This window comes from Tyto alba, unplaced genomic scaffold, assembly GCF_018691265.1.
Source record: "Tyto alba isolate M040663 unplaced genomic scaffold, T.alba_DEE_v4.0 Super-Scaffold_41, whole genome shotgun sequence".
NCBI lineage: Eukaryota > Metazoa > Chordata > Aves > Strigiformes > Tytonidae > Tyto > Tyto alba.
In genome coordinates this window covers 9,471,811-9,543,468 of record NW_024881317.1, presented here as the reverse complement: position 1 = coordinate 9,543,468, position 71,658 = coordinate 9,471,811, and the positions used below count along the sequence as shown (strand labels likewise).

The window sequence follows — 71,658 nt, the reverse complement described above, 5'->3', positions numbered from 1 at the left end:
GGAACAACAGGCCTGTAAATCAATGTCTGCTCCACCGTAGATCTTCATGGGTGGTCAGGGGGGGGCCGCCCTGCCGTCTCCCCACAGGATACAGGAGGGTCTCTGCTCTGGCACACCTCCCCCCTCCTTTCTTCCTCCGTTCCTCCACTGACCTTGGTGTTCATGCAGCTGCAGCAACTCCTCCTCACAAGTCCCACTGCCCGTCACCACGTCCCTTCTTAAATACGTTATCGCAGAGGCGCAGCCGATTGGCTCAATTTCCCAAACAGAAGTGGAGCTGACGTGGAGCTGGGGGAGCTTCGAGAAGCTTCTCACAGGGGGCCGCCCCGATAGCCCCCTCCCCTGCCACCAAAAAACTCCACCACTCACTCAACCCAGGACATCTCTAACAAATGGAAATCCCTTGGGTACCATCACATGTGAGCAGCTCCTACACAGCTGTAGGCGATGTGAGGACCACAATGACATAGAGAATCAGGGAACAGCAGAAGCCTGTCCATCCTCATTCCCACCTTATCCCTGCTACATTTTATAAAACTGGTCCAGCTCACATACTGTTTAATTTAAATTAATCTGAAGAAAGTCTGGTGCATGATTCCCTATACTATCTTTTAGCATCTTGTGCACAGTACAGGACATATTAAAAAAAAATACTAGCAATTTACCAGTTACACACAGTAAATGCCTGGTGGACTTCCTGAGCAAAAGTACCCACAGAACAAGGTTGAGCATTTTGGATCATTGACAGGTCTATGGTTGAAGACAGGTTTTTCCTTAACACCACACTCACAAGCACATTTGTGATGGAGCTGTAAATGTTTTATTAGCTAATGTTGCTCAATAAACATCCGTTGACTTGGAACTTCAGAGGTCTCCAATTCCTCCTTTCTTCCCCATAATCCTTTCCCCTCTTCATCTTTCTCCCTTTCTGCTTTTCACATTCCTCTCTTCTGCTGCCCCATGAAGTACTTTACTGAGTAGTGGGATTATGACATAGCTGATAAACTAGGAGATTACAGCAGATCAGTAAATCACACCTCCCTCCTGACTTTCTTCTCTACACTTCTTTCTTCCTTTTCTGGTTCCCTTCTCATAAAAGAAAGGGGAGAATCATTACATTTGAAAGAAGCATCTTCTCCCAATCTCTCTGCTCCCAGTCATCCCTCCTGGAGGGGGTGATTTTATGTTTTTGTTTAAACTTCTCTAGAATTTGTGATAATAAATTTATGCCCCCTCAGTCCTCAATCTTCAAAATGAATGCATGATACAGTCTTTTATTTTCACAGTAATGGCCATTTGAAGATGTTCTGACATCTCACAGGCTTGTAAATTTTTCCCTCCTTTGGAAAATTGCTAATTATCAGGGTTGCCAAACAACAAGTTCTGCAAAAAGAGAACAACACACCACAGTATAGAGCTCCAGACTGCAGTTTTGGTGGTTTTTTTTTGGTTTTTGTTTTGTGTTGGTTTTGTTTGTTTGTTTGTTTGTTGTTTTTTTGTTTTTTGCTTAGCAAAACCCTGGTATTTCTGAAAGTCACACCTCCAAGAATATGTGTGTGAGGATACGATGGGTTCCTATGCACTTCAGTAATGAGAAAGTTGGGGCATGTAATTAATTCAAGTTATTCATAAATACAGCCTTATAAAATCTACTTTACACTGTGCTTTTATGTAGCATTCTGTAGAACCTACTTGGGAATATTCATTTTGCCTAATTTCTTGTTCTGCCTGATACAGACTAATATTTACACACCCCACACCAAGCTCACTAGTTCTCACAAAGAATAGTGCTTAATATACTGCTTTTAATTTGCTGGCATACCTGATTATATAGTCGAATATGTTAACATTAAGTTATGTCTACACGACAGGCAATGATGTGGCTGTTATGTAATACAGATGTACTGAAAAAACCTTAAGATGAAGCTCAGACGTTGCTACCAGTGTAGCCATTGCTGAGCCACATGGACTTCAAAACCAATCAGAATAACGCAGTATTATAGTCACTAGCCTGTGCCAAACACTGGTTTGAACAATTAAAATACTACTGGTAATCAAGCCAGCTCACGAAGACCTTGGCCTACCTACACAGCAGTGATCAGAGACTTGAGTCACAGCTCTGGCAGATGAGCACTGGTGGGCTTAGCCACAGAAGAATAAAGTTTTGTCATCCCCCTCTGTCTGCATCTGTCTGCTCAGTGAGAAGTTTCCACCTTTGTGGTGGGGATGGGAGAACAGGATAGTAACCTAGTTTATAATTCAGCTGGCCCAGCTCACAACCTAAAGCAGTGGTGCTAAAATACTGGATTATGAATTGTGTGGTGTAGACGCACAACCTTTGTGCTACTTTTATGTTAGTGTCAATAACATCCAGCAGAAAATACTGGGAGAAGCACCAATCATTTACAACACTACTGCTAAATGTGCCGGAGCTGATCTGCCAGAGCCCTTGCCCTTGGAAGAAAGGAACTGGGAGAAATACAAACCATAAAACAGAAGGTTATCTACTAACAAAACATCCCAGTGTAGTTCAAAATCAATATTAAGCCTTGAGTAAATCAGAAAGTGAAGCAATAAGTAAAACATGGAAAATCATAAACTTTAAAGACCTATGTATTATGCCATATCTAACACAAAAAGGTTACTACTTCTCTAGGATTTTTTTTCTCCAGAGCTGCAACAGATTTTCTGCATGATCTTGGTCAAGATGCGTAATTTCTCTCTGCCTTGGTGTTAAATACTTCCCTACCTTGTAATAACTCATGTTGCAAATTGCTGAGTGTCAAAGAGTACTCATTAGATAGGATTATAGCAGGTCCTGAAGAAGGGAGAGGACCTGCAAAAGGCAGATAAAAATGGGATGAGTTCAGTTGTCCTTGGAGTCAGTGGGAGCTAAGGGCATGGCAGATGCTCAGGCGTTCTCAGGCTCAATCTCTTGGTAAGGAAACACTTCCTTAATCAGCATACAGGGAGCAGGTTTAGCATTGGGGCAAGTATTTAGACTCTTAACACCCCGTGGACAAATTGATCAATTGCAAAAACATGTTTGATTCATCATTGGCACCACTTGTAGAAAACATTTCAGAGGAGTCAGAACTGATTCTTCTCTTGAGGAATGAGTTCCTGGTAAGATCTTGGAAAATGCTTGAGTAAAATTTCTAATGGGACAGGTCCTGTGAACGATGGGGTGACAAAGAACATTCCTGCACAAGCTTTACTTATTCAGCAAAGCACAGTAGTTATTATATGTGCAGGGGCTGCACCAGTGTAGGGGACCTTGGTGATAAAAAAAAAAAAGAAATCTAAGTACATAGTGACAAAGATGGAAGAAGAGAGGGGTGGGCATTAACAGATGGCAGAGCACATTACTCCTTACAGCGTTATGTATATTAAATTGAATAAGACACAATGGGAAACACTGAAGACTACTAGCATTTGGGAGGACACCAGTACTTTGAATTCATCTGATGGCTAAATCAAGTGACATTTTTTTAGAGGGTTTTATACCCTTTAAATTATTCCCACCTGTTAGCAGTGTAATAACTATGGACAGATCAGAACAAACCACACTGACTATTTCTATGCCCAGACAAGAGTGTTCCACTTGCATTTGAGTTCCCTTCCCTGGCTGTTACCTCTATTACCTTATGTATACCAGAGAATCAACACTTCAGCTTTGCAGCACTCTGTCATGTCCAGGTAATTAAAAGAATGCCATTGCACCTGGCAGAACTATAAAAATGTCCTTATAAAAGTCTCAGCAGCATTTAGTATTTTATTCATTGCTATGTAGTTGTGTTTTGCCTGCAGTAAAACAGCCTCATGGAAGTGAGACACCACCACTGAGGGCCAACAAACATTGTCCCTTCAACCTGTTACATTAGCTCCATGCCTCTTTTTGTCCTTCCAGTTTTGGATCCTTGTTTTAACAATCTTTCTGCTTTCGGGGAAAAAACCAAACCAAAACAAAACAAAACAACCCCAAACATTTCTTTTGCTAGAAACAGGGAGCCATAACAGGCAGTGTTTAAGCTTTCATCCCTTTTCCACATATGGAAAAGGCTGTCTGAAAACTTTATTTCCTAGGGAAATATATTCCATGTTTTAATATTGTAAATGCCTGAAAAACTGCCTTGCCTATAACATATCTGTCCTGTTAGTGACTCAGGAACTGGAAGAAAAAATAAAACAAAGCTTAATATATACAAAGTAACATTGATAGTTTTATTACAAAAAGTGTAGGAAGCCAAACTGTACAAGCGCAGACATAGCTATTAGAGGAAAATTAGAAAGTTGCCAACACAAGCTGTTCAAAAATAAATTTTCAGGTCCCCCAAACCCACATGATTGACTTACAGACTTTTGGTTTTCAAAATATAGGTTTGGTGTGTTCCTGTGTGTCTTCACCTTTTAATATGCTGGGGAATCACATGAAACCAGCTTTATTTACAAATATGGAGGCTGAAAGTTTAATAGATATTCTTGAGTGATAACATGACTCCAGAATTGAGAGATTTCAGAAAATCACCACCAAGGCCACGTGGCCAGTAGTAACATTGTAAGATTTAGCATCATTAGTCTATTAAAGTCTAGCAAACTAACTGATGTTCCCATATATGCAGCTCCCTGTAGGCATGCTAAGTTTTTTCATCCAGCAACCTTGTCTTAGAGAAAAATGACTCTGTCTAGGATTTACAGACATCTTGTTGCACAAAGGGAAGCAAAAGCAAGTTGGGACATCATGAAATTCCCATTATGTTCTGTGTATGCTCAGATCATCCATAAATGCATATGCAGTATGTCTGACTCATCCCCAAATCCTGGATGTGAGTATAGGAGCCCCAGGTGGAGATTGTGCCAACATTGCAATAAGCAACATGACTAACATCTATCACATGTAGTTTGTTTTCTCATCCTTTTTTTCACGGGAGGGACCGCATGTCTTGGCAGGTGCTATTAGTGCTCTCTTTGTATCCAAGAACACAAGCTCTAGGAATTGCATCTCACACAGGAAGCAGAAGGTGGTGATCTTTGTGATGGCCATGAGTCCCTGAGGGAATTCATTGCTTACTCTGGGACAGGGCCTGTCCCATGCCCAGACAAGCTGCACTGTCATTTTGCAGAATCCCATTTATCTGAGGGATGCGGCTGCCAGCCAGGTGTTTAGTCTGCAGGTCTGGATGATGGGATATGCCAAGTCCAGCTGTTTGAGCATCTTGCTGTAATTTTCAAAGTTTATGTAGAAAAAAAGAAAAAAGGAGAGAAGGCTTGGAAGAAGAAAATTCAGAATGATATTCAGTCTAATTGTACCGAGCTGTGTGAAGGTATAGAAATTAAATGAATATGCCAAGCCCAAGTCAAATCGGTGGCAGTCAGTCACAAGCTGAAAGTGCAGTCTCAGGGGACAGTCTACCCTACTGTGACTTTCATCCAACACCAACCCATTGATACAATTTTTAAAAAGTCCCAGCAAAAGCAATCTGTGCTTTCTCAAGTAGTTTGACATATCCAAATACCAAGTCATTGTGCTGATGTGAAAAGCAAAACTCTCATTCAATATTGAAAAGGAAAAATCACTCAGTTTCACTAAGTACATTCAGTGACAGCACCAGCATTACCAATTTTGGCCATTCAATCTTACAACATTCCCTGTTTTTCTGAAAACAAGAAATTGTGTAGCTCATGAAAAATGAACGCCCTGATTTTCTAGACTTAATGGTTGCAAAGAACTTGAAGACCTGAAATGGGTGTGCCTCACAACCTTAGAAAACCCAAAGGCAAATTGAAAATATGCATTTTATTGTTTTTGATCATCCTTGTGATTTTAAGTTGCGCATGAATTTTCTTGGAGGCCTGACTCACAGCTTTTAAATGTTCATATGGGGCTGCAGTGTCCCATGAAGAATGAAATGTAACTATAAGAGCTATACCCAGGAGACAGGTATTGGGCAACCAAGCAAACATGAAGCATTTTGTATTTGCCAACAATTTTTGTTTCATGTTGACAGACACAAGGAGTCTGAGAGTCCTGGTGTTTTATGGGAGCAAAGAAAGCTGATGAAGAGCGAGGCAAGGGGAGGAAGGATTCCTGCCTAAATTGAAAATAGGTGAAAGTTGATCCTGAGAAAAAAAAATAAACCGAATCTAACTGCTACCGCTGTGTTAATGAATGGTTGGGAAGCCGGTGAGGGAAGGCATGTGTTTATATCGGAGAGCTGGTAATAAAACATTCTTGTTCTCGCCCTGATTCTGCCACTGACTCATCCAGCAGGGTTAGGCCTACTTCAATTCTCATTTCAGAGTAGATTAGACTTAACTATAGACCCAGCTGCTGTCACATTTACTCATGTAGAGTAACGCTTTCTTCCCTGGTGACACTATTTGTGAAGGAAGAAACTCCATAGTTCACAAAAGGTGAATTACTGAGCCTCACTGTAGAAACAGAAAAGATAGGAAGCATCCACAGCACAGAGGTACTCCAAGGTTTAGCTAATTAGGCCTATGCCTAACACATCTCTTAATTAGTAGAGCTGTATGTAAATATCAGGATCAGTTACTGATCTGCTTCTCTTCAGGCTTTCCTTTGGGAACAAATGATCAGGAACTGAGGAAGGTTTGGGAGTTGAGTTTTGCTCAGTTGGCAAGCCCACGGACTCTTCCCCTGTAGCTGACAAGGTAGAGGGGGAGCACCTAGACCCTCTTCCATGCTTAACTCTGAACCAGAAAGAGAGGGCGAAGAATTCACAGTATCTTTCTGGAGATGCTTCTAAAAATCCTTTTACTTATGTCTAAGATACTCTGCTCCAGAACTGAGCTGAGTTTGGAGCCCAGTATAAACCCCCAGTTCATAGAAGTTCTGCCAGCCTCAAGCACACACAGCGTACCAACACTCAAACTTGTTAGCAATCAATGAATGCACAAGAGTGTTATTCGGTAAACCCTTCCAAGGAGTCTTTTAATGTTTAACTACATGTTTGATTGAAAAATAGTATTTTAAAATTCAATCAGTTGCATAGAGCCCTGGACGTAATTTGTTCAGGAAATTATTTGGTTAATACTAATGAGTATTATATTATTTGGAGGTGCCAATTAATATGATATGTCTGCTTTTGTCCATGCCAGCACTGTGCTGTGCCTCCATTCCCATTTGGAGGCATCCTTTGTAAAATGGCTGCAGATCTATTAATAAACACTAGATTAGAAATTAAATCTTGTAGAAACTGCATCTGTTATAACTGTATTATTGTGGCTATGTTTAAACATAAGTGAACTTTTCTCCTGGTAACCCCTTAGACTTCAAATAAACTACCTGTGGAGTGAATTCAGGCCAGTGCCTCATCTATGCTCTTAGAGAGGCCCAGACATTTTTACTTTTGGCCAGAAGCATTTTGCAACATCTTCCTTTGCTCGGTGATATCAAAGGAAACATTGCCTTGCTATACTTCCACATTCCTAGACTATCTAATTCACGTTTATTGTCATTAGTCTGGTACAGACATAATCAGACTGGGCAACTAAAGATCACCTGTATTAAACACTTCAGAACTTATGGCTGCCATAAAACCTTCACCTTTATGCTTACGGGCTCAAGAACTTCATGTCCCCCTTTTATTACACATCCATAACTTACAGCAACATAAAACCACATCATTGTTTTTCCTGATAATTTTGCCATCCTGCTATTTTACGAGCCAGTCGGTTGGTCTGCAAGCACATGCACCAGGTACTGTATCTTGACGGAGGAACTGGATCATTGCCAAATAAAACAGTCGGATTATTATTATTATGGCTAATATGCTAGAAGTGTTTGGAATAGGTTTTTAAATAATCCTCTACATTTATATAGCACCATTCATCCTGAAGAGAGCCAAGGTGCTGTGGAGGCTGATAATGGGTCTTTTCGCTTATTGCTAGAAACGTAACTGCTGCTAAGCTGGAGAAATAGTGACCATCCTGCACAAACAACGTTATGCAAGTGCAGTAGGTAATGAAGCAAACAATAATATTGCCGTTTGAAATTGCAACTTAATTGCTTGATTTGGAATTTGATGAGAACGTAAGTGCTGATATGCTGCTGCTTGTAAAAATATGCCTTGAAGTATTTTTGGGTTGTTTCATCATTTCTGAGTAATGGCACTTCCACCAGCAGTAGGTTCCCCGTCATCACACTTGGCGCACTACTTCCAACTGAGCTCAGGGACAAGATTGCGACTTGAGCAGTGAAAGCTTAATTTCTATCAGTGCACAAGTTTTTCTACAATATTTCTTGAGCAGCCCAGCTCCCTCTGGCTTAGGAGAGCTTGCACATACACAGCTTTACTCACTACAGCCCAAACACATGATACACGTGGGAAGGTGGATGACAGACAGCCTTCAGCCAGGCATGTGTAGGTGCTTTGCTGATGCCTGAGCTGTAATGCAGATACCACACTACTTAACAGACAATGAATCTTTCCTAAATGTAGTAGGAGGGTATGTAGCATTCTACTGGACTTGAGAGATGCATCATTAGTGCATTCCCTTAATCTGCTCTAACTTCTGCTTCGGGGCTGGCTCTGCCACGTATACTTAAAGGATAGGAAGATCAGAGTTGAATATGGGGAAGGTGAGAAATTCTTCTGTTAAGTCAGTTTTTTATTCACTGTGTTGCTATACATAATTATGAGAGGAGTTATGTTATTATTCAAAATAGCTGATAGATCCTGCAGACTGTCCATATCATGTTGCCTATATAACCTATCATTATATGAATGGAACTGTACTACAAGTGAAGACAACTGACCACACCTTCCCTTTAAAAATGATTGCCAAAGGCGGATGGGAAGTACCAAAACAGCGTACACCAGAGATGAAGTCTTGCTTAAAGGGAAGATGCGGGGAAATTCACTATAGAAGTTGTGGGTTTTGTCCAAATTGGATCCAATGCCAAGTTCTTTGCAAATTAAAGATTACCTAGACCCTACGGTTGAGTGTCATTTTTGAAGCCAAGAGTCCAACTCAGTCAAGAGTTGCACAACTGAACTCTTGAGTCAGAGTAAAAAAGGTGTGTTCCTAGCAGCAGAATAAAAGCTGGATTAATGGAACAAGCTTTGCATCTGTTACAGTGAACACTGATGTCCCAGGACATCTTAACACCAGTCTCCTCCTCTCACTTACAGTACTGGGAACCAAGGTATTCCTATTGCAATGCTGCATTTTCTCTCTGGCTCCCAGGCATCGAGCATAGTATGTCAAACAAACAGTTTCAGATGGTGCTTGTTTTCTGTGCTTAACCAAAATCATTAGACAAATTATTTAGCAGGGTGCACAGGGATTTAGCAGCAGGATTCCCGTTAATATGACCAGACATACATAGCTAAATCACTGCACTAAAATTTCCCTGCACTGTGTTGCCTTAATCTTTTTAACTTCAATAGTTTGTTCTACACAGAGACACTATAGACAAACTGAGGGTAAGACTTCCCAGATTTTAATCACTCAAGAGTCAATATTCCCTTTCTTCAGGTTCCTCAAGCCAGAAGAAACCCTGTGATGTTGCATGACAAAAGGACAATGTGCCAAATTAAAAGCACTGTAATGGCTGAAACCAATTGCTATCGATCAGCCTTTTGTAGGCTGATAACTCAACTGCTCTCTGGAAATAAATTTTTACAAATTCCTTAGGAGTCAATACTGACTGATGCAATAATTTACCCACAGTGACAAGGAATAGCCTGTGTTGACTCAGCATTCTTCCCAGTTTAAATATGTCAGAAGGTACCAAAATACCCAACTTTAATAAAGGGGGAATGGGGATTAGAGACATCAACATTAGCTTGTGTAGTATTAAAGATGACAGAGTATCTTGTCACCATACCCTAACTCAAATAAGTACAGGAACATGGGCAGAGAGACACCATCAGTGAAAGTATTTAGCTTTAACAGTGAACTTCTCTATTGTTTTGGTTGTTTAACCACTGAACCTGCTGCAAAACATACCAGTGTACAGAACAAACTTCCACTGAGTATCAAACAGGTACCTCAGGGTAGAAAGGTTGTCTACAGCATTACTGCATCACCATTCAGATAGTTCGAGTCACATGCAAGGATCATCTATTGAATGCTCTGATGGACAAGTGGGATTGTTTTACAGTAAGGCAGACAGAGATTTGCGTGTGCCATAAGGATGGCTCAGCTGTCACATCACAACTACTGCACTACTCCAAACTGAGAACCAGGCTATTAAGAACAACTGAAATCAGTGTTTATCCACCCTGATCCACTGAGCTCCTAGTTGCAGTGGTTCAGGTTCTGCTTGATGAATAGATGCTCTGTATTTGCAGAAGGTGGGAGGGAACAACCTCTGGGAGAAGGAACCACAACAGTTGGTTGCAAGTCAAGTAATCAGCATGTGTGAATCAGAGCACCCATTCTGGATTGTTAGATCTCTGCAAAACCATTACAAGGAATGAAAGGATAAAGCTGTGGGGAATCCATCTAGCTAGCAGAGCCTGTCTTAGCTGGGAGTTATGAGCTACACACAAGAAGGTACTAACTGAAATTCTATGGTTTGTATTATCGAAGAGGGCTGGCTAGATGACCTGATTCAAATATCCATACATTTATCAGAAAGAAGGAATTTATTTTGCCCTCATTCACATCCAGTTGCAACCTGGCTAGTGTAAATATAAAGCAGAGGCAAAACACTACCAAGCCATGACTGCAACACCTACCTGGGGAAATGACTACACAAGGTATAGGCCAACCAACCTAGAGCATAACCTCTTTTTATGGCTGGCAGCTAAGAAATAAATATTGTATTTTTGTTTGTAAACTGAGCACATTTGGTCTGGACTCAGTAGGAGCCAATAATCCCGCAGTTTGGAAGTGACATTTTTAGTGAGTCACTTTTCACAGCAGAACACCACTTTCAGTGTATTATTGGGGTTGTAAATGTTTGCCTCAGAACTCTTATCTTGTTAGTATCACCAAGAATCAGGGAATATATTTGCTAAAAGTGAACCCTATTCCTGAGTGTGAGCTTCTGGATCACACCTTGTTATCCGGCCCTGCTTCCTCAGAAGATGATAGGAGTGTTCATATCTCTTTGGAAGGGAGATGGAAGCTTTACAAGTCGGATCCTGCAGCTCCATACTACCCCCCCACACACAGAGGACAAGGCACCATCAGTAAAACTTACACATTATCATGTAAGGCTGCAGGACGGGGCCTTAAATCTGCAGAAAGGAAGAAAGAAGATTGGATTGCATGGATGTTCTAGACTGAAAACATTCATGTCTCAGAAAGACACAATAGCTAGGCATCCCTAATGCACCTAAACAGCCTCCTGACTTACAAGAGGCCACAGTCAGCGTAGTGAGCATTATCTGGCAAGGAATTAATACACTAAAACTCCAGTTATTTTCTTTGTTGGGTATCCAGCTGGACACCACAAACAGAAAGCGTGACTACATCATGCAAGTGTGTTGTGCTTTTACCTTTGAAGAGAGATCAGTTTCTATTAGATTACAAGTTAATTAACTATAAAGGTAGTTTATTGCTATTACAATTAATGCTAATTTTCCATTTGCAAAAGTTGACATACTAAATACTTACAAAACTATTTATTTTAAAATTAGATTTTTACCCTTTTACAAAATCTATAAACTATTTTGAGGAGCTACACAACAAATTAAATTTAGTATACTAAACACTGATGAATCTGACCATGACTGAATAAAAGTTCACTCACAAGCTGATTATCCAAAAAGAGTGATTAGCAAATAACAAAGGAGAGACTACAAAAAAAATGTTGTTCTACACCAATTTCCAGATACACAAAATCAGTTTTGAAATGGTTAAAAAGAAAAAAATATTTTCAGGAGCAAGTACCTTGGATCAAAGATCAATGAACAAGAAAACAAATTGCCTCAGAGCGTGGTAACATAGTTTAATAGAATAAATTTGCAGCTAGCAAGCCTTAGAGTGAAAGAAGGGTGATTTGAAAAGATGAACTTGATAAAACTGTCTTTCAGATTGCCTCACAAGCACTCAATCTCTGGTGACTTAACCAAAACATATGTCCAAAGAATTATGAGCTCTATATCTTTGGCATCTCTAAGGCAGATCTAGCTGCTAGTTACAGTGTCACATGGGAGAAAAATGGGATTCAAGAGGCATACACACACACCCCTATAGATAGAAATGCCAAAACCAGCATCTCACTCTGTAACACGCTACGTTAGACCAGGTACTAAAACTAGCACCTAGGCCTGGCTGAGATCAAGAGCCCAACATGCTAGCTGCTGTACAAATAAACAGTTCCACTGACTTCCAACAAAGGATAGAAGAAAACAAATATTAGGCTCTGACTCACACACAGATGGCAAATGACTGGAGTGGTGCACCTTTGAGTCAGCTCTTACCTGCTTCAGCACCCTTTGGCTTGCAGCCACAGACATGTTGTCATCAATAGCCTGAGCTAAGGCATCCCAGCATGACCCAGACCAGCTGAGACACACACACACTAACACCCCTCCTTGGGACAGCTGCTAAATATAGGCACAGGACACACACCTGAATGTCATTCTCTAATTTCCTCTATTTTAGAAGTGGGGAACTGAGTCACAAAGAGACCAGTAGTTTTTTCAAGGTCATGTAGGAAAGCGGTGATAAGTAGGAAATTAAGCTATATTTGCTGAATCAGCAAATCTTTGGGAGAAGCCCATCCAACAGATGGGGAAACCAGAACTCAGAAAGTTGAAGAGGTCTGCCAGGCCAAAGCAACACCAAGTCTTATACTGAAGATAATGACTCTAGATTTTGTGGCTTGGCACCTTTTGCAGATACCACTGTTTAGTGCTGGAAGCACAAGTCTCTGGAACTCTAGTTAGAGTCATTAGCCAATACATCCAGCTAATGACTGAGTTGTACTCAAGTGAGACAACAACTCTCAATCCCCTGTAGGCAGCCAGAAAAATGAACTCCCTCTGGAACTGCAGTGCCCATTTATTAGCTCAGGGATATAAAGGAGGGATATAAAATAAACTAATTACATTTGATGGGGGCTTTTTGGATCTGGGTTCCAAGTTGCAAAATAGATTGGGAATGGCTGTTTATTGTCAAGCCTCCAAAAGGAGATTAAGGGCAAAGAAGAAACAAGGATGTTGCTATTATTATTTACGTTGCTTGAGCACTGGCCATTGGAAATGCATTTCTCACTGAGTGATTAACAGTTATCCAGCACAAAGAGCAAAAAAAATACTTGTCTAACTCAGTCAATCCCATTCTCTCTGGTATTGCTGCATTAAATCATGTGAAACTGGCTGTTTTATTTAATGTTGCTCCTTAATATCATTAGTCTGCTGTGATGTCATGTTTCAAAATCAGGAATAATTAAGAAAACATAAGAGATCTTTAAATAAATTTATTTTCTCTTGAAAATCGATAACTTTAGGCTTCATTTATCTCGCTGTAGATGGATTCACATCCCTGCACAGATGAAGTTACCAAAATCAATAGAGCTTTGCTGAGGCACAGGGGGTCAGTCTGTGCAGAGCTCTTCTGACTTCATGAGCAAAGCACTCGCTGCTGGGTCCAAGCTTCCATCTGCATTTGGTTTTAAAAAGGTTTCTCAGCTCTAGAATATACTATGAAAGCCCTTGATTAAGTCATTATGATGCATAATTGCCTGGCATGCCAAGAATCTAGTCCCAATTTGATACAAAGGCAAGTCTGCTAAGGATGAATGGGTATTCTGGGGTTTTATTGTGAAAACTCAAAATTACATACACTGAACTGCTGGTATGGAGTTTGCTTGCTGTTGCTACCGATAGCCATTAAAATGCCTCACAGATTAAATGCAGTCATCCTCACAGTTGCCTAATGAAAGTCTATCACAGTCCCATTCCTGCTGTTTTGTGAAGCCAGTGGGCTTTGTGTCGGCTCAGCGCATCTCCCCACGCTGGGTGAGCTGGGGCAGGAAACTCCTCCCGGCTTTAATGGGTGAAACACCCAGCACACAACAATCCCTACTCCTGACCGGGCCATTTAGGTGTTGCTTTATTGCCTATAACCGTCAGCACAAATAAGTAAATGCTTTGCATTGAAAGGGTCTAAAAGAATTCGGCTTCCTGAAAGATAGAGCGTTTTAGGGCCTGAGCAGGCACCGGTATTAGCATCACGCCTAATACGCTTACAGGCTTAATTCCCTAGGTGAACCAGGGGCTCTATACGCAGCCATGGCAATGAAGTGATGGGCCAATGTAATGCAAAGCACAGAGCACTGTCAAGTTATATGATTTAAAAATGAGCTCAAAAGCAAATTTCTTTCTGCTTTGGTTAAATAATGGCAGCAGGTTTGGATAACTAGTCATGGTAGCATCAGCTTCCTTCACAGTTATTTAATGGGACGTCATTTCACTTAAAAAGACTGAGGGGATGGTATTACATGCTCAGACAGCACAGCGATAAATGTGATCTAAATACCTGGGGAGACAGATTAGCTAGCTATTTCTGCTCACAGCCTTCTCCTAGGAGCATAGAAATGCCATCTCAGCATGCTTTTTTGGAGGATCAGAAAATCATAATAAACACAAGGATAAAAATATACTATGGGAGTTACAGCTAATTTCTTGCAATAATTTGCAGCAATTTACACATAATCATTGTGGGTTTGAAAATACTGCACAGTGTCAACAGCAGAGTGTCTGCTGAAATGGTGCAGATCAGAAGAATGAGACATGTAGTTTGGATTAAAAAGCCCTCCAGAAGGGTTGTCTGGAATATTAGGTTCAGAAGTTCTTCCTTGCAGTTGACTTATGCAGGAAACTTTATTCTGACATATGCAGTCCAGTTTCTTAGGCTATGGGTGGATGGAATGAGTTTCATACCAACTGCTTTTAGACATCAGAAATGTCCTACCAAACAGCAATGTAGTCTGTGTCTTCCTTCTATATTAGATGAAGGGCTTTTTTTTAAAAAAAAAAGAAGGCTGTAAACAATAGGCACTAGCACTACAATATTTTCATGCAACTACACATTTGAGAAGATAATTGTAGCAAAATTACTGAATAAGGGTTCAGAAATGTGTTACATTTATTTGCAGCATATAAAAATTACTGAAATCACGTTACACATTAATTTCATTAATCGTAATTTCTATTCAAAGATCTGGATTGATAACGAAAGAGGAAAATATCTGTACACTACACGTTTGTATTTTTGTCCATTTTTATAACTTAAAATAATTCAAAACAATTTGAAAGGGGAATAAAAACAAATATGCCTCCAGACTGGAATGCTGCATATAAAACAAACTAAAGATGAATTATGAACCTCCATGAAGAGTGATTTGTAGTAGAAATACTAGTGTTGATACAACTCTCTTTTACAGTGTCATCAACAGAGGGGATATCATAAAAGGAGGGGTAAAATGATATATTAAAAACTACATTATCTTCTAAAGGGAAGATATTTAATCTATGAATCACTAACACTTGACCCAGTGCAAAGGTTTCTAGTAGTAACAGGAGCAGATGGAGGCCTGATTTAAATGAGGGAGAAGCACAGAAGCAAGCAGGCTTCTGGGAGGGCTGATGCAGAGGACTGCAAACCTCCAAGGCATCCAGGTAAATTGTACCTGGTGAAGTGAGATTCAATTTAAAATCCATTTATTTTAAAAGCATGAGATACATAAGCTTCCTTGGAAAATCAAATAGTAAATAATTTAAAAGCATGGCTAACTTCAAACTGTTAGTAGCTTTGTTGAACAGCTACAGTTTTTTTTTGAGGGTGCCTAAAGGAACTTCGCACCTATATTCTATTCATGGTCAGTGGAAACTCTTTACCTAAATCTTGTTCATATTTTGAAAGTCTCATCCAGTGGGATTCTGTATGCTAAGTAAGGCTCAGATATGTTACTGAAATGCTGTCTCACTGCATTTTGAGTATCACCACCATTTAATGTAGCTTTAAAGCATTGGTGCAGCTGACGCTGAATGCCTGTCTCTCTTGACAGCATTATGTCTTTGGAAGACGCAGATCTGAACCAAAGCTGCACATCAATAAATGGACTTGGCATATGTTCACATTGCACCCACCACAGCAGAATGAACGAAAAGTCAAGACCACCCTTGACTTTTCGGTGCAAGGGACACACAAGGTTTTGGTTATCACATTGAGGCATGAGTTCTTGACAAGTATTTTCAGCAATGAAGATGGCTTCAGCAGTGTTTCTGCTGGCATCTGCAAGATCTTGCTAAGCTTCTACGAAGAGTTTACTACTTCATGTGGCATTGTCCGTGGAGCTGAAGGATCCCTGCATTTCTGTGGCTCACTGCTGACAACTATGACTACTTGTTCAAGTTCTCCTAATCCTAGATGAACATTTGGAAAGGCTTATGAGAATGTATAACGTGTCTACACACATGCATATGATGACACATGACACACACATAGTGGAGCAGTGTGTTTGGCTGCCCCTTTGACTCATGATGATGATGATGATGATGATGAGAGAAGCTGGGATCCAGAAGAAGCCAAGTTCTGAGTTGAGATGAGCTACCAGAGGAAGTGATGAGGCAGCAGCTGAACCCTGAGTAGCACAGCCAAACTTGGCCGTTCCTACAGACCCCTTACATCGCTGGAGTGCTACAGAGGTATCTTAAGGGGAGCAGAATGGTCTCTCAGAGAATTATTCTCATGCTTGAGCAATGAAGAACCATGGTGTGCTTCTTCATATGATCCATCCTCCCAGATTTTGGGAGCAGGAGAAAGCTTATGCCATATTGCTCAGCCCTCAATCGTTCTGTACTGCAGCACAGCTCAACAGTAAGCTGGAGTAGCTACTTGCTTTAGTTTATGTTGGCGACCACTTTGGCTTTCTAGTTGACCCAGAATATCTCAGTTGGCCCAGAAGATGCAAAACTAGCAACATCCTGCTATCCTTCCTGGAGCTTGTCTTCTGTGCATCTGAGACAGCATATAAACTGTCTCTAAGTCTCTGTTTCAATCACCACAGAATTTGAGATCCAGGATCCTTCTACTTTGTCTCTATCCTAGAAAGATTAGAAGATGGTCTTAAGTGTTTTAGAATGAACTGCTCCCAAAACTTCTGATGGAGATGACCTTTCCAAACTTTGGACAGGAGACTTTGGTGCTTCGCAACTGATGGAATTCTTCAGGAAACACAGTATCATTTATCAGTTTAGATCATTACCAGGACGGAATCCCAATCCTATTGTATTTTATTTCTTTGCTGCATACAGAACCTCCAAGCACAAAAGACTTAAACATGTATTCAAGACCCAGGGAGGTGACGGGTTTCCCGTGTGCCAGCTCCTTCCTCTGCGTGCAGCCAGGCCAGCTGCGACTAGGTGGCAGTACTCCACTGGGCAAACCAAGCCTCTGCATTTAGTACCAACTAACCGTTTCAGCTCACAGAAAAGCCAGCCTGCATATTCCAATTTATGGAAAAATAGAGGGTAAATAAAAGTCACCAAAGCCTCCTGAAGTCTTATATCAGGACAGCTGGAAAGCTACGAGTGAACTGAGCCATTCAGTTGCAATGAAATATAATACCACATTAAAATCACTCTAGTTTGGACACCAAAAAAGGAAGAAAAACAGAAAAAAATCTGCAGTCATTTTCTCAAGGCCTCAGACTGTTCCTCCAGACAAAGTTCACAGTTCCCACATTCACCTGGAACTGGAACCACTCTGATAAGGCAGATGCAGCATGAATAGTTCAACGGAGCTTTTGTCATTTTGGCTTAGTTTTGTCTCGAACACGATGAGATAACATCGTCTCTCACAAGTCAATTTTATGAGGATCTGTCAACTCAGTTCCCATCTGTTCTGGAAAATAAGCTTTTTCAGGTTAGGGTAGGATGTGGAGTCAAATCCACAGAGCACAGATTTAAATTAAAGTACTTGAGGCCCCTTGCTATTGCCAGGTAGTAAGGGGAGGGTTTGCATTTGAGCTTTCATGTCGAGCTGGTTTCTTTTTCAAGCCTTTTATTACCACTTATCATTTATAAAGACAAAGTATATACAGCAAAGAAGAAAAGAAGGAAGAAGCAGTGCAGTGTATAAGAATGCAGTCTATACAGCGCTGGGGAGATAGAGCAGGTAGGAAGGAAAGTAGAGATTCATTAAGTTAAAGGTATTCACTTACAACTACAAAATGTGAATAAAGTCTGATAGGAGAAAGTAAGGCACTGCCTAATGTAGAAAATAAGAATCGGAGCATTAGAGTAGCATGATACAGACAAGAGATCACAAAGCTGATTTCTTACAGTGCTCAGAGTTGACCATTAAATATTGGTAAGATTGGGCTATGCACTCTGGTCTGGCTCTTTATGTGTGTATATAGATATATAAACTGTCATTGCTGCTAAACATCCAACATGTGGAACTGCATACTCTGCTACATGCTATTGAAAAGCAAATGTGTCTAACATGAAGTCGATAGACCTCGGGCAGCTTCAACAGCTACATCCTGAGCTCTGGTCACCAGTGTCAGCTTGCTGTTGGAGATGTCTGCTCAGAGCTGCCACCCCCTCCTGGGAGCTGAGCGCTGAGCTTCACCTTACAGCCCTTTAAGAGATCAAGAGACAGTAAGTGGCAGTATTTGCACCAAAATTGCCAAGGTATTAACATTGATTTCTTTCAATAATGGTGACATATTCATAGCCTTATTTCATCACCCTCCATGGAATCCTAAACGCTCCACTAATGAAGAAATATCTGCTTCTGCCTGTGCTCTGCCGCTGTCAATGGTGAAGAAAACAAAACTTGTCTCCTTAGGTATTGTGCACTATTCTCATATTCAGCTATTACTTACATTCACAAAGACTACAAAAAGCTTTTCATTAATCAATTATTAAGAGAGTCAGGAGTGATCTATAACTTCACAGACTGTGCTATATAGAAAAAGGATTCTGGTGATTGTTCCTCGAGTACCTCTCTCAGCCCCGTTTGCAGCAAGCATCTGACAGGAGGGAAGCTGTCTGGGTAGAGTAATGCCTTTCCTCTGCCCCAGAAATTTCTGCCCAGGTTTAGCTGAGTTGGGAAGAGTTAAGAACTGTCACAGTTTTTAATTCTTTTTGTCTGTTTGCATTCCTCATAAAATGTTGGCAGTTTGCTGAAATCACTGAACATTACAAAGGCAAAGCCAGCCTAACAGCTCTGCCAAAGCAGCAGCTGCAGGTATTGGATAGAGGACACCTCTGAACTTTCAAAATGAGCCGTGGTAAGAATGTGTGTGTGTGTGGAGGAGGGGAGAGCTAGCTTCTGCCCCACAGCCCATTCCCACTCTTAGCCTCAAATCCCTCCCCGTAGGCAACATCTGACATGAGAGTTTTTCCAGCTCACACTGCCCCCCTGAACCCATTCTCTCCCAAAGGTGAATACAGCACCAAGCCACCTCTTTGCTTCCAAGAGAAAGTGAGGAAAATATTTTCCTGAATCACTGAAGTGATTGATGTCTGTGCAATGCTGGTGATAGCTCAAGGTTTCAAACGCTACTGTGCATGGAAGACTACTGTGTCATTCTGAGACAGACTCACCACATACAGAAGAAAAAACCTGAGAAGGAACTGGAAATTACCCTGGTCTACTCAATGGGTTTCTGCAAAACTCTGATGTTAGAGCAGCATCATACGCTTTGGGGGGGGGGGGGGGGAGGGGGGGGGGTGCTAGCTAGGGTTAGCAATATACTGACACCAGAGCAGTATCACAGTCTAGACATACTTTGCTCCAGTATGATTTGGTGCCAGTGCTATCCTAACATCTGAGACTTGAACCCTGTGCTGGCCACCAGGCATGCAGCTTTGCCCATCCTCCATAGATCTGAGCATCAGGGAGCACCTGGGACTGGAAAGAGGCTCACTGCCATCTCTGGAGCAAAGATGAACTGTTGGTATGTGGGGCTGGGGGTGCCTTTTGCTTTCAGAGAAGGAAGAGATGTGAATGAGAGGTGGGTAAGAAGTAGAGGGATGGAGAAAGAGAAGGGTCTCCAAACATCAAATTGCTTGGTGCTCTGAAGCCTTTCCAACAGGGTGAGGTTCTCTACAGACACATACTGACCCTTTAGCAAGATCAGGTTGCCTTAGCAGAAGAGGTTTGTAAGGAGAGTGGGCTAGACACCCCTGCACTTTCTCCCCCCAAAATAACAGCTTGACCAAAAATCTAAATCTAAGAACAGTCATTGTAGGTATCATGATACTTCTTTGTTACCTACCATGAAAGATTCAGATGGTATCACATCATTAGCTTGGCTCCATATTTTCCATCCCATGTTCTGACATGCTGACTGCATTAGCATTGTCTTTTATACTAATAATGTCTTTTACAGCATAACTCCCTGTGGGGCAAAGGAATCTTTGAAGCTACGCATTCAAATCTTCAAAGAAGGACCTTGAAGAGTACTCACAGAGAGAGTGTGGGAAAGTGTGGAACAGAGGATAATGCTATAAAGCTGGCTTTACCCTTTTTCCATCTATACTTGTACCACTGTTGTGTTTCTACCTTTTGCAGTTATGTAAAGCTCCCAGAGTGCTGAAGTTTATCCATTCTTCCATCTTGTTGGAAATGTCTACCAGTTTCTTCAAAAAGTTGTGAACCAGAAATAACCCGTTAACCTGCAGTACAAATTGCAGCCTTAATCCCTGGCAATGAAGAAATTGGGGTGGAGAAAGATGGGGGGTGCTGCATGCTCCTATACCATACACTTTTTAGGCGTGTTTTTTCAAGCCAGATGCCTAACCTTTGCTAGCATACACCATTCTCAGCATTTTGTAAGCAAAATGTCAAACCTTTGCTAATGTTACATAGCAAAAGTCCCTAGGAAATACCAATTTATACTGCTAAAGAATGTGGTAAAATCTGGTAGATTTTAGTTGTGGAATCATACTATTTAGAGAAGTAATAAATCACTCAAGAAGACATGTTTTCTCCCCTTAAGCAGACACTTTTTCTTTCATTTCCGCTATGACATATTCCACAGCCCACACAATCATTAAGTCACTACATTTTTACAGGAACTTCTGTGGTAAAAGCAAAAAAATTCCATCAGAACCAGATGATACAAAGCTGTGTGCGTGCCCTGTGGCTGCTCAGTACTGACCCTGATTAAGAGCGCTGCACTGCTCTCTGCATTTTATTCTAAATGGAAACTGCTGAGTTCTATTATGTTTATTACTTAGCTCAAGATTATCTGCAATACGTGCTTCAGGATTCACATCTTGGACCAGCCCAAACCAGGGTTGCTCATGTCTTGCGAAACATTGCATCTTCGCTGCAAGATCAAACCGAGGAGGCTCTCAGACCGTTCCTGGACAGTATTGATATTACATCTGTAGCTGTTGCCAAGAGAATTTTCAATGGTGTCATGGCAGAAAAATTTGCTGATGGAAATACTAACTGGGGACGAATTATGACCATATTTACATTTGGAGGTCTTCTCACTAAGAAGCTTCAAGAGCATGGAGTTCAGCTCACTGGAGAAGAGAAGGAACAGATTTCTTATTTCATCACAGAGTACATAATAAACAACAAAGCCGAATGGATAGATGCAAATGGTGGCTGGGTAAGTTTCTCATTTTCCACCAAAGTCTAGATTAGGAGATTTTAATTAAGGGAAACTATTGTTACAGACACTGTGAAAAACATTTTGTTTAGCTTTTTATTTAGTTGTTTAATATTTGATGTCTGGAATGTCTTCCTGAGACTTATAGTGTAAGCTTTGCTTCTGCTTTAAATAGAACAATACTAAAATGCAACTTTCTTTTCAAAAAGGCACTTTCTGTTCCTGTAACAGTCAAAACCCTAGAGTTAGTCTCGAATCATAGGATCATATGATAATTAAGAGTGGCCTTAGGAAATCATCTGGTTCAGCCTCTTGCTCAGAACACGTGAAACTATGCATGCCATGAAATTTCCATTAAATCTAAAATTAAGTGCCATCCTAAGGTTGGCGCAGCAATTTTGCTTCTACAGAGGAGTTGGTCCAAAAATACTAAACCTCAAAGTAAGGGAAGAATATACAGGTGTGATCCTCACAGCTGAAGTCAATACTTTTGCTGTGGATTTCAACAAAGCCATTATTTAATCCCCCCAATCCCCGCATTTTACTTAAATATATATATTTATATAGGTAAATGTAATTTGGGTTGAATCTTTCCTATTTGGACTTAGATAATCCTAGAACTTCCATCTATCAATGGTCAATGACTATAAAAACACTTGTCAATATGTGGATTATTTTGCCAAAGCTGCTGAAATTTCCTTCTTCCAGTGGAGGGGAGGTCCCTTTTGCTTTGTAGAGTTTCACCACGCCAATACTTTTGCAGTTAGGGGAAGCTAAGAATCAATGACATCGGTGACAGTTATTTCCCTGGTACTTTTTTTTCCTTGACCTCTATGCAAGTGTTACCTTCTCTTTCCACCCCTCTCTTGTCCCACTTCTCTAATATTTCCTATTTGCTATTACTTTTTTCCCTCATCTGTTTTCTAGTGTCTTGTTTTTCATTTTTAGATTTTGCTTGTTTTGATCTTCCTCTGTCTGGTAGCAGTAAGAAAAGGTGATAGTGAGTCATGGACCCTTGATGCATCCGATTTATTGTAAAGGCTTCTCTCTTCATCTCTTCCAAATAGAGTCAATTTTATTTAAGAGAAGTATCAACTTCTGGCAACATTCTGTCATAATACGTGTCTCATCATACTAGAATAAGGAGGCTTAAAGGAAGATATTTGTAAGTACATCACTACATCAGAAACACAGTAATTGTATCTTCCTTGAAGATGCAGGCTCAGATGATACAGGTCACATTCATTTTCTATTTACACAAGGAAGACTCAGTCTTCAGTTGCAGATAAACATTCAGCGAGGTACAGCTATTTGCAGCTACTGTTTTTGAAGCCCTATTCATCTTTTGGAGGTAGAGCTCTGAAAACCTGTCCCTCTATGTACAACAGTGCAGCACTCTGTTACTCTGATACTAGCAGTGTGGGGTGCATTTTTCCTACACTTTATTTTTAAGCTGTTCCTAACTGTGCATGTGTTTTTTTTCCATAGGAAAATGGCTTCCTAACAAAGTTTGAAAGAAGATCACTACTATCTTTCTCCAAAATTACAGCCATGTTCATAGCTGTTTTTTCCTTGTTCAGAGAGTACTACTGAAATAAATGGACCTGCCATTCATGTACAATCTAGATATTGCCACAAGCTTCATGGCTAAGCTTTCCTCCAAGCAATATCAACAAGAAAATAATTTTGTTCTACAATTTGTTTTTAACTTATTTGTATTTATTTTTACTAAATACAATGTTTAACATACTATCCTAATTGCCAAACCTGAGGATGAGATCCCTCCAAAGAGGAATTGACACAGCATCATGCAGCAATTCAAGTCACCCTTTCCAGGCAGGACTGCTCCGAGGGAGATCATTCTCCACATCCAGACAGCTCTTGGAATCTCTGTTGCACCTCCATGAAAGGACATTGTTTTACTGAAATACAATCCAATGGGTTAAGAAACAAGTTTTAATGTCATTTGTTTTGTAAATGAAATACTACTGTAATGCATTTTATTGCAACATTTGATTAAAGGGGGGGGAGGGGCGAGCTGTGTCTGTGAAGAAAAAGGAAATGCAAATTCCAGTGTAAAAATGGGTACAAGTTACTGACACAGACTAAGCAATTTTTATGGGAAGAACAACTTGTGGAAGCTAGCAACTTAAAAATGTGCACTCACTTACTGTTAATGCAATGGTGTTTCTTCATTGTATTTTTTTTAATTGCTGATATCTACAGTGAATGTTCTTTCAAATTTCTGTACTGTAGTCATGTGGCTGAACTTTTTTTAAACTAGATGTTTTAAAATAGGCAAGTATAAAATATTTTTTAAATGCAAAATTTGTGTAAATACACTAATATTTTTGAAAAATACATTAAAATATGTATTTTAAAGTCCTAGGATTGGTCTCACTTCTTTCAGAAAAATTGCAAGATGGGAAAAGGCCTACCTGAGTAAGATAACTCTTAGAAAAGCTATCACACTTCTACTGGAGAATCCAAGTAGTATATGGGTTTGACCTGAAGTCCATGGATGTCAAGACTTTAGTTTTCTATAGTACTTCTTAAGTATTATCCGGTAGCTTGTAAAAGAAACAGACAGCTTGTGGCAAAATAAATGAACTGGATCAGCCCTGATGACAGTAATTAGTGTTTTGGGATACACTGCAAAACTCAGCAAATTCACAAGTAGGACCAAACAGACTTTCAGGCTTCTATAGTCTGGGGCAACTATTGTTTTGACTCAAATTTCATTTGCTTTCAAAGGTTAAATGAAAATGCCTACCTCCAGAACACGGAAGTTCCTGACAAAAAATGACATTTAAAAACATATTTTGACATATATTTCTTTGCAGTCTAAGTCTTCATGATAAGAACAGTAATTCTTACTTAGTTCCTTTTTGTGCACTATTGTACGTGCTTATTGTAATGGCTAACACCGGTCTATTAATACCACATTCACTTCCTTTTACACTAATCTAGTAACCTATTTTATACAGTGGAGTACAGCTTTTTAATTAAATATAAAAGGCTAACCTAGCCTTTTCAAAATCTAGGTGATGCAGTAATTTCAGAACTTACCTTCATGGGTAAGGCCTGGGTTTAAACAAAAGAAGCCTGGATCATTGATGGTCCAGGGGCTCCGCATTATCTTCACCAGGACAAAACCTCCATTTGCTCTGCATTTAAGAGCAAGAAAAGCAGTGATGAGATATACCACCCAGATTCTAAACATAGTACCATGTCTGAAAACAACAGGGCTATTAGCTAAATCTTATAAAATAGTATAGATATGCTTTGTTAACTGTCATGAAGTCATTTATACATGACGGTGAGTAGTGTCCCAGGTCTCCAGGCGGTGCTGTTTAAGGGGTCCTTACAGCTGTCAGGAGAACACAATGCTGTTTCTAGAGCAAAAGATGAGGTCAAATTGATGCAGAGTGGGACTGCTGATGACTTCATCTATGTGCACAGTAGCTAAACTGAGAGGTCAAGTGCCACGTAGAACAAATTTATGAAAACCACTGTTCTCCTTTGGAAACGGTCCTTTCGGTGCTTAAAGGCGGGCTGGATCATTAAATGTGCCATAAAACAGCTTTCAGTGTCTCCCTCCAGTCTCGGGTACAGGGGCTTGCCCACCTTCCCGGCGAGGCCGACGGCGTCCCGAGCCGCGCATCCTTGCTGCAGCGTCCCTCACAAGCACCCCCACGGCTCAGGCCCTCCGGCGGGTGCCGTAGCCGTACGAAACATGTCCCGCCGAAATGTAATTCCCCTTCCTACAACATCAGGAAAAGGGAAAGCCTTCGTAATCTACGCCAGACTTAAAAGATGGGCCGTGCCAGGGGGTCGGCTCTAGCTCCTTCACGGGCAGCGGTGGCTGGAGCCGAGCGGAGATGGCGGCACTGAGCCCTCACAGCAGCGACCCCGCCGCCGGTTGAACCCCGGCGAGCGGGGCCTGGCGCCAGGCCGTCCCCGGGAACCCTGCCCGGCAGCGCCGCCACCCCCGGGGCCCGCCCGGCCGAGCCCAGCGCTCACTCGGCGCACGAAGCCACCGGGGGAGGGCGGCGAGATGGCGGCGGCGGCGGCACTGCGGGCCGCTAAGCGGGAGCTGCGGGGGGAGCTGCGGCAGCGGCTGCGGGCGCTGGGCGCGGCGGAGAGGCAGCGCCAGTCCCGCCGGCTGAGTCGGAAGGTGGGTGCGGGCCACTGGCCGCACGGCCCCGCCGGGAAGAGCGGCCCGGGGGCGGGGGCAGGTCCGGGGAGCCGGGCCCGGCCCCGGCCCCGCGAGGGGAAGCCCGCCGGGGACTTCCCAGGCCCCGCCGGGGACCGAATCGGTGACTCAGGGGACCCGGCGGCTCCTCGGCCGCTGCCCCGGCCTTCCCGGGCCTGTGCGCCCAGCGAGGGGGTGGGCGGTGAGCTCGGCCTCGGCCCCAGCCTCCCCCCCCTCATCACGCCTAATTAATGGCGGGGAGCGGAGGTGGCAGCGCCAGCCGTCATCGAGTTAAAGCGCCGGGTGTCGGTGGCGCTTGGGGCAAACTCTGCCGCAAACCCCAAGACGGCGGGGGGGGTTTCTTCTGGGTTCGTGGTGGGTGTTTTTCTCAAACGTTTCACATTGGGCTTAGCTTTATGGCCCGCTCCTAACAACACATATAAAAATTTAGCAACTGTCTCTATTTGGCCTGTTGTTTAACTGGCTGTCATTTCCTTTCTGTATCGTTCAGTGGTATTTCTTCCATGCAATTTTATTTCTAATGTAATTTCTATACTTTAAAAGATACTAAGCAGGGTTTACCTAACTGGTATCCGAGCACAGCACGATATTGGCATGTACTTTTGAAATGTCCTGTTTGTGTTTGGATTACAAAGTTTTTATAGAGATGTAGTTTATCATTTTAATAAACATAATAAAATTTTATTTTGCAGTCACTGCATGTAATAGAGCACAGTTCTCATTTTTTTTTGCAGCACCAGCGGGTACTTGTAGATGCTCTACATTTATATTGTTATTTTCTTGCCAGAGGATCTCAAATCATTTTATGGACTTCACTTAATACTAATGTGTAGCCACTTCATGAGTGGGACGTGGCAGCACAGAAACTTTAAGTTATAGGAAGCTTAAGTGGAACTCACATAACCTTTTCTTCATTGGGAATGCTTTTTTAAAAAAATGTATGTAATGTCCTACTATCATGATTATGCATTTTAATAACGACACATCCTAGACAGATCTCTCAACTTTCGGAAAATACTGGCATGCATCCTTTTCAAAAATGCAGAGTCCTGTCAACTTTATAAGCACATAGCTCATGTAGTCGGTATTTTTAGGAGCCCTCAGCCTTTGTCTAACTGCTGCTAATAAACTCAGCAACAGCACTCATTTCTGCTAGTGGGAGCACACTGGAAGATACAGCTTTTTGTTTTGCTTAAAAGAAGGCATCAGGAAATAGGACATACAAATTCATGTTATCTTGCCATTTTAATAATCTGACACAAATTGAAAATCCTGAGCATGCTTGAAACAGAGTGGCATTGTGCAAGTGGCAGAAAGTAGAGTCAGCTTCCTTACAGGAGGGTAATACAACAGACATGAAGAAATTTTTGAAAATGCTGAGAAAGTATTTGGAACAATGCAAGGCTGAGGATGTAGCTTTATAACATACATCAGTGCTTGCAGCTAATAAAAGCGAGCAAGTTATTTTATAACACCTAAGCAATATTTTTAGTCATAAAATCTCATCTCAAAATGATCTTTAAATTCAAAGTGAAACAGCTTCACAGGCTGACCTAGCCACTAGTATTTAATTAGCTTCTGGATGATTAGTCTTTTTTAATGTTTATGCTCATGATTAAAGTCATGCTGTTTGCATGCTCTGATTCTGCAGAAATAGCCATCAGCTGGTGAACAAAGGGCAGATAATATTTGTTCAGTGTGGAAATTTTTCACTCTTCTCAGAAACTGCTCCGAGTCATCGTAGCTTCATCTTCACAGTTCTGAAAACATCCGAAATTGTCTTCCTGCTAGCATGTGGTTTTACATCTTCAACTTAATTTTTTTTTTCTATATGGCATAATCAATGTGTTACTGGACATGTCAGAGCATACTGGACCTCTGTGGTGCCCACAGCACACAGCACCACTTTGAAAGAGGAGAGTTTTGTGTCTTGGTTTCTTTCTTTTCCAAACCCATGAGAAGATTTGACTCTGGAGGCCCTCAACAACATGAATCACAGGCATTGTCTGGAGTCTGCAATTTGACTAAATAGCCCATTCTTTAAAACAAAAGCTACCATGGAAATTCTGTTTTTAAGAGCTTAATCGGTTAGTTGGAAAAATCCATGTGTAAGGTCAGGCAAATTACAAAAGGAAGTAAAATCTGGTTTTGAACTGTTAAGAAGTTTCTATGGCCAAGCAACACATTACCATAACTTGGTCTGGAGTGTTGTCTTGTTTTGTTTTTTGTCTTACAAAAATATATCCATATTCTGAATATTACACCTGGGATTTTAACTGCTGTGCTGAAAAGAAAGAAAAAAAAAAGGAGTGAGAACCATATCTCAACTCAAATAGGGGCATTTATCTCTAAAAACAGGACCAGGGCAAAGGCTAAAGCTCAGCAGAGCAAGTTACCCTGCAGTTACGCAAACACAGAGCAGAGGATTTGGTGCTCCCTGTTCCATAGATAAGCACAATTTCTCAAGTGTCTAATATTTTTGACAGATTTTTTGAAAGTGTGTAGAATAAGAATAAAGCACATTTAAATGAGTAGGGACACATTTGTATTTGTTTTGACCAGATGTAAATAGCAAAATATGTAAGGTACTAGAGAACAAGAAGACAAGCTTTTAAAAACCTCTCAAATTTTAATGTGGAATTCAATCTGGAGTAGGGCAGAGACACAGTGAGGCTATGTCTCTGCCCTATGAAAAAGCTAATACTTTTTCACCATATAAGTGTTTTTTATTTTCCTTCCTATATTCAGTCTTTTATAAGACCAGCACAGAGAACCTCATGAAAATCAAAATATGGCAAGGCCATCTTTCCTTCAAGCTCTGAAAAATGTGCAGTAATAAGATCACCTATTAGAAGCAGGTGATGTTTGAAGTCATACATCTAAACTGTAGGGAAGGCGTTTCAGGTTAAAAAGAAAGAGGGCCCTGGTCTTGGGAGACTTTGTGCTCTGCAGTCATCTGCTCTGATGCTAATTTTCTTTTGAGTTATTACCATTGGTGCGCTTCGCATTCTACCTAGGCCCAGACGAGAGATGCAGCATGTAAAAAGGATGGAAGAAAAGGAATGCAAAAACCTCATGTCTTGCATAAGCTGTCTGTTCTGACCTGCTGTATCTTTCTCCAGTGATATTGGGCATTTGAGAGTGTCTGCTCTTTATGGCACAAATATTTAAAGGACCAGGAGATGGTCTCCAAAATTGTTTTTGCTGGCCCAAATCTGTGTTACAATGTTTTGTTCAATGGGTGCAAAAATTTGCCTATTTTGATTTTGCTGATGGTAGAAATGTTAGAGTAGGAAACAGTCAGTTTATTCTGTTTATGATGCATGGTTGTTTGTGTCTCTACCCTTTTCAATGGATATTTTGGTCCAGTTGTGTGTTTAATTAAAGTTAAGTAAATCCATCTTTTCATAAACTTTTCATAAACTGATTGCATCAACTTTCCATGTAGGTGATAGGCCATCCCAAGTATCAGGAATCCAAAAGAATTGCAGTCTTCCTAAGCATGCCAGATGAAGTCCAAACAGAAGAAATCATTAAGGACATTTTTGAGCAAGGCAAAGAGTGTTTCATCCCACGTTACAATCCTCACAGCAATCACATGGACATGCTGAAGTTATCATCAGCTGAAGACATTTCTTCACTTGCTTTGACATCCTGGAATATTCTTCAGCCTAGTGATGATGACAATACAAGAGAGGAGGCTCTTGCTGGTGGTGAGTATTTTCTTCCTGCTTTGTGGCGTTGAGCAGGAGTAGCCTGGAGGCCAGTAGGAAATAATCTGACATCAAGAGTGAAATGAAATGTTACACTTTGGTTTTATATGTTGTAGAGTTGCTTAAGGCAATGTAAGCAGATGCTTCTTTCTTTTGCCTTTTTTTATGACAGCAGGGCAAGAACAAGACTGCACAGCTGATCCAGCTGAAGGAAACTCAACCCTCTCAATAAATCAGCTTCTTGGTCCAATTCATGAACATCCTCAGTGCATTCTCAGCCAGCATACCATGGAGGCTCATGAAGGAGATGGGCTTGCTGAGCGTGGTTTAGGCTGCCATTGAAAGTCATGGGGATTCACAGTTTTAGGATGCACTCTGAGAACTTTAGTTTGTGCATCCTGAAAGGTAGGGAACTTTTCAGGGGATGTCTGTAGACATGAGAATTTTCTGAAATCTTTGATCCTGCAAATTGTATTGCATGGATGAATCACAGTGCTGATATGGAGCCTGCCCATGCAGAACAGCTCTCCAGACTGAGACCTTAGACTGAAAATAAAAGGACTTTCATGTAGTCCTGGATAAATACTACAGTCTTTTCTATCATTATTCTCTCACATTTTTATTTTGAACTTACAATGCCATCTCAGGCATTGGATTCTTCAAAGGATTGAAAAATTAAAAGTTTGTTTAGATATAGTTAGTGGCATGTGTGTTTTGGTCACAAAATAACCTCTCCTTTCCAAAATTCTAACCTAAAATTCCCCAGCTTCCACAAATTTGTAAACAAACTTCCTTTTTCAGTGTCTTCGTTCATTATCTGCATTTTTTTTTTGTAAACACATTAATATGAAACATCTGCAGAAATGTTTAATGTTAGTGGAAAACTCATGTAGGATGCATGCTTGAAACCTCAGTCTGGGAAAATTTTCTTAGGTGGAAATCCACCATGCAGACAGCTTCCACACCTCGCAGATTTAACAGCTTTTAATGCTTGATAAAGGAACGTAACATTTATATGACTCTGTTTGGTTGAACTTGGGTTTATATTTGCCTTGGGATGCCAGTGTACTTTCCCAGAACACTTCACTGTGTTTGTTTCTCTTTATTTTCAATCTCTACCTCTTTCCTAATTCAGAATCCTTTCTGTGCCCATGTTTTAACTAGGAGGGGATTTCACTGCTTCATACAACCATCTTCTTTACATTTACTATTTAGCACTGTTACTTGTTTTCCTAATTTTTGTCAAAAATTTGTGTATATTGGTGGGATTTAGGGGCTTTTGAAGGTAATCCTTACGATGTCCATGGTTTTGTTGACTGAGCTTAGTTCAGGCACTCAGGACAAGCTTTTGTACTACTCATGAGCTGCTGTTAATTGAATTCAACAAGTCAGTTGCAGAGATCACAGAGTAAACACAAAACAATTTTAGGTGTGATGGGAGAAAGGACTATTTGGTGTAGAGTGCACAGAGATGTACCTGTTGGGGGTGGCCCTGGTGTCAGACAGTGAGGATGGGGGAAGGCAGGAGGAAGCTTTGATACCTGGCTAGTTCTGGAGCTGCTGTTTCGTTCTCTGCACCATGGTATGGTTATGGGCAGAGAGCAGTGCCAGAAGAGCTACTGCAGTCTACAGAGAGGTGCCAGGAGAGCAGTTGTAAAAACTGGTGTATGGCCATGTCAGACTTGTTCTGCCTGAAGCTCAATTGTAGTCTGTTTGTACTCAGTAATTTAGGAACAATTTGGTTTAGGATTGGAAGCCAGACCTTGGTCCTTTATCCTTGGTCAGTTTTTGTAGATTAGAGAATAAGTTTATTTTTTTCCCACTATTGCATAATCAGATTCCACCCCACTCCCAATTTGTTCTCATAGAAACACACACAGCATCTCAATGTGTCTTTAAATTGCTGTATTTTTTTTGTGTCAGTTATATTTTTTGAACTTCGGTACATTTGCAGGAATGCAAATTGCCTTGCTACTACATCCATCCTCCATTGTTGGAATTACGTGTGGATGAAACATTTATCTCTGTGATGTTATCAAATACTATGGTGATCTGAGGCATTTACATTGTTATAAGGAGATAACAGGATGTTACATTAGTAATGTTCCAATTGCTGGCTGGCATGAGTTGCTGTGTAATTTCCAAGAAATACCCTGCAGGTACATAAATAAGTCATGTCATTTCTGAATGTATTCATTTTGCATGACAAAAAGCTTAAATTCACACTGTCCTTAAAACTTCAGGCATGGTTACTGTGAAGAATAGCTCAAATGTAAGACTAGGTATAATTTTTGCATGAGTTTCCAGTCTGTGGTAGCACTCACAGACAGTGTTGAATAGACATGAACCCACCCGTTTGAACACGGTCCTTTTTCTGTTGGGTCAGGATTTACCCATTTTCATCTTGGCAGTACACCACATTACACCTTGTTGGTATAAACAAAGATCACTGCAGTTTTGGTAATACAAAGTCTGCCTTCTTCTCTACTGTGCATGGGTGACAGTAACTGTCATACAAAAAGTTGCTTTCTTCAGGCTAAATGGACACAGTAACAGAAGGAACAAAGGTGCAAAAAGCTCAGATATTTTGTTTGGAGTAGGGGCTGTATGTAGGTGTATGACTTGGTTCATTTCCAGCTATACCTGCTGAAAGATTTAGATAACTGGAGCAAGTCAGTGGTACATTTTCTTATTAGGTACCAATTCCTATTTGTATCCTTGCCCATTAGAAGTATAAATGTGCACTGGTATTGGGTTTTGCCCAAGGTAATGCTTTTAATGAAAGTTCAGGCGGGTTGCAGTAATTGTTTACAGGAGTGTAGATGCCTTGCACAACTTTGGGAGGGGTAAATCAGATAAAACCATGCTCCCTGTTTGCTTTTTATCATGACTCCTACAGAAATTTAAAGGACACTTCCCCAGCAGCTCTAATTTCAATGTGGTTTAGGGAGGCGGTGTGATACAGCAGGCTGGACATGGGTTTCCTCATTTGTAATGTTACATATTATTCCTTAAACCTGTTCTGAGAACTATGGGTGAAAAGCTAAATTGTTCAATTGAAAAAGAGATTATTTTTACTGGGGCTCAAAAAAAAAATGGTTGAGTATTTCCGTATGGTAAAATTCTTGGAGGTTACTTCTTTGAAGGAAGGCAGGTGGCCAAATTTTGACTGAGGAATATCAGCTGGAAGTCTTGAACCTGAGCAAATATGCTTAAATGTTCATAATTGAACTGAACTACTGACTGGGAGTTGAAAGTGTACAGTAAATGATAGACAACTTTTAAAACATACACCTGGGTAATGGGGAGAGGGCTTTTTCTTTGGCCAAAAAATGAAGAGTTATTAGAAATTATGGCTCTGAATCTGCTTACTGTAATGGATTTTGAGGTGCTCTCCTAAGAAATGAGATTATGTATACAAACTTAATTTAGCTTCTTTATCTGTGTAAATTCTGCCCCAGTCTTTAAGTGCATTAGTACATAGTCCTTACCTGTCAGATCTCTGCTTATTCAAAGATGAACCAAGATGCAATGATCTGGGCTTTTTCAAAGACTAGGAAGATGAGCACTGCTTGCTCTTAATGAATGCTGTGAAGAAGTATGAGTTCAGTCATTTGCTTTCTGTCTGTTCAAGTTATTGCTGCAGGCCTTTTTTTGCTGTGCATTATTCAAACCTTGGTATGGAGATGGAGGTCTTCATTTCTGTATGAGTTCTTCATCACTTCAACGCTTAAGGACTTAAAAATATTAACTGGTATTTACTGTTGGAGAAGCAGCAGAAGCTCAGGATCCTGGTTCAAGCCTGGATTGTGCAAAGGACCTGCCCCCAGTGAACACTGACTCTTTTGCTTGTTTTTCCAAACATTATGGTTTCTTCTCTGTTTCCTCCAAAATTATAATTTCCTAGACTTGTCCTTGGGCTAGGTCCCCTTTTACAAGTTTTAACTTCTCTGCCACTATAATGTCCCATTCCATCCTTCTGCTCTTTGCCCAGCCTATTTGAATCTTCCTCTTCAAGTGCCCTTCTCTGGCCCTTCCACCATATTCCCCATTTCCTCCTGCTCTCAGTCCTAGCCTGTCATTTCAGGGGCAGCTCAGCCAACATAAATAGCTTGCCCCTGCCAAGCTATTTGTCCGCTTCCAGACATACAAGATTCCCCATCCTTATTTACTCATTTCCTACCCCACTGTGCTGGCTTATTTCTCCTTTTCATTGGCTTAGAAAAACTCTGTTAAATAGCACTTTTTTTTACTGAACAGTAGGAAATACATAGTTTTGTGATGGTTTCTTTCGGGTAGTGCCTGATTAAATAAGCTGCTGCCCTCTCTCCTCCTCTTGGTCCCCACCCCTCCTCTCCTAGGCCAGCATAGATGACCATGTAGCCACATTGGGAGCAATACTGGGAAACCAGTCTTGATTAGAAGTAACCCAGCCCCAAGAAAAAGCTCTTCTCTGAGACAGGGCCATGACACAGATTTGGACTGATGCAACTGAAGGGCTGGCAGGAAGCTTGTGATGAGGGGTTGCGTAAACGGGTGGTATGCCAAAAAAATCTTAGTGAAACTTCAGTCCTCATTTCCTTCCATGTTTCAGTTCCCAGTCTTGCCCCAGTCAGCAGGACTAGAAGCAGCTACTGAAATGAAAGTCCTTTGGAGTCCTTGTGGTTGGGGCTGGCAAGAGGAGCTGAGCCTGCAGCTCCATGTGCTCTGTCTTTGCAGCAGAAGTGGTTTAAGCAGATTTCCCTCCATGTGTTTTCAGTATATTCCTGCCTCTCTGTGGTAAGATGGATCAGCTTGCTGCTTTGGATGAAGGGTATGTTCCTCCTCTCCTCCACCCTGTTTCGGCTGGGATTTTTTTAACCCAGACAAATGGATCCAATTTACTGTGTGGCCATATCAGTGCAACATGTGTGGGATGGGAATGAGTATCCAGGATGGAGGGAGCATCCCCTGTAAACTGGCATTGGCTCCTAGAGAGAGTTGTGGGGCCACCCATGCCACTGTGACTCCAGCAGCCATACAGAGAGGGTAGCATCTTCAGAGAGACCCTGACACATCTTTTCCCAGCCTGTGAAAATGGCAGGTTTTCAAATATTGTATAAGCCAAATCAAATGGAATTGAACTGGACTAAAGTCACATTGTTGACACAGAGGGTACTAAGAGCAAGATTTCAAGTTTTTGCCTCAAAACATGGAGCAACAGAGCTTTCTCCTTCATTTTTTTTTTTTTTTGCTAGCTTTGTTCTCAGAAACTAGTGAACCATTTTGCCTGAAATAAAAGAAATAGAACACAGTCCCCTCAGTTTGGCATAAATACCTAAGCTGAAAAATGTCAGCACTTGAAAATACAGCATCTTATATGTAACAGGGCATGCTGAATAATCTGCTACTGCTCTACTAAAGCACCATGTATTTTTGCTCCAAGAAATTAATGTATTAAAAACTGGACTTCTATTTTGTAATGTAGTTTGGAGACTTCTGGCGTTTTCAGTGCTAGAAACTTTGGTGGTCTACTGATCACAATATATGTGTTCTACCTTCAAGATAATTAGTGAAAAATGAACTAGATAATCCGTGTTTTAAATAACAGTATATTTATTATTAATAATAAGGAAAGATCTGTATTTGAAATGAAGTGAGGAAATACTGACATATGTCTAGCAGCAACTTCTTGCAGCCTTGGTTTCACATAACCTTTTGAATGTTGGCTTTTAAGGTTATGGTAGTTATATCTTTCTGCCCTTATAACTTCCAGAACACTCTAAGACCTGCTGTAGCATAAATGACAACATTCTGGTAGCAGAAGCAGATGGGCAGCTTACCTTGTGGATTGTATTTGGTTTATAATGGCTATTTATGCAGGGAAATGTGACCCTCTAGCAAGGAAAATGCTGGCTACCCCTAGGCTACAGTTCCAAGCAACCACAAGTAGTTTGAAATTATTCCTGACTGACCATTAGCCCTATTTTAAACTTTGCCATTGGGATGTGCCCTGCAGAAACATTTTAGTCCACAGAAGCTCTTTTTCACTTGTCTTTAAACTCCTGCTATTTATTCATACATTCAAAGAGGCTGCATTTGCTGCCAGAACTGATGGCCTTCTGATGCCATCAGTATTCTTAGTTGTTCCAAATTTTAGCACAGTTCTTTAGAAGTGTGACTGAAGTGGTGGCAATACAGTCTTAAGAGGAATAGGTTTAACTTACAGCTGCAAAATAAAATGGGATGTAAAAAAAAGATAATGGGTTGCCCCCTTCCCCCCCCCCCCCAAAAGATGCACCAGAAATGGGAGGGTTTTGAAATATGAGGCGCATTAGAGTTTAGAAATAAAAAGCAGTGTGAGGAGAAAATGCTATGTCTTGAAGCACAAGGAAGGTCTAATATGCTACTTCAACTCCATTAGATGTTGTATACAAAATGATGCTAATCATTCTGAAAAAAAGCTTGTCCTAAATAATGCTCAGGGGTAACTGAATATTTAAATGAGATATATGCAGATTGGAATGTATTTGGAATAAATGAAATACGGGTATGTGAAAAGCAGAGATGTTAAATATTACTGCTTAGGATAAAAACAAAAAAATACCCCAAACAAGATTGTAAAGTGATTGAGGGTACTATTAGTTTTTCTTTTCCTCTGAGAGACTTGATTAAAACTTACGGTACAAAATATGTCAGGGGATAGGTTATAATTTAAAATCTTTTTACACTGGTCATAAAAAAGAAAACCTGAGAGCATGGCACGAAACAAAATTGAAAATCGAGGCTTAGCTCTTAATGTAATTTATTTTTTAATGAAATGATTTAAAGTTTGGAATGAACTTCAGCTTGGAGACAATGAGCCATAGTATTTTGATATGCATAATGAGAACAAATTCAGTGCAAGTGAGGCATTAGCATTCTGGTGATGAGTCTTGTGGAGAGAGGATGCTTCCACTCAAACAGTGCGGGATCAGAGCACTGGACATACAATCCAGAATTGTGTTTAACAAGAGTCAGGAAATCTCACAACCTGTAGCTGTGTATCAATAACTGAAATCTCTTCCTACCTCTGCAGCTGCAGTCCCTGAGTTATTCCCTTACAAACAGGTTCTGGTTTCTCTTTACCTGTGGGCATTCAAAGTGTTCCTCTAAGCATCTAATTTTATTTGTATTAAGCCCTTGGCTCTGCTGCCTTCTGACAGCTGTGAGTTGTACTGGTTAGTTAGTTGTAATGTGAAATATTATGTTCCTTATTATGTTAATATTATGTTCCTACAATGTGTAATACTATGTTCCTTGTATTCATTTTAGATTTGCTGCTTTCAGTTAATTCTTCTATCATGAGAAGTAAATAAGGATGTTTGATTTACTTTTTTTTATTATTCATTGTTTAGTTAAACCTGTATTATATCTATTTTTTTTTTCTGTCAAACTTTGTCTATTTTCTTATTCTCATATAGAAGCTTTTCTAGATCTGTAAGAGTTCCAGCCATTGCTCTTTCAACCTTTGCAACCTCTCTGATGTTATTTTGAAGAAAAGGTGCATGATAGAAAATGTTATGCCCTGGTAAAGAAAAACTGTGAAGTATATGTAGTAGCACTGTAGATGTTAATTATTTCTGTATATACTAATACACTGCTTTTCAAATCAGCTCACTGGGCAATCTTTTTTACTGTTTTCCACACAAGTATCACATAATGACACATTACTACAAAAATGTCTGTTGCAGTATTAAAGATTCATAAAATAATTGTACATTATTCTGTCTAGCATGTTCCATAACAGGTAGAGCTAGGAAAATACTTGTTTGGAAATAAAATATTTCGGGTGTTGGACCCAACTGTGATAGCAACTGTTTTCCTCAGGGTTTATCTTCCGTCCCTGGCACTGGGATTGCTCTCCCCTGCATCTGGTGTCTGCCCTTCCCTTTAATATCTGCACCAGCTTCCACAACTGTCTGAAACAGCTTAATAACAACCAGCACCCAATTTGCTGTGTGCAGATACTTTTAGCTGAGCTTCTCCCAGTGCTTATGTTCAGAAAGAGGTATGACATGATTACAGTCCTTCTTTGAAAGGCTTTTGGAAAATGCTCTGAAATGCAAAAGCTGATGTGTTTATGTGGCATCACTTTGTAATGCCCTTTGGTGCCCTTCTGTCCTGAACTTCCTTGGTAAAGACTAAACCATGAACACTGTATGGTTTAATTTTAATACTGCCTGTGCCAGGGTATCCTGCAGTGAACCTGGAGGGCTGAGAGCTCTGGAATACTACAGCTTTTTGCTTTGATAAAGTTCATTAAGGCTTTAAAAGAGTGCTTTTCCTTGTAATCATCCTAAGTTCACATCCCTGTTTGCCTTATTTCAGAAAACATTCTCCTTGCACTCAGCAAAACAACTAAAAAGATTACTTCTGCTGTAATCAATTAAAGTTTAAAGAGAAGTGAAAGCAACATAAGCAAGGGCTTTAAATTCACTGCAAGTGACTCTCAAGTGTTTTGTTTCAAAGAAGGCTAATTTTGCTACAGTGAGCGTGAACAGTAGTGTTGCCATTTTCTTCATACTGTTTCCTAGAGACAGGAATGTCTCAAAAGCAAATAAGTTAGGTTCATTTCTAGAGTGTGGCATGAGTCTACAGCAAACTCATACAAGGGAAATGCAAACATACAGGTATCTCTGGCTGTGGTAATTAACCCAAACAGGCATTTTTGTCTCCCTTTATTTTCATTTTTGAAAACGAAGAGCCGATGCCAAGCGCATCTCAGTGCCTTTGTGCACATAATCAGGGCAATCTGGAGAACAGGAGAGGAAGCTCTTTCCTGCTGCCCACCTGTGTAGGGTAATGTGGACCAAAGATGTGGTTTGGTGAGACAGCTGAGCCCTGCAGACAGGGCAATCCTGCTGCCTTTTTCTTGCTTCCAACACTGTGCTCCCCTCATCCTCCCAAGCTTGGTGCCGTCTCCGGTACTCACTGCTGAGCAGATTCAGCTCATGAATCTGGCAGAAAATTACTACTCTTTTTTTTTTTTTTTCTTGCTTTTTCCTATGATTGGTTTTCTGCCAGCTTTGTGGGCTATTAAATCAGGTCAGCACTTTTCCAGCTACAAAAGGTTTGTCTTCCTGGCACAGTTAATCCCTGCTGTCTTTGCTGAGTTTCAGAATGACACTGTCAATTCCCCTGCATGGTGGGAAATTCCTTGGACCTGGCCGAGAGCCACTGGTTTTCAGGGAGCAGGAGACTGATGCTGCTGTTTCACAGTGTGACAATAGTTCTTGGTCTCCATGTTTGGCGTCCTAACAGCACTCAGTTCCTGTTTGTGCTGGCTGCTGTGCATGTGAGATGGGAATCAGCTTTTGGGGTGTAGATGGAAGGCAAATTCATATCCAGGAGTGACTTGAAGCCCTTTGCCGGCAGGTGTCAGTGTTCCATACACTTACCATGGAGCATTGGTGCCATTTAGGCTGTTTTCCTATAATTAAAATCTCATCCAGGCAGTGTGCTCACACACACAGGAGAACAAGTGCTCCAGCCTAACGTCTCCAGAAAATCAGGGGTTAGAGTGAGGGAGATGGAGGATTCCAGGGAATCTGTGCAATCTTAAAAAGGTAGAAGAAAATCTTGTGATGAAAGAAGCAGGATTTCTCAGCTGTTGTGATGTTAACATACTTGTCTCAAACAATGAAGGTACCATCACCTCCAAGCCAGCTCACTCTACATGTTCAATAAAGTCTGGCTGTAAGCATGCCTAATGTTCCCATCAAGTGGTGTACCTCCTTACAGGAGTCAGGTTTATGCACTGACAAAGAAGTTGATGTCTTAACCATTTATATTTCACAAGCAATTCTGCATATTTTATGATAGGCTATCTGCTGACTGAGTCAAAGGGTGTTGGAAATATTGATAGTGATGCATGATGTATTGAAAAAAATCCCCAAATGATTCACTTCTGTCATATTTTGATTTAAAAATATCCAGACAGCAGCATGCAAAAGAAGACCAAGAGTGAAGAAATGAAGTAGTGCACATGTACATGTATTGAGTGGAAATTTTTGAATAAGTGCTCAGATAAACACTATGGAAAGTGTAGCTGATAAGATCTTAAAAGAATTTCATGTAAAAACACATAATGGTACACAAAGATCCTTGTATTTTAGGCTGCAGCAATGTTACAACAATCCTGACATAGGTTCAAGCACCAAATGCCTTGTGAGTTTCTCTGAAGGAACAAATTTGCAGTCAGCATTTGCTGTTTTAACAGGATGTGTTGATGTGCTACAAAGTGGCTCAAAGCCGTTTGTCCTCTCTTTGGAATTGCTCCTTGATACATCTTACATTTTGGTGGTTTAAAATCACAGGAGAACCCAGGTGCAAGCCTTTGAACCAAATGTTTTTCATTGACCATATTTTCCCAATCAGACTGCTGATTTATCTGCTCACATATCTGAATGCCAGGAGCAGATAAGTAATTTTTTCACAAACAGATAACTAAAGCATTTCTAATCAATTATTTCCTTCATTCTGAATTTGCAAAACCAGACATTTTTGTAGGTGGCGTTGAGTGATTATGGTTTATTTACAGGGCTTACGCAGACGTGATGAATAATAGTGAAATAGAAAAGTACTTGTTCAAATTTTCTTTTAGATAGACATTTGGCAGATTCTGAAAATGAGACACTAGACCTCAGCTGACTGTAAGTTAAACCTCAGGGGAAATGGGCGCGATGGTTGTAGCCTCACACAGTCTTCCCACATTGTGAAACCAGCTAGATTTGAACACAAGTTTTAGCCTTATACAGTAGCTTCCCTGATGACACATGAAAGGATATGTATTTGTGGAGCAGGATAGGTTTGTTTGTGCAGGGCTGATGTACTACAGCTTATGCTGTGCAGCACACTTAACCTTTCAAATGCATTGGCACTAAATTGATAAGATTTTGTTTTAAATGAATTCAGACTAGGAGGGTGTTTGCTTGATCACAGTTTAGTAGCAGAGGAGCTGATCAAACAGCTTTATTAGTGTGTTTTGCAGGTTTAATAATGGGAGAGTGGCTGCCAGTCAGTTGTTTTAAACCTGTATGACTGATGGCTATCATGTAGCTTCTCAGGGAGAAGTATAAATATTTTATTCTGTAGTTCAGAAGGGCAAGTGTGAACTGTGGATACCAATGTTTCATGCTGACACAAAGCACTGACATGGATGAGTAGACAGATAAATGCTGAGTTGCTCAGTGCTTGTTTGTAGATTCTGCTGATGGTTCTATTTTCTGCAAAATACTTTACTGAAGTAATAACAAAAGCTGTCTCAGTCATGCCAGTGGACCAATTACCTGGGGTGCATGGATTGCAGAGAAGGTAGTCTGTTTGGCATCTGCGTGTGTGTAAAAGATAGATTGGTGGGTTATGGGTGTGCATGGATGTGGGTAAAAAGTTTTTTAGAAGACAAGAGGACACAAAACCTTCCTGGTGCCTGCAAGTCCCATACAGAAATAGGAATGAAAATAAAGCAAGTAATTGCCCCTGGTATTAGAAGTATTTCGCCCTGGATGAGGTGAGCATTAGCCTGAGGGCCTCATGGCATGTCCCATAGCAGGAGACCATGGATGGAGCCTGTGGGACTGGAATGCAATACTTTGATTTTTGATTCTTGTGCCTGGCTAGTGTGTTCTGTGTAAAAAGTGAGCATCTCTCTGGCTCTCCTTCTAAAGCAACAGATGTCTATGAATAGTTAGAAAACAGTAAGTCCTGCTGAAGTGATGTGATACTGCACAATTAAAGGTGTTTACACAGGGGAAACACCTGGAGGAAGAACTACTGACTGCGGTTTAAATGAGATGTTTTTTCAAACTAAGATGAAACACAACTTTTAGTCCTGTTAGGTAACTGTTTGGGATAATAAGGAGAATACAGAGTGAGAACTAGAGGAGATCCGTTTATGAGCAAGAAGTATCAAGAACAAGAAGTATCTACAAGAGGAAAGAATTGATTTTTCTCAAACTCATGTCAGACTCATTAATTTGGGATATTTTTCATGTAGTTCTCCAGGTTGATGCGGAGGAGAATGAGTGAGGCAATGCTTATTTACAGTAAATTAGGATCTGATCCCTTGCATTGCAACTTAGGTTTCCAGGGACATGAGAATTCATGCTGAGCTTCTGATACTGATTTTCAAAGGCTATATCATGTGAGCAAATAGAAATTATTGAAAAAGAGTTTCCTTTCTGTTTAAGGGATTGCATTTGCATTTTAGCAGACTGTCTGGAGTAAAGTTAAGCTATGTAACTGCTTATGTCTGTGAACCCCTATGTTACTGGAATAAGTCTGTCAGCATCATTGGTTTTGGACAAATGACTTTTTTTTTCAAATGCTTATAAATTGCAGCAGAGGGTAATGTTTTTGTCTCCTTGATCATTTGATTGGGGAAATAACAGTATCTGGCTTCTCCAGGATTTAGCTGGGATGAGGAGTTGGTTTCCTCTGGAAGCAATCCCAGCCCTTCTAGAAACCATGCACTCTGTAGGATCTGGATTAGGCCTGTAGTGAACAGATCTGGCATTTCCCTTTTTGACCTTATACCAAGGCAAGTGTGTAATGGCAGAGATACTGCACTTGAAACCAAGGGCAGGTTTTTTCCAAAGGGCAGAAAACTTTTATCTGGAAGGAAATACCAAGCTGTTAGCAACCTCAGCAGTAGTGAGAGGGGCACCTGGGACATTCTAAGAAGGCTTTGCAGTAGTCATGAAGGGGAAGGAATATGTTTTGCTGCAGCATAATTGAAATATTTACTTCTGTGGAGTTGTTTTCCCTGAGGTCTGGTGATTAACCCAGACCACAGTGTTAGGTGCTGTTTAAATACAGAACAAGATGATGATCTGTGCCCTATAGAGTATATGTTGAGAAGTTAATACTTACCCAAGAGGCTTAACTATGTTGATGCTGACAGTAATTAAAGTTACAGGAACTACTCTGTCATTAATTAGAACTATCTGAGTTACTTCAACTCATTGGCTTGTACTCTGCATGTCACCAAGACTGATACTTAAAACATTAGGATCAAGTGATTGAGTTATTTTTTTCCTCTGTGCAGGGGTAGCAGATACAGAGGCAGCAGATGGTTACTGCACCCTTTTCATTTTGAAAAGTAAGGTTTTCCTGCAAGAGAGTCTGGGTTTTTTTCTCCATTGTGGTCCTAGCTAGATCACAAAAGGACCAAAGTAAGCTTTCATTCCTTGTAAATCTACAGCTTTCAGATATTTGTCAGCTCCACAGAGGTTGTGCATAGACTGATCTGGCATTGTTTATGGCATGTATAACACCATAAACACTCCTTTCAACAGAAAGCTGTTCTTGTACTGGTTCTTCTGGTCCTGCACCGTATGTAATTGTTTACACCTGAGTAAATCAGGGGGAGTCCCTGACTACCACCACAGAGCAGGCTGTGAGTGGAAAAAACCCAACTACTGAAAAGCAGGTTCTTGCCCAAAGTACTAGTCTGGGAGGATCAAGCCATCCTTGTGGTGATGGAGTAAACAATACACAAGCTTCTGTGCTTCAGGAAGAATCTCAAACTGCACAGCTACTGCTGTGAGGAGCAGCAGCAGTAGTGTACGGAGCTGATTGCTGTCAACCTCTTGTAGGCTGGAGCTCAGAAAGCATCTGTGCTGCGAACAGGATTTTTATGAGCACGTTGCCATTCTTTACAGGGACACAGGAGTTGCTACAGCTCAGCCTCTGCCTCATCCTCTTGTAAGTGCTTTGGAGGCAAGGATCAAGGATCAAGGCTCCTGCTTTGATGGGTCCCAGGTGCTTCACTGTGTCCAGAAAGCGAGTGGCGGTGAGGGATGAGAAGACGGGATGACAAAGTATTTCAGTTTTATCTTCTGTTAAGGACTGTCTAGCTGTGCAGGAGAAGATGAGTGACCATACACAGCAGGTGGCATTGGGCTGGTGAAGCCCCTTCAAACTTGGGAGGAGAGGGGCCATGCTGGCTGCTCCTTCTGAGAGCAGGACAAGTCCCCAGCAGTCTTTACATGACCTGTATTGTGCAGTTGTATGGACTCTTCTATAATTAACCATTGTCAAGAACACTTCTGAAAATGCCAGCTGACATTTCAAATAGGAACATCAGATTAAGGAGAAGAGAGGTAATGAGGTGCAAGGAGAAAATCCTTCCCTGGGGAACAAATCAAACCTGATACCATCATGAAGGGTAATGAGAATTGCACTGCTGAACTGAGGAGATTCACCGCAGCTGCCTAGAGGAAACGAAACTGTGTATTCCTATTTAAAACACCAGAGAGGGGATGCTAATATTTTGGTCTGCTGGTTAAGTCAGGGGACGCGCAGCTTGCACACCTGCCTTTTGCATGTAGTTTTGCCACACATTTCCTGAGTCCTTGGGCAAGTCATTTCACTTCTCTGTGACATAAGGTATGTCTACATAGATGTATACAAGTCAGTGCAAACAGAGTGTGCCTGTACACCCACATGGCAGGTTCTGAAGCTATGACTGTATCTACACTGCTAAATAACACAGGGCTAAGTGGCGCAGACTAGTCCTGTCCACGCTACACAGAACTCGGTCTGATTCTTCCTTTTTGGTCTCATGTGAAACCTCTGTGGCCCTAAGGCAATACTGGGGTTTTTTATCTTTTCCCCAGTTTGTAGTATCTTTAATAATACCAGGCCTTATGCCAGACCATCACAGCAGTATTTTTATAGCATCAATGCCAGGATTTGTGTTGCATATTCCAGCATGTGGCAGGAAAGCCTGTGTCTGTGTCTGGAGGAGCAAAACCAGTTTTGTTGGTGTAGAACTGCACAGGATTGAAGGAGCCAGACCTGTACTCTTCTGTCTTCCCCTGAGAATCCTGTCCCCTGAAGCAGGCGTGGGTGTCACTTGGACTGGCAGTGCCAGACAGTGTGCTGACAATTCAACAGTATTGACCACCTGTGATCCTGTAAATCAATTTGTTTTCTGACTCTGCTGTATTTAGCTGTATAAATGAAACCTGTGTGGCTGTGTCAGCATGGCTGTATGCCCACATTGATAAATAAGTCAGGGTATATTATTTCACTCACGGTGCTACACAGTTGAAGGAGCTGTGGCCACAAGAGCTCATGTCATAGATACAGCAAGTATTAGGTGACTGTCATCATAATTACTAACCATACGGGGATACCCAGTAGCTTAATTAAAGTGTATAAGAAGCATGGATGTTCTCTACATAGAAGCATTGTTGCTTGAGACAGTGTTTTCAGTCTTTAGCAATTTGCAGACCACAAGCAAGTATTCCACGAGAAGCACGGATTACCTATAGCAAAACCCTCTTGGCTGTGGGTATGCTTTCCTGGGCTCCTGTCATGTAGTCACAGGACCCTCAGGGGTCCAAGAACCACCAGTTAATGACTATGGACACATGGGCGACAGTGGACGTTACGAGAGGGACAGAAGTAGGTGGTGAATGTGAGACCTCCCTTAGCATGTTTTACAAGGCACTAAAAACTAATTTAGTGTTTGATGCCCAAGTACCTGCTCTTTCTTCTGAGGGACGAGGATGCCACTTCACATAGTGGTCTGTGGGAGCAAGAGGAGTAGGACTCGAGAACAGAGCAAGCCTGCAGGGTATCCTGAGTGGCGAGCAGAGGTTCTGCAGGGCTGGGAGGGCCTGGGAGCATGAGGGCCCCGTGCCAAGAGGGGTAAGATGCTCTTACCCTCACCTGCCATCCTGTTGATGTTCTCTCATTGCTGATAGTAATCTTACGTGTCTGCAATCTTGGTCTCATCTATGTCTGCAATCTTGGTTTCATCTGTGTGTCACCTCTCATCCTGTGACAGCTCTTCCCCCGCGCTGCCGCAGGCACCGCAAGAGGTTTTGTTGCTCCCCAAGTTATGTGGCGGAGAAGCATTTTCTCCATACAGCTCTCTGCCATTCATTCTAGATCCCGGAGTAGGATTTGGGGCTAATGCTGCTTGAACTGCCCTCGGGCTCCTTGCAGGGTAGCTGTGTCATTTTTCTACCAAAAGTCTTGCTTGCCATTTTATTTAAGTCTTGTGTGGTGTGAGTTGCATGGATATCAGCATGTTGTGAGTCAGAGCAAAAGCAGTCAGTATTGCAGTGCTCCAGTAGAAGAAAAATATAAGAGCAACTATTACAGTACTTACAGTGTAATTTTTCATATTGAGATTTGCACAAGCTTGTTTGAGTTATTCGGCATAAAAAATCCATGATTACAGAGGAGCTAACTCATTAAAACACTCTCTGTTTCTCCAGAGAACCCAGAAGAAAACACAATGCTTTAATACATCTAAATTCACTCGAGTGTGCCTGGTGCTATCAGCTAAACTACATAGAAAATATCTTTTTTTCCTTCACTGTTCCTGCCAATTCCGTCTTTCCTTAGTGCTTCCCTTGACTTGTCTTCTTCCTGTCTGTAATACAAATGTAAGGAGAAATGGCATCTTTTTTCTCTGCAGATTTGCCCCTTGTGTGCATTCTTACCTGCCAGCAGTAGTGACTGAAAATGTTTCCTGCTTTTTGCCATGAGAGTCACATGGAGTGAAAACAGATGAAAAAAACGTGTAAGGCAGAGTGTAATTCTTTCTGTGCATCGTTAATGTTTGGTACATACTGGTTTCTGTGCAAAGCCGATGTGAGGCAAATTATGGAGAGGATAAGTAGTAGGCACAGGAGTAACTCGGGAAGGATTTGACCTGCAGAGTCTACTACTGACCATGCTAATGGGGAAATGATCAGCTGGTTTCTAGGTCCTAGTCCGTAGGCCTGATAATTGGCAAATAGGTATTTTTACTTGCAAACTGAGGAGATGTGACATGATACATCCAACACAATGTACATGGTGATACCATAAAAATTACATCTCTTTTCAGGTGAGACCATACTTCTTCCCTCATGCCTCTTTTCCTCTTTGTTTGCCATTTGCCATTTGTCTGTCCTATGAGTCAAAAGTTGACTGCAGCGTGGTAAAACACTGAGACTTCTTTTTATTTCAACCAGTAATATTATGTGGTCTGCCCTTTAGCTAATTCCCTCCTCTTACTTCTCTGACCTCTTTAAAAAACCCAGGCTCCTTAACTGTATAATGCTGGACTTGCAAGATTGATCTTCTCTAAGCATTTCACACTGTGTTGTCTTGCATATTTTATATCAATGTTCTAATTAAGTCATGATGTTATGATGGGTGAGTGTTCACGTCAGTGACTTTTCTCTGAAAGGTGAACAATGGAAGGAAATCTTCAGGAGCCTGGGAAGTGTTTGCAAATAAGCCGGTCTTATGTGAACTTTTAACATGCTCTTCCAGACCAAGTTTGGAGTTGCTACATGATCTCAGATGGGATTCCCTGGAAACTGAAAAATCTCTGCTTAGCTCTGGCTCTTCCAGTATGTGCTCCCACACATCACTTTGAATGTTGGGCATCATTCCTTAGCCAGATGTAATGAGAACAGCTCAATCCAAAATGGCAGGAGAGTAGGTTTGAACATAAGAAAAGTGGAAAATGTACCTGACACATCCTAGCCCTGGTGAAAGAGCAGAGCTAGTTACAGAACAGCTGCTCAAGGCTAAGTACCGTTCCTGTAAGAAGGAAGAAGCAGTGGACTGAGATGCAATATTTGGTTTTTTTCCAGACTCGTGTCAGCTGTGGTTTAGTCTGCGCTGGCTTTCCACTACCGTTCCTGCCCTTCTCTCCTTAAGTGTCCATCTGCTACAGCAGCACAGTGTGTGAACAAAGCAAGAAAAAGGGCTTAGCTGTTCTTGCCTTTTTGTCAGGAGCTGGTTGGTGGAGTCTTTTGTCAGGGTTTCACCAGCTGGTTGGGTCTGTTTTGTCCAGATGATTGGCAGCTTTTGTAGCTTGTGTCGTTTTTTTAACTGATTTTGAGTTCCAATCAAGTGCAATCTCAGGAGAGTCTTGGGGAGCCCATACCCTACACATTTCTCCAGAAGGAGGGATATTCTTGATCTTGATATAAGAGGACAAATACCCACTTTCAGAATATATTGTATTCAAGGCTCTTTGGTTTTGGGAGAGTCAGTGAAGTTTCACAACATCTTAAAGTTCTGTCAAGAAGACGCTCTCTCTTCTGTTATGCATCTTCTTTTCATCCTTTTTTCCTTTTCTATTTTTGTGTCTGATGTTGAAGTTCATTTGATTTTCTGATTCCTCCTGCATTTAATTTCCCTGAGTTCATTCTCTGTCTGGATTTAGAGTCATAATCATTAGTATTTGGAAGTGGGGGGTTAAAATGATAAAATAAATTTGTTATAATGTAGGGTTTTTTCCTTCTAGCTTTTCAAGATCCAATTATTTTGCAGCTGATCTAGTTTGCAATTGATAAGAAGAAAATGTAAATTTACAGGTTTAGTATTCAAAGTATTTTTCATCTGATCAAAGAGAGGGAATCATTTTGTGAAACACAAAGCTTGTGTTTTTGCAGATGTCTGAAGTTATGTGGATGTAGTCAAGCCATCAGGAAATCCACAGTGCATCCACTAATGTTTATTTCATTTTTCTACAGGAGGTCTTGACCTTATCTTCATGCCAGGCCTTGGGTTTGACAGAAAAGGCAACAGACTGGGAAGAGGGAAAGGATATTATGATACCTATCTTGAAAGATGTATGAAACATCCCAGTGGAAAGCCTTACACGATTGCCTTGGCTTTTAGGGAACAGATTTGTGAATCAGTGCCTGTGACAGAAAATGATGTCCAAGTAGATGAAGTCCTTTATGAAGACTGCTGAAAGTCTCTTGATACCAGCCCACCTTCAGAGTGACCAACCAAAGACATCAGATCCATCAATCATGACTTTCCAATAGTCATATATGACTTTGGGAGCAATAAAATACACTGTTTGTGTTTGAGCAAAAAAAAAAAAACCAAGACAGTGTAAATGTGGTAATAGCAATGAGGATTGCATTGATTTGCTTCTAATTAGTAAATGTCTTGTGTGAATTCTTATTCTAGAATCATTAGAAACAAGAATGTATGACTGTTACTACAGTAAGGACCATTTCTTCTCGTTGTACTTTTGAGGAACAAACTGCTTGATACTTAACAGTTTTATTATTTCAGTTTAAAAGTGAACTGTCTAGTAATGACAGATCTTGATCCATTCTGGAATTAGATACTTGTTATAGTGAAAGTTTTTAGTACTTAAATATATGCATCTACAAGCCAAACAAGAAACTGCCAGATAAATCCTACAGTAAACTGGGCAAAAAATAGCGATTAGAAAAAACCCTTAATTGACTTTAGTGTATACAATAATTTTGACTGTTTATTTGATGCCTTCAAGTTGTCTTAAAATAAAGGGAGTATCTGTTAATTAAAAAAGATTCATATCAGTAGCTTTGGTCTATGGTTCTTTCTTTTATCTGAATACAAGATTGTAATGTCTAAAATACAGTTAGTGAGATCTCATTCTTCAGAAAACAGCTCTTTTTTTTTGTATAATAATATTCAGAATTACTTTAAGTTCTATAATTTTGAACATGGGCAAGTCATAACACCCAAAATACTGTCTGAAGTATGGGTAATATGTTAAAGAATACAGAGATGCTAAGAACTAAAGAGACCAGGTTTTATGGATTAAGGTTTTGGATGGAAGGTTGGTTGTTCTCCAGACTGTCCTGAAAATCAGGAAGAAGATAGTGAGTTTTCCTCTGAAAAAGCTTGCTACCCAAAGATAGTGAGTTTTTCTCTGCATGCTGTCCTCATAGTAATAGGACACAATATTTCCAATCAGGATCAATCAAACTGTCAAAATTTTGTGTTTCTTCTTCAATATGACTTCACTTTTTCTATACACGTTTAACTCCTCCCTCAATCAATAAACCAGTGCATTTATTTTCACCAAACTACTGTGTACTACCATTGAAAAATCCATGTATTCTCAAGGACCAGCTGCAGAGCAGAATGACCTTAAGACTTCCTCAATGAAAGCTGTTTTTGTGAACAAAACTGTGCCTCTGGTATGTATGAATTTTTTAATCTCAGAATGCTTGTATTCAGTTTTATTTCTATTTTGCCAATACAGTAACTATACCCTCTTGCTCTGGGGTGAGCATAAGTTTATCAGCTTAGGTCTCTCTGGTCTGTGCTCCCTGGTGCTTCTCCATCCTGTATTAATGAAGGTCCATCTGGCTGGAGTGAGGATACCTTCAGTATTGGGCTGCTGGGCTTCCCACTAGTGTACAAAAAAACTGCAACCTGAACAAGTCAGCTGGTAGCAGTTTGCAGTATGGGCTATTTAGTAAAATGATGGTGATCGGTTCTTTATCAATGTCACTCCACCAAATGAATGATGCAGAGTAAGATGTGTGCGGGTATCACAAAGGGTTGTGTGAGCATAAGTTGAGATGATGGTATTGGTGCTGGTACACGCAGTGGAGTGTCCTCCAGCTCCTCTCAGCTCTGCAGTGCGGCCAGCTGTACTGCCTTACAGGAGAGAGACAGACTCTTAAGATTCAAGACCTTTGTGGAATAGATGTGATGAGAAAATTGGACTGTTTTGTTCCACAATGTCTGTCCTGGCAGTATTTTAATCCCTTCTTAATTCCTGAATTTCTGTTGGCAGATGGAGAGCAACAAAAAAAAAAAAAAAAAAGATGGGGCAGGCTTTGTGTGTGACAGACCTATTTCTAGGTTTGTCTGCAAGGCTGTTTGAGTTCACTGATCACATTAGGCTCAGTACTATGCCATATGGCACGGCCTGCCATGAACATCAACAAAGCTATGCTGAAGCCAGTATTTTTCACAGCAGAAACCTGGATCCCAAATCTGATAGATGTTTTAAATGCTTATATTAAGTCCAGCTACCTAAGCTAGCTACCTGCTTCTACCCCACCAAGAGCAGTGGGTGCTTTTAGTGTTGTTCTGCCTCAAGCTTTAACCATGGAGGTTTATCTGGGATCCTGAGACCTGTTTACATGGTTTTGGTTAGTGTGACACTAGGCACAACTGCATGAATGCTGCTCCAGTTCTACTTTAGGCACAAAATTAAGAGGCCATGTCAGCATAACAGAACATAATCAGAGGCTAATGACCTCTTGCTGCTACATTCAAGATGAGGGGAAGCCATGATGTTTGCTTTAAAGCTGAATACTATTTTTTTGAACTGTGTTTTATTAGGATGCCTTATGCCAGATAAATCAGATGGCTGCTGTGAAAGCAAACTTTTTATCCAAACCCTTGTGGCTTTGCTTTTCTGAAGCATTCTTTATATAAGAGGGTTCTTCTGTTGTTATTCTTTGCTCAGTTAGATACGAGTTTAATTACAACACTTTATGGCCCTTTGAATTAGCTTTTGATCTTGCTATCTGAGCTTTGACTTATTCATTAGAATAAGGGCTAGCTTGCCTCATATGTATTTCACTACAGGTGATACCAGGTGAACAACTCTGTACAAAAAGGTCAGCATATGATGAGGAGACTTCAGAGCCAGCACTAACAGCTGTACAGAAACAAAATGCTTAGAGAGAGGCGAGGACTTGGTCATACGTTTTGTTGTGTGGAAGTTCAAAATGGGGGTGGGGGATAGGGGAAGTAAAAATCAAGTGTTTGGATGCAAAATACAGGCCCCTGTCCAGCACAGCTGCAGCTAGGCACCGACTTTTGTCCTCATGGGCTTGCTGGAGTTGCTGGAACTAATTGGTATAGGAAAAGCAAGTGACCTTTGAAGGCTGTTGGGACTTGAGGCAATGAGAGTCCCAAACTGCTTATCTCACTGATCACATTTCAATACATCATGGAACCATTCTCTCCCGCTTTTACTCCAAACCACCCTCTTGGCTACAGCTGCATTGGGAAAGAATGAGGAGACTATTTAGTGTATTGTATCATTGGGACCAAGAAGAGCTGGCTCTTTGTTTCTTGCCAGCCTCTCCTGTGTCAGGAGGAGATCATCACAGGCTCATCGGCCAGACTGGGGGAACCACAAGACCCTGGCTGATGCAGATAGCTCTTAACATTTGGCTGGTGGGGATACTAAAACAATATTTATGAATATTGTCTTGAGAATCACAGAGCTAAATAAATGTGACAGCTTTCATCTGACATCGCCAGCCTTGCTGCTGTCGCTCAGGGTTTTTCTTTTTGCCACATAACATGAAATCACTGTCAGTTTGATAGTATATAGCAGTGTTTCCAAAGCACAAAGGTTAGAGGGGTGGTAGGTGCATCAAAATTATTTACGTTTGCTATGCATAAAATGGCACTTGGGGAGCAAGGCAGGCTGCCAAGAAGGAGAGGAATTGGGGCTATCTGGTTGCTTTCTTGTATCTCTCCATGCTGGATTGTCAGAGTAGGCTTTATAAAAATTGCTTCAAAACAGTATCATCTTTCCTCAAATGGACGTTGCCCCCGTCTGTTGCAGTGAATGCCATTATTGCTAGTCTCATGACAAAGCGTCTATCAATCTTTGCTTTGTTTATAAACAAATCTGCCTGCCCTGCATAAGAAATGGATAGGCTAAGGAAAAAAACCATTACCAAAGGAATAAGTTAATTATATTTCAGGATCTCAGCAGGGAATGCTATCTCAGAGTATTCAGTAAGATCTGACCAGTGGAGTTATAATTAAAAAATGTCCCCAGGGAGGAACTTGTAAATTATTTACTGTAAGGGGCTTTTCCAGGCTCTTTTAGTTTAATTACACACTTTGAGAGAGAAAAGCCTCAGAAACAAATTAACTAAGAGATTGAAATGGCTTTGTTAAAATCATGTTCACAGCTAAGCAAGTGAAAGACTGTGAGCAGGGTTCAAATATAGGACAAATCTTTGGAAGCTGGCATTACTCATGGTTTAAAAATCACATGGAAAGCACCAAAATGCCCATGCATAGAAAATGAGCTCACTGGTTTTGTCCAGTATTCCCACTGGTCTCGGAAAAGTTTGTATGTAGTCCAGATCTGTCAGTGCCTCATGTTCTTATGGCTGTTTGCTTTGTGAGGGGAGGAACCAACTTTTGTGGGCTTTTTGATAGGGTATGGATGAAGTCCTAGCAGAAGGAGATGAAAGATTAGAGATGATGGAGGGGCAGAATAAGAGGGTGCTGGGACGGTATGAATTTTCCATCACTATCACACCACCTATGGCATTTTAGCTTAAAACAGCCCGGTTAACCCTCAGTGGAAGGTGGGCTGAATGTGGCACTTGGTGCCAAGAGACAGGCACCCATGCTATTAGCAGTTGTGTCTTTTTGAAATGCGTGGGTGAAACGCGACTTGCTTGCCCTTCCATGTGAAACACGGCTTAAGAATTTGCTACCAAAGTTGGCCCTTGGAGTTGGCCTTTCCTGGAAGACAGCTGGCATGATCCCTGGTCAGATGTGGAGAATGGAAGTCAAGAGTCCAGAGCTCTCCCCTCATCTCAACCACAGACTCATTGCTTGGCCAAGAGGGAGGCATTATCCAATATCTGTTTGCCAAGGAATGAGGGAGCCAATAATACTGTATCTGCCTGCCTAATTTTAGGTTGATGCCTAATTTTATGTATGTAATGGTCTCTGAGCTGCAGTTGTCCTTGCACTTATTTCGAAGAAAACCCATGTCTGCTGTGACCCCCTTACCAAAGAGCCAACTGGCAGTGTAGAGCAGCCAGCTGGGCATGGCTGCTGGAGCATATATGCTTGTTAGCCCATATACCTGCATACAGCATTTCTCTTTTCTTTGTGTCTCCTTTTTCTTTCAAATTTATTGCTTTTACATGTCTTGCTTAGATGGAAACTGCCCCAGAGTTAACAGACTCTCTACCCCCTGTGTGTGTACAGTCTTCAACACATGCCATTTGATCATGGCCTGAGGGTACCTTTATCACCTCCTAAACAGTAAGTTCTCCACCTTCAGGCAAACTAGCTGAAAATCTGCTTTAGTCATTCATCAGGCAGATGAGATCTCTGCTTTTGTTTTGTTATATTGTAAATCTGCTGCTTAGTTTTCTAGTCTCTCTGAAAATTACTGAATCATAAAAATGTTTGTAGCAAATGCCAGCTTGTCTGTCACCAGAATAATACATTAAATGGCTTATCAACTCCAAGAGAAGACTACAATACGTCTGAGATGATTTGGATATATAGTTAGGGAACGAAATATGTTGACAGCTTGATCGGTAGATTTTATTTTCTATTTTACTATAGAGTATCCAGTAGTACTTGGGGAGGGAAGAGAAGATACCCCTAAATTTCTGCAAATGTAATTTATTGATGGGGAAAACCACAGAAAAGTGGGATAGAACATAAATGTAAAACAAAGGACTGCTCTTGAAAGGTCAGAACTGTAAGGTTTTAATATTTTCACCAGGAGTATTGCCATTTAATTAGTAGGAGTGGTGAGTCTATATTAACCTTTATGGAAAAGTACTATAGACTATAATAAAGCTGAATACTTTTCTATAGCCTTTTGTTAGCACCTTGTCAAATTAAATAAAAAATTGCTAATAAAGAAATTCTATTAAAATGGCTAAGAAAAATTACTGTAAAGGATCATTTACTATTAAATAGTTTATATTCATAGAATGATTGTTATTAGATCATATTAAAATGTGTATGACTTTTTCATTCTGGATACAGCTGGAAAATGTAATTACAGATACACTGTGCAGGGCCTTTGCTATTGTTGCCTTGCCCATGAACGACGTCCCTGTATGTTTTTCTATCACTGCCATCCTGCACGCCCAAGGTAAGTTGGAGTGGAGCTAGGGACTGCCTGAGACTGACCGGGGGGGACACGGCAGGGTTTAGATGTTCTCATGGATATACTTTGGCTGCAGTAAGATAACACGGGGTCTAAGAAGGGGAGGGGAGGGAGGTGGCATCTCTGACCATGCTGGCTGAGGAAATCAGTCCAGAAGTCTCATCTGACAGAGCAAATTACCTTCAGGTTGTGCTAGCTGATTGCGAACCCGTGCTTCGGGTGCACTGATGGTGAAGAACAAGGCTGCCAGTCCTCAGCAGGGCTGGCCCCGGGGGGCAGCTGGCTACCTCCAGCCCTCACAGAGAGCAGGGGGAATCTTCTCCAGGAGGCCCCTGAGGCTCGTACAGCCCCGTGTCCGCGGTGGCACGTCAGGCAGGGATGCCAAGAGAGCAGGAAACGGCTCCATTTTCTCTCTTTAAGGTCTGTAGTAGGACCAGGCTGTGCAGAGGCCCTGACAGCTGCAGAGGACAGACTTTACTCTCCAGTCTTAGAGGATTTGCACCATTTCAGGTGTGGGCAAGATCCATGGTGCTCAGGGAACATCACTCTTGGAGGCCACCAGCCCTTTAATACAGTTTGAGGCAAGAGTAAAAAATCTATCAAGAGAAAGCAGATAAATTTAACAGGAAGCAGGAGCAGAGGTGGGAATTTGGGGAGCTTTAGATACAATCAAATCACACTGGAAAAAGAGATTACCCTCTGCAAGTTGAATTGTGGTGGCTTGGTGGGAGATGAAAGGGCTCAGCTCAGACTTCAGCAGTTTTGCAGCCACCCTCCTGGGGACAGTCAGTGGCCAGATGCAAACTACTCTTTTACAACCATGCTAAACACTTTGCAAAGGCTAAAAAAGCAACTTCCACTTTACAAGGACTGAAAATGTAACCTTGCAGCTTGTTAGCTGGGAGAAACTTGCTTCCCTGAGACTCTGGCTGCCTGAACTGGTAGGACTTTAATAGACTTCATCTGCTGTAGTGCTACCAGATGCGCTGCTGTCTCCCTAACACAAAACGCTCATGTATGAACACTGTTGTTATAATAAATTAAGAGTAGTGGGAAAGGCCCTGGAAGTTAGCCATAAATCTGTTGGTAAGCGCCAGTGAGCAGCAGGGGCTCGGCTGTACATCATTAATAAAGATGTTGAAGAGGTGCAGGCAGCATGTTGCTCTCGATATTGTTACTCAGGTCTTCACCACAGCAGAGCTGAGATTTGATACGCACAGGACAATCAGTCAAAAACTCTCTGCTGTTGTAAAAATTATGCAGGTTACTCTTGGTAGAAGCTGTTGATGCCGAGGTTATTGTTTTGCTTTTATTTAAAGACAGAAAAAGAGTTCAACTCCATTTTTCAACATAATACAAATTCCTGAAGAAATTTCCCAGCTTGTTGAACAGTGCTGTGAACACTTTGTTTTACATAATTTGCACGAAAATTAAAGTGGGGTCTAAAGCTCTTTAGGGCACTGGTCTTGGCATTATAAGCAGAGTCTCCAGCACAACAAGCCTCTGGCTGAGATTAGTACTAGCACAATGCAGATTATATTAAAGAGGGAGAATAAAGAGGCAAGAGGAGGGTATTTTAGTGCAAGAGACTTAAATCTGGTTTTGTGTGAGGGCCGTGGTATAGCAGCAGGACCAGCCTATTTTCTCACCACCTGAATAGTTCAAATGCAGCCTGGATATATAATTTTATGTCTTTGCCTCTGTTTTCCCTGATGGGTACCCACATTTTCGGAATAACAGTGTCCTCCATCAACATTTGTAGGATACTCTATGGTGCATGGACAGATGCTGTAAGGGGTATGGCAGGTGTCTTGCTCAGCGTGGCACCCAGAAATTAAAAGTTTTTCTCTCAGGACAGCAGGAAGAGGACTGCAGCTCTCTGGGCATCATGGCAGGGAATAAGGAGCTGAAAGGGTGAATGGCTGGGGAGGAAGGAAGGGACCAAGTCTGCACCAGGGGCTGTCACAGGCTCATCTCCTGTCAATCAGGAGACTTTATATAGAGAGCCCTGGGGAACAGAAGTATTTGTGGATTTGGGGGGGAAACCAGAATGTAAATTAGAATTTAAAGCAAGCATTTGGCTAAAATTAGAAGCCATGGGCCTGATACACTGTAGGCTGTGACAGGAGATGTGGCTAATTGCAAGTGAGCTTCCACCCCACTTGATTATTGTTGTGACACACCTATCATTAACATGATGATCTAAACATGAAACAAATTGTTTAAATATTAAACTGTCAAGTCCTTCCTCTGATCTCTAAATCACTACCCAAAGTAGGGGGGATGTATGTGTAAAAAATTAGTTTGGGGCTCTGCCGCTATCTGATGCCATGTTACTCCCTGTCAGCATGGCAACTGCAGCCAGGAGGCTGTGAAATGGCATTCTCAATCATCTGCTTTGTTTGCAGATGTATTTAATAACTGATCACACATGCTCTCCTGCAAGCTCTCACATGAGCACAGAGGCTGCTGTCCCCTGTGTGCCTCCCCCTAACCCAGGTCTCCAGCACGACTGGCCCTGCCCAGGGATTTGGGGCTTTTGGAGCAAGGGAGATGGGGAAGAAGAGAAGCCATCCGCCAAACTACTGCTCCAGCCTCTTCTGCTGCTGTGGATCCAAGTGGGAGCTGTTCAGTGGTGAACACCAACAGCATCTGACTGCCGTACCGGCACAACGGGGCAGCCCTTCGCTCCTGATGTGGCAGCAGGTCGTGAAGGAGCTGGTTGGCCTGGAAAAAGACTTTGGAGCAGCTACTGACAACTTCTGTGCTTCCTGGTGCAATGTCTCCTTTCCTCTCGCATCTGCAGGATCCATGGGTTTGGGAAGATGCCCTCACTGCCAGTTCATGCACTTTCAAACAGCTGTCTATAGGTAGAGGAGGAGGCCACTGCAGACAGCCCTCCTGATGCAGGGGGAGCGTTGAATGGATGAGCAAGCTCTACACTATTTTCCCATTTTCTTAGACAGCCTACGAACATCCCCTTGGTGCAGTAATGCACTTCCCGGAGAGGAAGTATTTGATGTTAACTGAGCACCCTGCTTCTTTGCAAGGTCTCCACAATGCTGTTGCTTCATGAAGTGACCTCTGTTCAGTGTCACCTTAAAGGTGGAACAAGAGCAGTGTAAGCACACTAAACTCCCATCATTTACAGTTCTGCCCTGTTGAATTTTATTTCTCAAATATTTGTTGTGTCATTCAAAAGGTGGTGTGCATAAAAGACCTGGTATAGAAACTGTTTTGCAAGAGAACAATGCTGTTGGGAGAAAAATACACTCACATTAATGACATTCAGCTGAGAGATTATTGGAGGCAATGAGCCCAGGGCACTTATTTAGGAAACTATTTGTTCAAGGAGGAAACTCTAAGAGCTTTGACTTCGCAGTTTCCTTTCTGTGTAACACATAAGAGCACAGGAAGCCAGCACTTGAATTCATGGGTCATAACCCTATCTGCTGAAGAGCTTGAGTAGGATCAATTTAAAATCAGTCCTAGCACTGTTCTGCCTTTCTCCAAGAGCACAGCAAAATTAATCCACCACTAAAGTTGCTCTCTGTCTGGAGTTAGAAAATACAAATAGAAGGTGAAATTTGTGCTGATAATTACTTTGACAGCCATCACATGTGCATGTTGTAAAGGATCAGCACAGACACAGCTTCCAACATGACGATAGCCCATGGTAATAGCTGTGATTAAGAGGAAGCTAATTAGAATGCATTACACATTCAGTCCCCACAGTTCACTGTTCTTTAAGCAAATTTGCATTTGGGAAGAGAGCCTTATTTTTAATGTATGTGGATAGCATTGCCTGCAGACTTTCATTGATTTATACCATAGCCATTTGTACCAAAGCATTTTCTTTGGTAGCTCACCGAATATAGCAGCTTTCTTTAACACAGCAACAAAACTCAGAAAATGATTTGTTCTAGTTCTCCTTACAGACAAGCACGTACAAATATACCAAGCAGTACTTAGCAGGAAGAGAGACTTCAAAGGTTACCTAAGGAATTTTGTCCAATGTTCCTTTTTCTACAGTTGCCTTGAACACTACCTGCTGCCAGTGTAATATGTAGAATAATGGAATGAGGATAAGTAGATCTGTTTCTTACCCACACATCCCAAAACCAGACTCAGAATGAGTTAGAAGCTTTTGAATAGTACTTTGATTTCTAAGTCACGTAAGTATTTGCAATTTTACCCATATCAAGTTGCACTTGCAAACAGACTAGTTTCAAGCAGCATGAACATATTCAAATTCTTTTGTGCTGGAGGTATTAATCCACATGTGGGTATTCAATTACTATCAGAACAAACTGTGCAACTGCACTAGAATCAGATAGAAATATGCAAAGCAGGTAGCTTGAGGCTCATTTATACTAAAATTCCTCTAGCTGTTTGAAGAGACTTTGTAATGTCAGTATACTCCCACCTGAGTATATTCTTTATTGTGAGCATTGTAAAGTGGCCTTCCTGGATGCAAAAATTGGATCTGAATATATTTGGTTCAAGGAGGCAACGTTTTTTTTTTCTCTTAAGTAAAAAATGACCAAAGAGGAAAAGTAACCTAATTATTTTATTTTTATCAAGAAATTACGGAATTTATAGAGTGAGAATTTGTGAATTAAAACCTGGATTATCCCTCTCTTATTTTCTCCTGCTCATCTTTTATCCTTTCGTGTCCTTGCTGTTGTCCCCCTATCTCTCCTCCACTACGTTATCATCCTTGCTATCCTTATCAGCATTATTACTTTTGTTGGTATCCAATTCAAAAGCCTGCCATCCCATCATGGGTTTATATTTTCAGATGCAGGGTGAAAGTTTTGGATAGCATCCCATGTTTTGGGGGCCCATGGAGATGGATGGGAAAAAAAGGCAGATAAGAACAGTAAGTCTATAAATCTCCACGTCTATAAATCTTAAAATGGATTACTGATGACAGTGACTCTTTAATGGAAAGAGTGACAGTCCATGTAGACAAAAGGCAGTGTAATTCATGGAGGCTATTAAATTTGAGAGGCCTTTTCATTCTCATTTGTCTTTCAATGTTATGTGTCGATCTCTGGGAGATTATTCTCAGGGGAGAGATGTGCCCTACTCATCAGGGCCTGAAAAGCGCCTGTGTTTATTTGTCTGGCATTTGCTGTGGTGGGTAATATATTTGCTCCTCCTGTACCAGGGAGGAAAACTCACAGAGCTGGTAGGGGATGGAGAAGAGGGAATCCAGCTGGCTGCCCTGCTCATGATGTGTGAGATCCTCCTGGTTGCACCCACTCTGTCTTTAGAGTTAAAAGTGTCCAGAAACCCATCACACAGCATTAAGAGACTCATGGCCAAGTTCTCCACATCTGTTGATGAGTTGGGATGTGGCTGTTTCCAGGCAACCCCATCACAGCATGGCATGACTGTCACAGGACAGGGGTCACCTTCACTGCATGGGATGTGATGGTGGGGTTGTTTTTGGGGAACTCCTCTGCCACAGCTTTGCGATGGGACTGAGGTCTTGTCTGAGAGGTCAAGCCACTACAGAAATATACACCCAGCAAAAGCAGTTTGTGGTTTATAAATACTAATGCATCAGAATAAGAGTGCAGAACAGCAAGCAGGCACCAGGGGAATTTACGTCTAAAAGCACTTGCTTTGCCAAGGTTGCGTTCCTTCGTTTTGATCACGGATTACGAAGTTACAGTGCAACATGTTCCCATGGGAAACTAAAGGCCAGCTGAGTTTCATCAAGAAATGAGTTGCTTGTTTGGCTCCAAAGAGGCCGGGAACAGGATGGTTTCACTCCACAGAGCGGGAGGATTTACTGTAACACAGTCATTTCATGCAGGTGATTGACTGTTACTGCTACCTGCAACAGCCTGAAGTCTGTTGCCTTTGCGTGCTTGCTGTTAGTACAATTGTTCATTCAGGGACTGAGACACTTGCGGCGCATCCAATTCCTCCCTGTGCAAGTGGATACGATCCCTATCAAAATCAATTGACTGAAGTCAGACCCTGCATCTTCAGTTGCTAAGGAAAGAAAAATCAGTGTTGCTCATGAGAAGACCACTGGTGCAGAAAGTCACTTAGCACTAGCAGCTGTTTTATGGCAACTGAGCCTGGCAGAGTTGATTCAGAGATTCAAGCAGAGGCTGGAGCAGGATCCTATATTACATAGGAGTCCGGGGGACATGCATGGGAGGAAACCTTGGGTAAAGGGTTGCTCCTTGGCCATGTGTGGAAAATTCCTATTAATTTCTAAAGGAAAGTGCATGTGTGTAATTTATTTGTTTACTTATTTATACAGCTAAAAAGATCAAGGATGTTGCTGTCAGCCTACAGAACTCTGGATCCATACTCTCTCGCTACGCCCAGGGATCTGACACGGGCTCCAGTGCTCTACATCACTTATTAGCTAATTAGCCAATTACTATTACATATTAGCTTATTTCTATTAGCTAATTAGCCACTGTCTGGCCATTGCAGCAGTTCCATCTTGCCCATGCCCTGCAGAGATGAAGACCTCCTCACTTCCAGGTCTGTGTTTAGCCCAGGTCAGTTGTGGCAACCTCAAATTGCTGCCCTTTTCTATAGGAAGTGGGTGGGTTGGTCTCACCCTGAACACTGGTGCGTAGTACTTTTGTCACAACGCCTCGCTCACATTTTGGCAGCCTTACTGTTTTGGGGATGAATCACAGGAGACTGTGCTATCTGGTTGGGTCTAGGAGAGGTTCAGTTTCAATGCTGAGTCACTAGCAAGGCGGTGTGGGCAGCCTGGGGATGCATTTGTATTGTGTTTTCTGCTTTATAAAGGACTTCTGCTTATTTTTGCACATCTAAAAGGTTATGCATCCCTTCCTTGATGTTTCCCCAGCACGTGTAGCCAAGAATGGGTTTGCAGGTCCATGGTCCTCACTGTGTAACGTGAGGGTTTCATCATGTGCATAACCCTCATCCTCATTGTGGCTGCCTCCAGCCTGGCTCTGACACCAAGATAGATTCCGCTTTTTCCAAATAAACCCAGTATTATTATGGTTATGTATTAGAGGAGGAAGTGGGAAAAATTAGCTCATTCTTTCTAGAATCTGCAAGCAGCTGAAAGACAAAGAACATAGAATTAAAAAAAAAAAAAAACAAAAACAAAACAAAAAAAAAAAAACAACCCTCATCTAATTTTGGAGCGTATTTTATCTTCACAAGAGCCGCTCATTTTGTAGCTAATTCTTTGTAAACCTTTATTCCTTTTGTTGAAAGTTTGGTATAATTCTACATTATACCAAGTTCAGTGGAAGAATAAAAGGGAACAATGTTTTGCATTATTCCCCATCCCCCCCATCCCTCAAGAAAAACTCAGGTTTAAAGATCATTTGTTAATATACAAGGATCCAGTCAAGGACACCCTTGCTAATCTTTCAAAATGCAGCGTTGTGCTCCTTCAAAGTATTAAAAGCTGCTTGGATTTTGACTGAATGTATAACCCTGTCTTAAACTTCTAATGGCTAACGAGTCAGAACTTGGTTATGAGGACTAAAATACAGAAAATATAAATCAGCAGCTTGGAATGAGCACTCATCCTCTTTTACTTTCATTAAATCCATTTTAAACTAACTTTACCATTTATCTTTCATGAGATTTTCATTACTTTCCCATCCATTGAGGACAAGATGGAACAGTCAGTTTTATTGTTCATTTGTCTAATCTTCTCTTCACTGTGCGTTATTCAGGCATTTGAGTGTGATATTTCACTGCCAGCCCAAGCCAGTGTTCTAGTCTGTGCCATCCCTTCTCCATTCTGCCTTTCTTACAGTTGGAAGGACAAAATATGCAACTTTAAAAAAACAAACAAACGAACAAACCAAAAAACACCCTTGCAGTGTTCTTCTAAGCTGGAACAAATAATGGAAATGATAAAAATGGCTTTTGTCAGCCCTATTTCCCTCTAGACATTTGCACTCTTAGTCCATATAGATTTTTGCTAGCTTGGAGGGATCTACTAGTTCTCCTGTCCAAAGATGCCAGGGTACTGCTCTGGGTGCCCCTTAGGTTACTGTCCATGCTTAGTCTGTAAGAAGGCTGAAGTGGTGATTCACTGTCTAAATCCTTCTTACCTCATCTGGGCAAAAAGTTACATGAGTTATATGGGGTTTATCTTGCATAAATAAAGTAGCATGGTCTGATTCGGTAATGTCAATGAGATTTCTGACTTTGGCTAAACTATAAATCTTTAGTTTTGTTTATGCGTACCTATGAAATCCCTCGCAATGACAGCTCCTGTTATCTAGAAAACATTTGAAGGACAATAACAGGGTTTATGTAAGTCAATTGTATAGTTATTTGTGGGGACTGTGCTGTAGCTCTGCTGGAAATAATGGCAATTCTGCACTTACTCATGTCAATGGAGGGATGTTATGCCCCAATCACTCTGCAATTAACTTGTGCCACTGCCATAGCCCAGGAATGGAGTAGGTAGGGTAAGTTGTTAAAAAAAAACTATGTCTTTTTAAAGGGGTTCCCTTATGACCACCAGCCCCTAAATAGTTGTTCTGTTTAAGTAAGAGCTGGCTAAGCATTAGCAGTGACGATCCAGGGCTATTTTTTTTGAAACAAAGCTCTGTGTTCAGCTCAGCATTATTGATGGGGTCGCGTGTGAGGGAGGCTTACACAGAAGGGAAGAGTAATGGCATAAAGAGAGAGAGTGGCAAATTGGCTGGCTGAGAAATTACCTGCATTCAGCCCCGCTGTGTGGAGCGCTTACGGCTGGGTAACCCCTTCGTGCTCAGGGCTGGCTGGAAGGGTAAGGCACAGCACACAGGCCTTCTGTAAAAATACTGGGAAAGCCCTTTTTAGTGAAAATTTAAATAACAGTAGTAGTTTAAATAGGTGTCAAGGGGCATAGGCTGTTCCCTATGAGGTGGGGTTGGGTTGAGGGCAAAGGTCTGTTACTTGGATCTTTAAGAGGTTTTATTGATTTTATCGGGGAACAGGCACCTGTGATTGAAGCGCAGAGGCAAACCCCACAGCTGTGAGAAAGGCACGCAGGTCTCAGGAGCCACTCTTCAGCCTGAGCGCTGGGGGAGAATTTACAAGGGATTGATCCCTTCATACAGAGCAGGTCTGGTTAAAACAAAGCATGGCAAGAAGGCTAGATTTGCTGCAGATGTTATTACCAGCAATAATTCCCTCACCTCCACTCCTGTCAGCTCCCTCAGCAATAACCAGCTGCTGGAGCAGAGCAGAGGAGAAGGTACTGAGTGGTGACATGTGGCAGGGCCAGCATGTTGAGTCACTGGCCTGGGGGACAAACCGGGACAGGCAGCTCCTGGCAGGAGTCGCAGTGGCTTCTTAAAGCCATTTCTGGGTGCTGGAGTAGACAGAAATAGGGTCACACAGCTGCAAGGAAAAGATAATGCTGTTTCTATGAAAACAGATGTGCATTCCTGGTGTGTGCTGTTGTTTGTCTCAACAGCTGGATTGTGTCCTCATTCCTGTTGCTCATTATTGCTGCACTGAGCTATAGCACATTCAATATGAGTTTTTAATTCTTTTTATGGAAAATCTAGCCCAGTAATACATCTGCATGTGTTGGTATTGGGCTGGCTTCCATACAGAGATCCCATGCTAGATGAAGAAACCTGACATGAAAGGCTGGGCTCCTTCAGGGACACCACAGAGGTAAATGGGGTGCAGGCTCTTTGCTCCAGTGGACAAGGAGTAATTCACTGTATTTTTAAGCTTGGCAGCTTGTTTCTTATAATTCCTTGAGAGATAGTAATTAAATATCCTCACATTAGAACCAGTATGTCCCAAATAGAGAACAAACTCATACTCATAGTTATGTAGCCATCACATTAAACAAACAAGCTGCTCATTAAAAATAGATGCAAAAGATTCAATTAGATCTAATGCTGTATTAAGGATTTGATGACATGCTAGCTTTATTTCCATTGGTTCTAGGCAATAATGAAACAGCTTTTCATAATGACCCAAGAGGAATATATTTCTTTTTTAAATACCCCTTTCCTTCTTAATCTTAAAACTACTATTAAGCACCTTTTCCTTTAAGTAAAGAGGGCTGGGGGGGGGGGGGGGGGGGGGGAGGAAAAAAGGGGCTTTATTGTTTTCTAGTATTCTAGCTGGGTTTAGAGGCATTAAAGAGTGAAGGAGCCCAATCTTTATTCTGTGTGCTACCTCTAATATAATTCAAAACGATGTAATAAGGCATCAAATCTCTGTAAGGATGACTGTTGAACGTACAGGAAAGAATGATTATTTAATGCACAGAATTTCTTCTCACCATTATCTGACTCTCCTATATGTGCACATCATAGCACCAGAAACGCTCTGTGGTGGTCGCTTTGATCCAGTTCAGATGAAACTGTTGCCTTTGGTCCGTCCTCCCCACCCAGCTGGGCACTGGATGCAGCTTTGACTTAAACTCAGCAATAGATCTTTCTCTCACAAACTGATTTTATTTAAACCCTTGTCTGTGGCCCTACCCCTTGAGTTTTGGGAACACGCTACATTTTGTCAAGCGATCAGGATTACGCTTGTTCCATTGCTGCTCTCCTTTCTCCAGAAAGGCTGCCCAGGGGACAGAGCTGTAAATTGCATCCCAGCTCCGTCTTCATCCATCACCTGGACCAAGCAGCAGAGTCCTAGCAAAAACTAAAACAAAATCAACTTCTTTGTTTTTTCCCGTGAATCTCTTGCCTAGCTTGCATTACAGACACTGTCAACTTTTAATTATGTGTGGGTAGATTATCCAGTTGCGAATGAACCATGTTACACCAAAAATAAAGCACTTTTATTCCCGTTGTTGACCTTTTTCTACATCATCACTCTAATTTTTGCTAAGATTTATATAAAAAATGAAACATTTATTTTCACAGTTATCTGATTTACACCAGTTCTGTTCGGCTGCTTTACTTTTATTTGGGTTAGTTCAGCTCCCTCCCTGAGTCTGGATAATCACAAGTTGACTGACTATAGTGAGGAAAGACACATTAAAATTTATAGTTATAAGATAGCCTTATGCAGTGTCTGCTGTAGATGGCAAAATAGATTGGAATGATTGGGCATTTGTCTCTGAAACAGAGGGTGGTTTTGATGTATGTGCATAATTTGTAAGTGAATTTACTTCTCCCTAGTACTGCTGTGGTTGATGCTGTATAATTAAGAATTTCATCACCAATCTGAAAAGTGCCCTTCAGTTTAGTGTGGTTTGATTTCACAGAGAAATCACCTTCTGGGCACAATGTATTTGGAAATACTAAGAATCCCAGTTGCTCTGGGATATTTGCTATGGTGGAAATTTAAGGGCTGTGTGCTTATAAGTGATACTATTATAAGGCTCAATTTCTTGACTCTACCTTGTAAATCAGTATATTATAGCAAAGGGCACAAGCCTGAAAAACTATCAACATAATATGTTAATCCAAGAGAGATGTGGAAAAGGGAATATTTTAGGTAGCTTTTCAGTCCAATTTCAGCTCTTGCTACTGTGTCCAGTCTATAGATAGCTGTGAAGTATCTCTTGCTTTTCAAGGTGTACTGTAATTTGGGAAATAACTTTGCAGTGCCTCCAGCAAGATGGGAGATGGTGGAGGTGAGGTGGGATCGTTTAGCCAGCCTGCTGTTTGCTGTGTTTTTATGTTCTCAGGAAGATACAGACTCATTCAAAAGTGTAACAGATGATGATTTGGTCTGTAGCGCATATAAAGTTATGTTTTCAGGTAGAGAACTGCAAACTGGAACGAAGCAGACTGTCAGTATCTGCTGAAACTGAAAAATGTATTTTTTTTTCCACTTTTGCCCACATACTTTTCCCTAGCCAGCTCACTTCCCTTTTAAAAGCTTGCTTTTTTTTTTTTTTTTTCAAATGAGTAACAATTTGTTATGTGCCATTTCACTGTCACCCCCAGGAAGGTCTCGCCACGAAAGCAGTGGAAGAAATCTATTGGAGCATTTCTTCTGATAAGGGGAAAATTGTAAGTGTCCTTAGCTAAGCCACTGTTGGTGTTTCCCTTCACACCACTCTCTGTTCTGAAAGCTCTTGACTGGAAAAAAAAAATATGCAAAAGGTTAGGTTTTCTTTACACTTACAGAGCCTTTCATCCCCCAATGACTGAGTTTATTTCATCCATAAAACAAGAGTCTTGAAGGATCCCACCCTCCTGTACATGGGGTGGGTTGATTTGTATTCTGCTGCTGTTTTCTGTAAGATAACAAATACAGGAAGAGAACATCAATCCTGATTTCTTTTCTTTCTTTATCTCCCCTCCCGTTCTCTGTTGTGCTATGACTGCTAATAGCATTCTGGTTTAGTGGTGGATATAATAAGATACGGATGCTGGATATTGTCTTTTTTTACCTGTTGCACCTATACAAATGCTGACAGCAGGCTTCCCTCCTCCTCTCCTGCTTTTCTCTGAATTTAAATCATTTACCTCAAAATTACAGACCTGTAGCCACAAATTCGTTGGGTCAGAGAGATACTTAGAAGAAAGATGTAGTCCATTCACCCCTCCTATATGCTCTTACATTGTTATCGTTCCTCCACTTCTCTTTTTCTCTTTTTTTTTTTTTCTGAAAACGAGGGACAAATACTCTATTTTTTTCACTTAAATTTCAGATCATTCACTAAAGTCATTGTGTGTAACCAACTTTAATTATTTATAAAGGTGAGACTTTCTGTACTTGTAATAAATTTCTGTACTCATAAAAAGCCACGGATTCATAACACCCAGAACTAAATTATTTATCAGTCAAAAATGTGGTTAGATCCACAGTGCGGGGTGTTTCTAAGGACCTCAGCTGAGCAGAAGGGCCATCTCCTTCGGGTTGAGAAGGGATTTGACCTTGCTCTTTCTTTTCCCTAGAGCTTTCCTGACAGAGGAAAGTGGTGGGCATTATTCAAGCACAGATTAGGCTTTGAAAATTCTACGTTTACCAAGGAAAAATACAGCATGGAGACATGATGTGAAAGTTAGGAACGGGATGTCTGTCCCTCATCCATCAAATGGGAATAGCGAAGGTGACCATCAGAGCCACCCAAGGCTGGTGATGAAGGGCAGCACTTTCTGCTGCTGCTCGTGTTTTGCCCCAAACCACAGACTGCACTGGTGCTGAGTCACCTGAGCTCTTGTGTTTCAGTCTGTCCATGTTCTCAGTACGGTGTGGCTGGGGGGGTGTTGAAAAGCCAGCCCAGGACCACTGGATGTGGGCTTCAAAGTGTGGTTTTGGAGATGGAGGTGGTGCCGACCCGGTGTGCCCATTGGGCCAGGCTCCTCGCCCACCCCCAGTCTCACCAGGGGCTCCATAGAGACCTATCCCTGATAACACTTCATCACCCCACATGTTTTTCACCCACTGTGTTTGCCGGCCCATAGCACTTCTGCCTTTGCAGCAGTGATGTTACCTGGGGCTCCAGCCCAGAGCCTTTGCCATGCAAATCCTGGGGGTTTTTATTCTGTTGATCAAATGGCAAAATAAGATTTTCCACCTGTGCCCAGGAAAGCAGAATTGGGAAAAAAACAAGAGAGAAAAACAGACAGAAGAAAAAAATTTCCACTTTCCAGAGCTGTTAGATGAACTTCATCGCACATTCATAACTCTGCCTTCCTCTAGCATCAAGGCTTTGGGAAAAAAATCTCCATGGCAGACAGCAGCACAGGTGATCTAATGCAGAGAATCAAGGGCAGGAAGTTTTCACCAGATTTGTATTTTCATAAGTAACTGAGATTTTCATGATGAAATAAGTGAGCAGAAAAAAAAAAACCAAAACAATCCCAGCTCCTTCCATCATGAAAAACATATTGTGGCAGAATGCTGCATGCCTTGTGTCAAAGGATCCATAGCATTGATTTCTTGAAATGAAAAATAAGTTTAAGGTGGAGTGCTTGGGAAAAAAAAAATCAATAAAATTTCAAGTGACTGAATAGAACTATCAATTGTAATGACAGCAGTCAAAAAGCCTTATCCAGTTCCATAACATTTTGGTGTCTGGACCTTTATTTTCATTAAATTTGTCATTGACAGAATGCTGACCTTACCTTACCAACCTGCCTGAAATAAGATTAAAATTAGTGCAGCTCAAAAATGCCTGTTTTCATTCCACAAAATGTTTGTAAGCAAAAAATGGAAAACACAGAGCAGAAGTGTAAATGTCTGCAATGCAAATTGGGATGTTACAGCACAGTCAACTCGAAAAAATATTCAAAAATATCTTCTGAGATTTAAAAAACATCCTCAGCCTCCAGCAGCTATCACCAGAACCATCTCCCAGGCTGCTAGCAGGAAGGCCAGAACATGAGAACCTGGGTCTCTTCCAAAACCCTTGGTTTTCTAGTTGATTTTCCCCTTCATTCCCGTGAGAATTGAATTATCAACAGTCAATAAATAATCACTCCAAGTTGGACCGAGCACTGCAGCTTCTTGGGAAGGTTTCTCCCTGTCCTCCTGACTCACGGTGTGGGACTTGCACCTGAGCCTTGCCCATCACCATCATCATGGGGCTCCTAGGTGGCTAGCGAGGACTCAAGGTTTGTGCCATCCCTGGGGACCTCAGCATCCCATGGGAAGGATCAAAGGGCAGTTTTCTCTGCTTGGTATTTCCAAGTACCTCCTGCTTGCCTCAGCCTGTCCAGCTGAGTGTCTTGGGAACGGGGTCAAATTCATTTTGACCCCTCTGCAGCGTGTTGCTAACATCCAGTAAATAAAAAACATCATTAAAATTATAGGAAGGAGGCTGTTGGCATGCTTACATGCCTTGCAGAACAAAAGCAGAAGATAACGGAGGTGCACGAGGCAGGAGGGAAGGTTCACAATGTCTCGTGGGCTGATGCAGCGCACCGGGCACAGCCAGCTGCCCTGGCTCGACCGGTCTCCTGGCACCCTGTGCTGCATAAATATTAAACATAAACAAAGGTGCTAACAGGGCAATGCTGGGGAAAGGGATATGTGGGGAGATGGGGTCAAAGCAAGTGTTTTGCTCTTAGGAGATGTCAGGTTTGCGCTGCAGCTCTAGTTAACATGTGTAGAAATTCATTATTCATTATTATAAATCATCTTATCTTGTTATAAATCAGGTAAACAACAAGATCCTTTTCCACAGAGGATGCTCCTGGCATGATACAGCACCGTAACCCTTGTGTGACCGAGGTGGTGGCTTTTCTGGGTGCCTCAGGGTAGACCCAAGGCCAGGCAGCGACTGATGGGTCTTGTCCCTGCTCACTGCTTCAGAGCCTCGCTCCCTCCTCCATGCTTCCCCCTCCTTGGCTGTTTTCCCTGGTGGCTCCCCCTTTGTTCACTGAAACAAGGCTGCTGTGTGCTGCCAGCTCAGCAGGTCCCAAGGGACACACGTGGCAGGTCCCTGCACTGAGAAGAGCAGCTGCAGCTCCCTCCCCACCATGCTCTTGCCCCACATGCTCATCCCCCATCCCCTCTCTTGCTGCCCCACTCCCCTTCCTTCTCAGAGAGCAGGGACAAAGGGAGCCCGTGCTTTACGCCTTCTGTATTTTCTGTCTTGTTTCTTCATATTTCTTTCTCTCCTTTTTTCTGGCTACTTTTTTTTTTTTTATCCTGTTAAAGGTTCCCAAAGCCTTTCAGGGGTCCCCTCACCCTCTGCAGACCCAGAACACCTTGCTCAGAGCAGCCCCCTGCAGCTTGGTGCATCCCCCCTCCCCCCCACCTATTTTTTGGCCAGATGTAGTCGGGTTCCTGTTTTGAGCAGGAGAATTGCACCTCTCCTATTTCAAACAAGTTTCCCTGCTCTGCAGTGAGCTAAGCAGCCATCTAGCAAAACACAGACTAATCCAAACATCATCAGAGCAATGCTTGTCTCTGCCTTCCAGGTAGCGAGAGCCTGTGTTGGCCGGCACGTGTGGGATTTTCTTGGCTGGCCCCAAACACCTCCTTGCTGCTCGCAGCCCAAGAGGCAGTGAAAGTGTGGTTTCTGGCTGACCTTCTGGAGGCTGCAGGGGCTCTGTTGTTTAGATACTGCCTTGCACACCTACAGCAGCCTGAAATGGGGTGTTGATATCGCTGTTTTTGCACTCTTACCAAAGCCCTGTATTATGTCTTTCGGTTTCCCCGCCTGTCTGTCCATGTTGACCTGCTATCACTTGCCTTCTCCTGGGGCAGAGGAGATGTTTTTTTGTTTTCTGGCAATAAGTAGGAGCAGGAGCCATCCTGGCAGGTCTGAGCGTGTTGTGTCGCCTGGGAGAGTCGTTCCCAGCAGTGAGGGACAGCAGCACTGGCGAACCTGGCATAGTCCTGTCCTGTCCTTGCATTTCTTGGCAAAGAGTTATTCCTTAAGTCTCCCTGAAGTCCAGGGTGTGCATCTTGCAGCTGCTGGCCAACAGAAGGTGCACCTGTACGTACCTTTCAGGATAAAGCATCTTGGCCACCCTGAGTCACAGTGGGGCCCATGCCCATGGCTGAGGCCTGTGCCAGCGATAGAAAAGCAAAAAAAAAAGCCTACGTTTTCCAAACTTCTGGGGTTTTAATTGTGGCTCTAGGATGGATTTTGATATGGCTGCAAAAATGGGTTAAATGCAAAATATTTGCTTTTGCTTTGAATTGTTTCAAGACCATTCTTATAAGGCATAACCACAAGGAGATGCATCTCAATGCACATGGCAGTGCCTCTGATATGGGATGCATCAAATGCTCTTCTCTTGGCTGTCATCAAAGGGTTTGTGTCCTCCAGTATCTAGAGGTTCAGTCCTCCTCTCAGATGGAAAATTTTGTCCTTCTCTTGTTCCAAGCAGTGACACTGAATTTGTGGCAGATCCCTAAGATATTTCTTTATATTAAAAAAAAAAAAAAAAAAAAAATCAAGACTCTAAATAGGAAGCTCAGTGGCAAGTGATTTTATCTTTCTTAAAGCCTTTTGAACTTTTCAAAGCTCCAAGTGTTTGATTTACTTTGCAGTTCAGATGCCAGCTCAGGCTGATTATTTTTGAGACTTGTTCTCTTGTCCCGGGTCATTGAGTTTTGCACTTTATCTTCAAGAGCACCTTGGCTTCCACTACAGGGTTCCTTTGGGAATATACAGGCTTGCATTCAGCTGCAAGGAAGAAAGTACAACCCACCCCAAAGTACTGGAGGCAATTTACAGGAAAAGGGCCAATTTTTTCCTTTATCGCTTCTACCATTGCAGAGAGATGAATTCTCCATAGCATAATAGCAGAACAAAAATAGATTGCTTCTGTAATATGCTATATAACAGGCTGGAATACATCAGCTTTTTCCCTCAACAGTTATCTGACAAATGAAACTTTATCTAATCAAGCTCACCACGTCATTCTCCTTCTCCTTTTAGTCCCTTTTTCCTAATTCCTTAAAGTGCCAAAATGGTGCTTCTGCAGTAACATGACCATTAACGTCGTACATCACCGATACTGCTATGATGCTGCTACCAGAGATATGCAGGAGGACTCAGTGAGATTGTGAATACTTAGTTGCTGGACGGACAGAGGTTTCTATTTATGAT

At 41.6% G+C, this 71,658-nt stretch overlaps 2 protein-coding genes and 1 long non-coding RNA gene across 6 annotated transcripts; 2 read left to right on the top strand and 1 right to left on the bottom strand.

Moving 5' to 3' along the window:
- Positions 1-20,664: 20,664 nt before the first annotated feature.
- BCL2A1 (BCL2 related protein A1) lies at positions 20,665-23,359 on the top strand. Its single transcript, XM_009970675.3, has 2 exons — positions 20,665-21,568; positions 23,057-23,359. Exons 1-2 carry the CDS (start codon positions 21,149-21,151, stop codon positions 23,159-23,161), a joined length of 525 nt encoding a protein of 174 aa, XP_009968977.1. The 5' UTR covers positions 20,665-21,148; the 3' UTR covers positions 23,162-23,359.
- LOC116959148 lies at positions 23,266-25,377 on the bottom strand. Of its 3 annotated transcripts, XR_004405684.2 has the most exons (4): positions 25,196-25,377; positions 24,638-24,735; positions 24,007-24,138; positions 23,266-23,490 (listed from the first exon to the last, which is right to left on the bottom strand). It is a non-coding gene; the product is annotated as an uncharacterized LOC116959148 (long non-coding RNA). The 3 variants fall into 3 exon arrangements; XR_004405682.2 differs by having other exon boundaries at positions 24,638-25,377; XR_004405683.2 differs by lacking the exon at positions 24,007-24,138 and having other exon boundaries at positions 24,638-25,377.
- Positions 25,378-25,510: 133 nt separating this feature from the next.
- On the top strand, positions 25,511-48,358 carry MTHFS (methenyltetrahydrofolate synthetase). 2 transcript variants are annotated; one of them, XM_042804134.1, is made up of 3 exons: positions 25,511-25,745; positions 29,233-29,497; positions 48,013-48,358. In XM_042804134.1, exons 1-3 carry the CDS (start codon positions 25,626-25,628, stop codon positions 48,234-48,236), a joined length of 609 nt encoding a protein of 202 aa, XP_042660068.1. In that variant the 5' UTR covers positions 25,511-25,625; the 3' UTR covers positions 48,237-48,358. The 2 variants fall into 2 exon arrangements, with proteins under 2 accessions (XP_042660068.1, XP_042660069.1); XM_042804135.1 differs by lacking the exon at positions 48,013-48,358 and adding an exon at positions 29,670-30,116.
- Positions 48,359-71,658: the final 23,300 nt, after the last annotated feature.

Excerpts from the sequence above, each read along its gene's own strand:
- BCL2A1 (XM_009970675.3), top strand. The coding sequence starts at position 21,149 with ATGGAAACTGCTGAGTTCTATTATGTTTATTACTTAGCTCAAGATTAT. Across the intron at positions 21,569-23,056 it reads TAGATGCAAATGGTGGCTGG|GAAAATGGCTTCCTAACAAA; the intron begins GTAAGTTTCTCA and ends TTTTTTCCATAG.
- MTHFS (XM_042804134.1), top strand. The coding sequence starts at position 25,626 with ATGGCGGCGGCGGCGGCACTGCGGGCCGCTAAGCGGGAGCTGCGGGGG. Across the intron at positions 25,746-29,232 it reads CCCGCCGGCTGAGTCGGAAG|GTGATAGGCCATCCCAAGTA; the intron begins GTGGGTGCGGGC and ends CTTTCCATGTAG. Across the intron at positions 29,498-48,012 it reads AGAGGAGGCTCTTGCTGGTG|GAGGTCTTGACCTTATCTTC; the intron begins GTGAGTATTTTC and ends ATTTTTCTACAG.